Source organism: Lygodium microphyllum, chromosome 5 (assembly GCF_053477565.2).
Source record: "Lygodium microphyllum isolate KBCC chromosome 5, Lygodium_microphyllum_v1.1.10, whole genome shotgun sequence".
NCBI classification, from domain to species: Eukaryota; Viridiplantae; Streptophyta; class Polypodiopsida; order Schizaeales; family Lygodiaceae; genus Lygodium; species Lygodium microphyllum.
Window position 1 is genome coordinate 126,127,971 of NC_141139.1, and position 72,089 is coordinate 126,200,059.

At 40.3% G+C, this 72,089-nt stretch overlaps 1 protein-coding gene across 1 annotated transcript; it reads right to left on the reverse strand.

Moving 5' to 3' along the window:
- Positions 1-9,906: 9,906 nt before the first annotated feature.
- LOC148036374 (pentatricopeptide repeat-containing protein At3g09040, mitochondrial-like) lies at positions 9,907-19,303 on the reverse strand. The gene is made up of 5 exons (XM_087678928.1): positions 19,210-19,303; positions 19,013-19,140; positions 10,639-10,712; positions 10,157-10,495; positions 9,907-10,072 (listed from the first exon to the last, which is right to left on the reverse strand). Exons 1-5 carry the CDS (start codon positions 19,301-19,303, stop codon positions 9,907-9,909), a joined length of 801 nt encoding a protein of 266 aa, XP_087535054.1.
- Positions 19,304-72,089: the final 52,786 nt, after the last annotated feature.

The following is a 72,089-nucleotide window of genomic DNA, read 5'->3' on the forward strand; positions in this document are numbered from 1 at the left end:
ATGGATTGAAGAATCTAAAACACAATTAGCACAAAATCCCAATCCTTTTTCCTTCATGGCTATCTTCCTTTTCTCTTTTTCACCCTTTTGCAAGGGGCATGTCCTTTTCAATTTTCAATCCCCACTAACTAGTAAGAGTTTTGCTATAGATACCATCTAGAAATCAAACAAATCATGTTTACATCATTTTTGTATTGTTTTCTCACTCAATTACACATCTTGGCTCAATTATTTTCACACACCATGATTAGTCATCCCATGTTTTGGAACACAAAGTGTGAACAAATCCTTTATTTTCAAATGGAAAACAAACTTGAGGACATGCTTCTTACTTTCAAAAGCATGTTAATCAAGATAGCCTTGAATAAAACTAGTTGTAACTTTTGATCTACACCTCATATCACTGAGTTTTCTAAATAGAAAACGTAGCCTTAGTTCTTGACTACAATTTCTTACACATTGAAATTTTAATCATTCCCCATATAGGAAACTTAGTGCAATGTATGAAATTATCCAATATTCCCCATGTATATATGTAGGTATTCCCCATGTACAAGTGAGGAATTATATCTCCCATATTTGATGGTAGGGATCTGAAGGTCAATGTGGACAATTTCCTATGTTCTTTAAGAATTCCCTACAAGGGAATATGAGTATGCAATTCCTACAATTATTGGTCACTATGGAGAACTCCTACATTTTCAAAATTCCCTATATAAGAGAATGTAAGAATGCCTATTTCCTACCATCTTCAATCCTTTGAGCTTGGACTCTATACTAGGTGGGTGTAGTTGTTCACTCCTTACCCTTCTCCCTTGCAGGTTTTTTTATATGTAGAAAAAGCATGTACTCTTTGTCAACACATAGAAGATCAACAATGTGAAGAAGTAGGCTATTGAGGTAGTGGGCTCGTAATGGGAAAGAAGATTCATAAGACAAAAATCCCATTGTCTATGGAGTCTATTTGTGCTAGATATTATGAGTTCTCTATTGTAAGCATCTTCTCGTATATCATTGGAAAAGTGCCTAAAAATGAGTCCAGTCACCACTGGTTTACCTCAACCTATAAAACTCATTTGTCTCTTCACTATGATAAGTTTGGGGAGAGGGCTTCTACCGAATCCTACTCAATTCTCAAAGACAAAATAATTAGGTGTTTTGTGAAGAGTTGGTTTTAGGTAAAATGTAGTTTACATCCTTCTTATTGACAACATTTTCCCCAGACAAAATCCTAGTGATTGAATGCCCTCTTTGGATCAACTTCCTAAACTTGCACACTATCTTGAGTTTAGAGATCAAGAGTCTTGTTTCATATTTGGGAAATGTGCTTTATGTTCCTTCCTTCCCAACAAATTCAAAGGCCAAATACTATGCATGCATATTGTGGAATCATTCGGTTGAACCCCCTAAAAGTGCTAGAGGTATAAGAGAGTCATGGGTTTGAAGTGGTATTGAAGTGAGGTTCTCACAATTTCCAAATGTGTGTTATTATTATCATGAATCATGTCACTTTGTGAGATCCTTTCCGAGAAAGGAAATCAAAGAAGGTAAATAGGATAGATGTTTACTAAAACAATCAAAAGGAATTAGTGTTATGATGGATGAGAAATCTAAGTCAATGAGTCCTCAGAAAGGTTGTCAAAGAAAGCAAACTAGACTCTACTAAAGAGCATGAGAGGTTGAAAAATCGCAAGGTCACCTATAAAGTCATCAAGAATAACAAGAAATAGTCAACACATGGATTTGAAGTTTATAAAATTGAGAATCGGAAGGGTTTGCTAGGGGAAAAATGGATTGCTACTGGATGAGAAAGAAACTAGGGTATCTAAAGTAGCCTGCAATGGATAAGACCTCTCTTAAGAGATTGCCAAAGGACTTTGAAGTTTATAATAATTTTTATGTCCCATTGGATGAATTAGATCCTAATGTTTAAGCTTCATATACTCATGGATAGAGCCACAATGAGATTCAAGATAGTAAGTTGCAATATCACAAGGATCTATTCCATAGATAATATGCAAACATCCATGTAGCCTATAAAATGTAGAAAACCACATGTTGTTGCCATTGAGGGGATCAAAGGTTGTTCCTATTTCATTAGTGCATGTGGTAAAGGAAGGGAGATGCACTTATTCTCATAAAATCTAGCCTCCAACCAAAGGTAATGTAATGGGATGAGGCAAGTTGTGTCTTAGCCATCATGTTGTCTTTTGATGGATAAGAATTGGTTGTTGTTTTGATGTATGCTCCAAAATCTTCAAGGAGTAGAGAGAAATGCCCATGTTGGATCAATGAGAAGATTCAAAAATCTCTTACCATTTTGTGTAGGGATTTGATCATGACCTACATCCCTATTGATATATTGCATATATTAGGTGGAAATTTGTAGAGGAGTGATCTACTTGGTAGCACTTAGTATACAACAGATAAGAGGAGAATTAAAAATTTCTCTTTAGCTCTGAACAACTGATACAAAGATGGCTCTGTCCACCCGTGCACTTCCCCTATGAGGCTTAGATGGCGATCTAGACAAAAGATATGTTAAGATCTTAAGGCTAGCTGGAAGAAATCTGACTAGGTGAAAGATATATGATAGATGGTTGTGAAGGGATTAAATAGCTTTTATAGCCCGCGAAGGCACTTAGGTCGGCCTAAACGACCTACCATATGAACCTACACTAGTCGGTCATGGAATATTCCCTTTACCACCCTGATAACTCTCTTACCCCGCAACTCGATGCAATGAACCTCGAGTTTCTACCAGCTTAACTACTCCATCTAACCCAAAGATTATACCCACAATGGTCACATTTTTGCCATCCGGTCTGTAAAGGTAAGCGCAAGCTCAACAGCCAAGACCCATGGACTATTGAGAGAGAGAGAGAGTACGAGAGAGATACACAAGACATGCTCCCAAAGAATGATTCATATTGATGTAGAGTTAGTATATATAGGTGAGACCCAAGTCAAGTGAGAGATGATATATATAGTTGTAACATCCCCACTCAAACAAAGGTCTCTGGCTGCGAGTGAAAAAAACCCTAGGGGAGAACAAGGGAAAAACCCGAGCCCCTACACATACCTACGATACAAAAATGATTTACTATAAAGTTTTCTTGAATACAATGATACATGCCTCAATCAGTGAGACAAGAACTTGGAACAATACCAAGTGCATGTCTTAATGAGCTAAAGCGAGCTTCACTAAGAGCTTTTTTGAAGTTGTCTGCAACCATTTGATCACTGGGACAATGCTCCACCATAATGGAACCTTTCTTGACTTCATGTCGAACATAATGATAATGAATAGCAATATGCTTTGATTTACTATGTTGTATATAGTCTTTGGTAAGACTAATAGCACTTTGGTTATCGCATTGAAGAGGTGTACTAGATGATGAAGGATGTCCCAAATCTGCAAGTAGTTGTCGAAGCCAAACTAGCTCGCGAGCTGCTAATGATGTAGCAACATATTCGGCTTCAGTTGTAGAAACCGCAACACATCGTTGTTTCTTGCTGGACCAAGAAACCAAACATCCATTTACAAAGAAACAATTCCCACTTGTAGATCGCATGGATAAGTGTGAACTTGCCCAATCAGCGTCTGTATATCCAATAAGGTCAAGAGAAGTTGAAGAAGATAAAGAAGAATCCTCTCGACGATGATAAATAAGACCAAATTCCTTAGTACCGTTGAGGTACTTAAGAATATGTTTTGTAGCACTCCAATGAATAGTGGAAGGGGAAGAAAGATACTGTCCCAAAAAATTAGCTACAAATAAAATATCTGGTCTTGTGTTTAAACCAATAAATTGAAGACAACCAACAAGATTAGCAAAAGGTTGATGAATGGCTGATTCTTCATTGCGTGTTGTAGATGTATCCTTGGTAGAGCTTGAAAGAATGGGAGTGTTGGCAGAGTGCGCATTTGTCAACCCAAACTTCTTAACAATATCATTAATAAACTTTGTCTGGTGAAGAAGAAGAATGCCTTGTTGTTGGTGTCGTTGAACTTGAATACCCAAACAAGAATGTATCTCACCAAGATCCACCATTTCAAATGCAGTCGATAAAAGCTTCTTCATAGCATCCAAAAAAGTAATATTATTTGACACAAGTATAGTATCATCAACATATAGAGCAAGAATAATATAATATTTATCCTCCCTTTTTATGTAAAGATTTGGGTCAGCAAAACATGCAACAAAACCTTTAGATGTGAGGAACTGATCAATCTTAATATACTAAGCACGAGAGGCTTGCTTCAATCCATGTAATGCACGATGAAGCTGGCATACAAGATGCTCCTTTCCTGCAATCATAAAACCTTCAGGTTGCTCCATATAGATTTCTTCTTCAAGATCTCCATTGAGAAAAGCCGTTTTAATATCCATTTGGTGAATTTCTAGATCAAATAGTGTTGCAAAAGCCAAAATCATACGAACAGTTGTGGAGCGCACAACGGGAGAAAATGTTTCTTGATAATCTACTCCTGCAACCTATGAGTAACCTTTTGCAACAAGTCGTGCTTTGAACTTATCAAACGAGCCATTAGCTTTGGTCTTGGTTTTATAAACCCATTTACATTTGATAGGAACACGATTTGGGGGGAGTTCAGTAAGAATCCATGTACCTTTGGAGATTAAAGAATCGTACTCAGCTTGCATAGCTTCTTTCCATTGATCCCTTTGAGACGAATTGATAGCTTCCATATACAATATTGGATCCTCTTGGATAGACATAGCATCATCAAAGACATCATATTCAATAGAATAGAATCCATGCTCTATCTTAATAGGAAGATCGACATAGATCTCCAAATTTTCATCAATCTTCTTTGGAGGTGAAGGAGGTTTATGATCATCAGAATTAGTAGAATCACAAAGCAAGTAAGGAAATGCACTAAGCAAAGACTGTGTATCATCTGAGACATCTGACGACCATGTGCCACCCATAGTCTTCTCATCAAATATAGCATCACGACTAATGATAACCTTTTGAGAAGAAGGATCATAAAATTTGTAACCTTTGGAATGATCTGAATAACCAAGAAAAATAACCTTCAAACTTGGAGGATCCAACTTATGTCGAGTGTCCTTGGGCACATGAATATAAGCAATGCAGCCAAATGTGCGAAAGTGAGAGACTGAAGGTGTCTTCCCTATCCAAATTGTTATAGGAATTTTACCAGCAGGTGCAGTAGTTGGAAGATGATTTTGAATAAAAACAGCTGTTAGAAGTGCTTCAGTCCAAAACTTTCGAGACAAACCAGAGTGTATAAGCATGCAACGTATAGCATTAAGAATCGTGCGATTTTTGCGCTTAGCAACACCATTTTGCTGAGGAGAATAAGGAACTGTAAACTCATGATGAATACCTTGATCCTTACAGAAGTCATCAAATAGATTGGATACATATTCACCGCCATTGTCACTGCGAAGCGTCTTTATAGAGAATCCAGTTTGAAGCTCCACACTTATCTTGTATTGTTTAAATATAGGTAAAGCCTCAGACTTATGTCAAAGAAGATAGACATGTGTGTACTGTGAGAAATCATCAATGAAAGTTATAAAATATCGATATTGAGACTTTGAGGCAGGAAAAAGACCGCAAATATCGGTATGAACCAAATCCAAGAGAGCACAGGAATGTGATGAAGTAGAAGTGTGGAAAGGCGAAGGATGGTGTTTTCCAAGTGCACAATACGCACAAATTCCCATATGTGGATGAGATTTAAGATCCATACCTTGCACAAGACCATGACGATGAAGATTAAGAATTTTGGCAAAATCGGAGTGTGCAAATCGTTGATGCCATAATTTACAATCTACATCTCCAGGGGCAGTAACAACATTTGCAACTGTATCGTTCAATGATAGCTCAAATAGATTACCATGTCGAGGAGCCACTGCTATAGTATGCCCGCCTTTCTCTATACGACATTGATTATGATCAAAGCCAACAAATAAACCAAGAACAACTAGACAAGAAACAGAAAGAAGATTTCTTTGCAAATATGGAACATGAAGAACTCTCTTAATATTCTAGTGGATGAAACAATCCCCAGATATAAATCACCCACTCCTTTGACTTGACAAGTCGTATCATCCGCAAGGTAAACAAACTTCTTGACAGGAAGAGAATGATAATTGTGAAGCCACTGCAATTGGTATGTCATGTTTCTAGTGGCACCTGAATCAACGATGAATAGAGAACCATCATGAACATGAAGTACCTTTTCTGGAGAGATATCATAATGGACGAAATTGAGCTCTTGATGAGTATGATCATCATCAGTTATAATTTGTTGAACAATATAAGCTCGAGAACGTTCTTCATCATATCTGTGTTTATAACAATGGCGAGATGGATGATCTGTATGTCCACAATAATCACAAGGAGGAAAACTTTTGGACGAGCGAGGTTGCTTTGTAGTAACTCCATGCTCCTCATCATACTGACGTGCCCAGCAATCAGAAGCCACATGACCTTTCTTATCACAATAGGAACAATGTTTGTTAGGATAAGCAACACGAGAAGATCTACTACCTGGATTAGGGCGTCCACCCTACTGAAAACGTGAAGCAGGACACTTGCGAGCAACAAAAGCAACACAAAAATCCCTTTGTTCGTGAGTGACCAAAACAGCATCAGATTTTTCCAAATGATGCTCATGACGTTGAGAATATTCAATAAGAGATATACATGCTTTGTCAAAGTGGATATCATCCTTGTTAGAAAAAATAGTGATGATATTGTCATATAAAGGATCTTTGATGGTATGAAGAAGTTAAGTAACAATCTGATTTTTAGCAACAAGAGCGCTGGCAGCACCAAGCTGATTGATAATGTCTTTAAAAGCCTCGATATGAGAGTGCATAGAAGTACCAACCTTATATTGAAGATTCTTCAAACAAGTTTGGAGATATAAAATTTCGGTGACCGATTTCTTCTCAAACGTTGAGATAAGATACTCCCAAATAGCATGAGAGGTTTCCAGATGAAAGACATCCAACATAAGTGAGTCAGGAAGTGCAGACAATATATAACGACAAGCCGCTTTGTCACGATGAATCCAATCAGTATGATCAATTTTCCATTGTTCAAATAATGGACCATCAGTAATCACAGAATTGTTATTCATCACATCAATAGGTTGAACTAGGCAAGACAGGTCGCCCAAAACAATATCAAATAATTCGTCACCTTCAAGAATTAGCATCATCTTTGCCTTCCACCCAGGAAAGCCTTGTCCTTGGAAGAAGGGAACCGAACGTTGGCCAGACGGATATCCGTTAACAATTATGCAATTGGCCATGCTTGTATGTCGAGAGAAAACAAATAAGATGGGATCGCAAAATCTGCAAACCATGATCAAGACGAGCGTAGTTGAGACGCATGACAATCAAAATAGGGATATGCACGTAAGAACGACGAAAAGTATTGAGTGACTAAAAAGAAAGCCTGAAATAGAGAGATGTAATGTGCAAGACGAGATGACGCATATAAGAAAAGTGCTATTTCGGTCGAGCAAAGAATGTGAACGATAATAAAACATCGCTAAAAATAGCAAGATGTTTGCTTGTCATAATCAACATCATTAACGAAGATGAGCGATTAATAAACTATAATTGGGGATTAACAAACAATAATTAGAATTACAGTTTTAAATAAAGAATCGCAGATTCGAGCAGAATTGTTGTCTTGAATCCTGAACTGTCATAACTTTTGATCCAGAACTCCGATTGACAAGTGGTTTTGACATGATTCGAGAGCACGATGAGAGCTACGCACCTGGACTAATACTTCTAATACTTCTAATTTGAAAAAGTTCATGTATCAAATCATCACTTGTGCAAACAAATTCAATCAAGTATAAACAATGAAACAACTTATCTTCCTTGTTGTTGCTACGCATCCATAGCTCTAATACTATGTTGAGAGAGAGAGAGAGTACGAGAGAGATACATAAGACATGCTCCCAAAGAATGATTCATATTGATGTAGAGTTAGTATATATAGGTGAGACCCAAGTCAAGTGAGAGATGATATATATAGTTGTAACATGGACCACTTATTGTTCAAGTGTTTCAAGCAAGCACTAATGGCTACCTCTCACGTAGCCAATGTGCCATCCCTCTCTACGAGTGTAGTGAGCTTACCTTGATGCTCGATAGAGTTGCTTCCTCTCTCAAGCACTCTGATAGCTCCACGACTCTTGGTGCAAACTCAAGCATCCTCAAACCTCCATCTCCAAGCTCCATCCTCCATAGCCATGCGCGAGACAAGAGAAGAGAAGAGAAGAAGAATAGGAGAAATGGAGGAGGGCCTCACCTCTAAGGTCCCTTACCCTCACACACTACCTCACTCACTCACTCATACTCCCTCACTCACTCACTCACAAGCAAGAAGAGAAGAGAAGAGAGGAAGAAGAAAGGAGAGAGAGTCCACTTTGCCACGACCAAAGAATGAGCTCTCACTCATCTTTTGAAAGTCTTTGTATACAAAGCCCAAAATCCCATTCAGGTTGTCATTCCATTTTTACTTGGCCAGCTAGGCCCCTTTTTTCCATTGTTGTCCTATCTTCCTAACTTCCTTCCTACCACCCATCCACATTTAAAATTTTCATATATTAGAGCCTGACGCTCTTAAAATAAATCATGGTGCGTCTTGTCCTCTTTTACAAAAGTGTTAACTTGCGCTTTTTCTTGAGGGCCTCTCCTTGATTTAGGATTTTTTCTTACTTCTTATATTTCCCGATTTTTCTTGGCATGCCTTTTTTTCCAATTCCTCTTTTTCCTTGGCTTTTGTCTTCTACTTTAGATTTTCTACAATTTTCACCTTGTTCATTTGAGGGTCAACATTATCCCCCTCTTAGTTGAGTGCCAGTCCCATGGCACTTGTTGGGTGGGGAGTCAAACTCTGCTGTTGGAGCAGCCAAGTGGCTTTTTGAGTTTGTGTACAAGCCACGTTGGGAGGTGTGTTGGAGGGATTTATGAAACTTGAAGGCCCTTGAAATGGAGATAATCCTTGGTGTTGGAGGGATTTATGGAACTGAAAGGCCCTTATGTTGAATATGATCCCTGGTGTTAGAGGGATTTATGGAACTGAAAGGCCCTTGCACTGGATATAATCCATGGTGTTGGAGGGAGGTTGAGGGGCGGGTCCATCTTTGAAATTTAAAATGATGCTACATCATTTGACTCTCCGTGCTGAGTTCGCCTGTGCTGTTCCCAATGAGCTTCTTCATTCACTTTCTAATTGTGGCTATTGTGTCCACCCCTTGATTGGTCGTGCTTTGCCTAATGGCACGTGGCATAGGATGGGGAGGGCATTGCATGGATGATGGGGTCTTTGAAGCTGGTGGTGGGGCCTTTGGTTAAACCTGAAAAGAAAAGGAAGGTACATTACATGTGGGTGTGTGCCATTTTTGAGTGGTGCATTGTGTGCATGCTAGTGGGATGGTAGGTCTAACCACATGCAAGTGTTACCTCCCTAGGCGTTGTCGTAGAGTTCGTGCAAGAGCTACTGAACACGGGGTTCAAAATGCTGCAAGGAAAGAGGCTAATAAGAAGATCTCAAATTTTGATGCCAAAGTTCACTATAATGCTTGTCAAGTGAATTACAACAAAGAAACTGCCAACAAACAAATTTTGTTCAAGTCATTGGCCAAACATCAAAGTATAACAGAGCCATTGGCCAAACATCAACTTGGTTCACTGATTGCCTTAATTTTGTAACCTTTCCCTCAAAGAATGTTACTACCTGTTTGAAGTGGACACACAAACCTCGGGATCATTCATACATGCATATGTGTCCCTAGGACCACCTAAACAAGCTGCTCATGATGGACTGGTTGGAGTGTTGCATCCTGTTGTCTCAAATATTTTATCACAAATTTTTCCATCAGCACCAAGCTCTGGTTGTAGAAATAAAATCCTCAATTTTTCCACTAGTGCATGAACCAATGTACACCCAATTAATCTTCACACTGGTACATTCTCTTGCAAGAGCACAGTTGTCTAGAGAATGTGGCTTTGCAACAGCAAGCTCCAGTTTAGAGACTTCAAATCTATATTCAGTAGCAAACCTGGCAGACTCATTTGTATATATTGGCTCAAAAGGTTTGGTAGCTTTTCAAAATCCTCCTAGAGACCCATGTTGAACATAACCTGCAATCAATGCAGTCCAAGTCACCATATCTTGTTTAGAAAGCTCGCCCAGCAGTTGTTCAGCTTTGACAAACTCGTTGCATTTGACATACATGCTGACTAAAGCATTCCCTATATAAGTATTCTTTCCTAGTAATCCACATTTCAGTACATCGGCATGTATCTTAGTGCCTTTATGCAAATCCTTGTGCTTGCCACAAGCCTTCAGCAAGGCCACGATTGCCTTTTCATCTCCCACATTGAGCTTTTCATCCTGTATTTCCGTTAATGTCACCAAGCATTTCCTCACAAGCTCTTCATGAATCCAACGTGGATCATAAAAGCTGTCATGTCAATCCACTTGGATTCCTTAAGCATTTTGTGTTTACAGTCTGGAGATCTCTCTTATCTTAACCATCAAAATAAGATAACCCTTGCTACTCTACTCCATCAATTCTTTGAGAAAGTTCTGGTGCTTTGTAGGTACCAGGCATTTATAGCAACACCTGATAGTATTGGGAGCTGCATTATCTGGCATTTCCAGACAAAAATTGTGGTATCCTGTTCCACATAAGCTACAATTTTGAGACTGGTTTCCATCAAGGTGATTTTTGCAGTTGGCACAAGCCTCTAGTGCTTTATAATCAACTTCACTATCAGTTTCATCCATAGGCCCTTGCATTCAAGCTTTTCCCTCCAATATAGCAGTTACCCTTGGCTTATGAAACTTGGAAGTTCTTTTCAAAAGCTCAGAAATAGTCCATTGTTTGTAGCTTCCCATTATGTGTGAGCACTAGACACCATCATCGTCCCGTCAGAGTGCGCTTTTGGACGGTCATCTGGCACTTTGCGCTTCTCTCATATACACCTTCGTCCTCCCCAGTCGCCCACCACCAATTCATGTGGAGAGATAGATTTGCATCCGACGATCAGAACCATGGAATCTTATCCCTGCACCCTAGCTGATTCGATAGATTTTATTGATTGACTACCTGGGAGAGAGAGAAAAAGCCACTAAGGGTTTACCTCGTTTTTCTTTAGCTTTAGTCCTCTGTGACAAGAATAGGCACGGCCAAAAAGAGCTCCTATCACGCATGATTAAATCGTAATGAGTGATTAAATCATTAAATCTTCCCTCTTATTTGTATAAATCCCTCAAGTCTTTGCGGTCAATACGGCATCCATCGTACTAAACTATAGCAATACTTGGTGCCCATGTGGCAAATTCATAAGCCCAATTGGGAAGAATTTCCTTCGGTGCGATGATGAGATGTGGGCCAGTTAATCCTTTGTTTTCCATCAAATATGCCAATAGAGCTATTGTTTGAATGGTTTTTCCAAACCCCATTTCATCAGCCAATATGCCATTCAAGTTGTTATTGTACAAAGACAACATCCACTGCAAACCTTCTAGCTGATATGGTCGCAACTCTCCGCCTGTTAGCATAACAAGCTGCTTGGTAACCTTTTCCTCAATGGAGTGAACTAAAGAGATGTATTGTCTTTGACCCTCAAGTAGGTCTCTTTTCTTCAAGGACCCCTCTCCATCATAATCTCCATTGCATGTAGTGCCAATGTATCTTCTTCAAAAATGCTTTGTCCCGCATGTTACGTTGGCCTTGTTCACGCGCAATCTTTATCTTCATAGCTTAAATGTCCGCTTCTACAAAATTTCCTTTGATTCCATGGTTTCCTGCACTTTTCTTGGAATTCATCATTGAAATTGACAGCATGATAATATTCTTTGGCATCATTTTTTCATATTTTTCTAACACACACACAACATGCACACAAACAGAAACACACGCAAACACAAACACACAAGTGGAGTATGTACATTGGATGCGGGTACTGAAAAGGACGGAAAGATAATGCAGCAATCAAACACAATGAAACACATGTGAAAGGATAACATAGATGCACAACAAAAATGGAGGTGTTTACGGCTCAAATGTGGAGCAGCACGACATCCACCCCCTCTAAATCTGCGCATCCTCCGGATGAGCCAACTATCCATGATCATCTAAGTCCACAAACAAGTCTAGTTCTTCATCAGTTTCTGGTAGACCTGTTTCTCCATCAGCTACATCATCCATATTCTCTGCTTCTTCTGCTAAAACTGCTTCTGACTGCTCTTCTTTTGGCAATGCTTCAAGTGCATACTCTTCATCTTCTCTTCTCTTGAAAATCTTGATTCGTTTTCCAGTAATAGGCACCCTCAATACCGTCCTATCCAATTCAGCCAACTCACAGGTAGCATTGTCAAAAACCTGTTTCACCTTATACGGTCCAAACCATCTTTGAACCATTTTTCTCATGCTGCTATGCTGATTCTCTAGGCTACTGTCGTAGACTAGAACCCAATCTCCCTCTTTTATGGCTCTAGGCCGCAAGCGATGCCTCAAATCAAACCTGTCCTTGTTTTTAAGTCGAGCTGCCTTCAAACGATCAACTGCTAGCTGCACATCTTCTGCCCTTCTCTCTAGTTGACGAATCCAAAGAGCTAGAAGCTCCTCTCTTGATAAATTCTCATGCCAAGGAAGAGCACTCCACGTGAGAGCACAAATTTCAGTAAGCATGACAGGTTTTTTCCCATACATCAACTCTGCAGGCATATATCCAGTAGTCACGCTTTGTGTAGAACGGTCTGCACACAATGCAAAAGGTAGTAATCTTGGCCAATCTCCAATCCGACCTCTACAAGCTTTTGCCAATGCCTTAACTATCGGTGGATGCCCTCTTTCGCTCTTGCCATTCCCCTCTGGATTATAGGCTGTGAGAAAAATTCTCTAGCTTCATCTGCATCTAGCTCTCCACGATCAGCAGTAATCTTGCCTATACATCCATACCTGCAAAACATTTCTTCCAACAAGAATTTACATACTATAGTGGTGGTCTTCATCCGCAAAGATCTGCCTTCAACATAGTTTGTAAGATCCTCCCTGGCCAAGACAAGATATCTCATCTGCCAAAGTCCCACTGGCAAAGTAACCAAGTCAACCACCCATTTATAATGCATACATAGCGGATAGGTCGAATGCGACTCATCATGATGCCGCACTAAAGAGTAGAGTTGACAAACCCTGCAAGTCTCCACAAAGTGGGAAGCATCCTTATACATCCCTTTCCACCAGTATCTTTCTTTGATTTTCTCATAGGTAGCCCATACACCTCTGTGTCCAGCCCAAGAACTCTAATGAAACTCTCGCATAATCTGTATCTGCGTCGCTGCCTCACAAACCACTCTCAAGGGTAGGCCGCCTCTCTTCTTTGGGTGCTTCCAAAGAAAACCATCTTTCAAGAAGTACCCATAAGCCTTTCTTCTTATTTTCTTGAATACATCATTTGTCCAATCAGCTCTTCGAGTCAATGAACTCAGATATGACCAATTTGCAGCCACTCGCCAACATAGAGCTCTTCAATAAAGGCTTCAACAGTAGATACATGACAATCATGAACAAGGACAGAAGCTGCAATCTCTGTCTCATCATCTTCTGCAAGCAACAACTCCTCATCCCCATATCTCGCTCTAGACAGCATGTCAACTGGATTATCTTTTCCTGCTATGTGTCAAATTCTGGATTCAATGATTTAATATTGGCAATCCACCGAAGCATCGCTATATCTGGAGTCAAACAGCTAGTAATCATGCCAACCAAAGGCAAGCAATCTATTTCCACAACAACTGAAGCACCAATAAAATACTCCCCACAACTCTCTTTTAATCTGCGGATATCTCCTCTGCCACTCATTAAGAACTTTAGCTCCAAAGCAGATTGCATATCTGTTCCCATCAGCATCATCTTGTCCCATTGCCCAACCTATGCCAATAGGGCTAGTATCAACTGTCAACATGATTGCCCATCCACAATGATAATCCGCCTTGCGAAGAGTAGGAGTTGACTACAACAACTTCTTGAGTTTATGCATGGCTTTTGAATGCTTCTCATCCCAATGAAACTTCTGCCCCTTTCGAAGCAGCTGATAAAGAACATCTGCTATGTGAGAAAAATGAGGAATCCAAATCATGTAAAATACACAAGCTCCCATAAATCTCCACACCTCTGAAGTAGTCGAGCAATACTCTGCAATCTTGCTTATGGCATCCACCTTTGCAGGTGAAGGCTTCCTGCCATAATAACCAACCATATGCCCAACTATGATGACTTCATTAACACCAAAGACAGATTTCAACCATGAAAGAGTCAAATTCACCTCCTCTAATCATGTCAATATTTGCTCACAAGCAACCAAGTGTTCAGCCACAAACTGTCTACATCCTCACAAATCAAGACTCTCATTCTTTTCTTCTTCTGCACAACCCTTAATAGGCACATCATCTAAGAAAGGCATGGTATACTTCGGAATATAGTCTCGCAGAACTTTATGCATAGCATTCATCATATGAGCAACTAAATTGGTGGCACCTTGAGGCAAGGTACACATTCTCACAAGACCAATAGGTGTCCGCATAGTGGTAATATCCCTGGTTTCCAAGGCAAGCTGAAACTGGTCATAACCAAAATACAAGTCACCTAGGGAATAGATGGCTCGTCCTGCAAAAGCCTCGGCAAACTCATCCACAACTGGTCCTGTTCCCACATTCTTGATTGTCACTCTATTCATGGGCTGCATATCTTGAATAAATCTGAAGGTTCCATTCTTCTTTGGTACAGTAAACCACCTGTTAGAATAGGGCGCAGAAAAGGGTTCCAAAATCCCCATCTTAATCTTCTCATTCAGCAACTCTATTAGCTTTGGCAAGTGTGCCCTAGGCATAGGTATAGGACGTATATTCCATGGCACATGAGGAACAGTGAAGATGACCATAGGCACAAGCAATTCGGGACTAATGCAGCCAATTTCATGAGGAAAGAAAGCAAATGCCTTACCATGTCGTCCAAGCATCTCTCTAAAACATTCTTTTTCCACTGGAAGCAAGAAATCATCATTTCCAATCTTCAATTCTGCAAGAGTTTGAGCTATAAATTCATGGCCAATATTTGCAGGATCTCTCAACATAGGCTGCTTCATAGCTTTTTCTATCTACTCATCACTATCAGGAGGAAGCGGCCCTGCAACCGACTTAACCTTCTAATCAACTGTTTTATACTTCGTGTCAACCTTGGCATCAGTCAGGCACTCTTTTCTTTGCTGCAATTTTTGCAATTTTTCAGCAACTCTCAACTCTGTTGGCTGAAAGATTTCAGCCCTTTGCTCTATGGACTGCATGGGTGCAGCTTGAAACTCTGTATGCTGAATTTCTTCACCATTAAACTCTGTTGGCTGAAAGGTTTCAGCCCTCTGCTCTGTGGACTGCCATGATGCAGCCTCATACTCTATATGCTGAACTTTTCCAGCATTTAATTCTACTGGCTGAAAAGTTTCAGCCCTCTGCAACTCTGAAAGTTGATCAAGATCAGCCATAGATTTGGTTTGCTAAGTTTTCTCAGCCTCTAACTCTGTTTTCAGCATAAAATCAAAAATTTCCTGATACATATACAAGGTTTGCACAAGTATGATCTTTGAACCCTTACATACATCAACTTCTAGCATATTTTCCATCTCAGACAATGTATCTGCATAAGACATTCCTTCATATAGCCCATCCACATGCTCTTCTGCTTGCAAAATACATGCAGTCTTCAACTCTTTCTCCTTACGACCAATGTACTGCCTGGCAGCTCTAGACAAATCTGAAATTTTCTGATAACTCACTGAACTATCTAAAGAAAAACCAAAAAAATTAGTGGAGAAAGACAGGCCTGGCACGAGGCAAGATCTCCTCTTTTCTCCGCTCCGTACCACTGGTGTCTCGCAAGACAATGATACCTAATGAAAATCCAACTCCTTCGCAGGTAGTGGTGCCTCACGCAAGGAGTCCTTGTTTCTTAGATGATTTACTCCAACAGTCATAAACTGAACAACTTGCATACCATCCTTACTACGTATCCATGCATAGGCTGAGCCATCATCCATCACTTTCGTCTCCATTCTTGCTTTTGTAATGAAAGGCTATCCAAGAATAATCGGATAAGAGCAAGAATCCTGAACAAAGCAATGATAATCCTCTTCAACATTGCCAATAGAAATTCTGATGCTCGAACAAGCAGCATACATATCACCAGAAGTATTATTGGCTGCTCTCATCCGCCAGCCATGCTTTGCATCCATAGGCCCCTTGCCACTCTCATAAACACCTCGAGCAATAAGATTAATCTCGGAACCATGATCAACTAAAGCGACCAAAGGAATCTATTTCTCTCCAATCCTTACCACCGTCTCAGTGGTTGCTCTAGCCCAATGACTACGTGAAAAATGACTGCGAGGAATGAGGATAGGGGTATCATCATCCTCATACTGCATAGGCTGAACTATTTTCTCTAACTACAGGTTGACAGAAGCATTCTCAACAATCGCTGCATCATCTTGCTCTTCCCCAAAAGCTCCATGCCATAACCCCTGTAAAGCAAGTCCTTCCATTGCATGTTGTTTCCTCCGTAAAAGATCCTGCATCTGATCCTGTATTTCTCTTCTAGCATTCCCAAGAGCTTCACCAATAGTAAAAGTGACTTCACTATTTAAAATTCTTTCATGAAAAATCTTACTCATATCCGTCTACATGTCAAGGTCTGACAAGAGCTTGAATCCTGGCTCCTTTCTTGGTTGTCTCTTTTCTTTCATCGATTTGTCTACCATAGGTTGTTCAGGACCTGATTGTGCTGGAGAACTCGTCATAGGTGGAGCTGTAACATGTGACGAAACAAAGTCACCCCCTCTAGTCTTTTTGGAGGTGCTGAGACCCTCCTCATCTCTTCTTCTCTTTTCCTCAACCATGGCATCTAAACCTTGTGTTTTCGCCATATAAGAAAAAATAGAATACCTATCAAAAGGAGAATCCCATCATGTTTCTCCTTGGATGCTGGAGCCCACATGAGTCATAGTGGATGCCTGAACTTTCCCTCTTCTCGCTATCTCCAAAGCAGAGGACCATAAGGCAGAGTCTTCATCTGATTTCTGCTTAAGCTGGACTCCATAAGCTGAAGCATCTCCTCTAATACTCACATAAGCTGATCGCGCAGCCATATCATCAACGAGCTTCTTCATGCCTTCCTTACCAAAGTTCGTGTCAAGAGGGGCACCAGTCTTTGTCAGCCATATCTTCCCATCTTGTCCCCAAAACACTACGTTCTTCTTACGCGCTTCTTGAAAAGCATCACAATCTCTGTAGTGTTGGTGCTCTGTACTATCACACCAAATACATCGTCTCCCTTTTCTTTGGCCAGCTAGGAAAGTAGTCAAGCTAGAGGAGGTGCTACAACAAGTACTGACATAAGTTGCTCTTTTAACTTCCCAACTTCAGCTTTGACTGCCTCTATTGTCAAATCTGCCAAGCCTTTAATAACATCATCTACTGATAAGGGCACTAGAGCAGCAGGAATTGATAGATTTACAACAGGAGGAGTAGGCTTAGGCATAAAACTTGCAGCAGGGGTAGAAGTAGAGGTCTCCAAGGATTTTTCAGAAGTAGATCATGTATTACGATGCAATCGTACCCTCCTGCGCCGCTTCTTAACAAGTGCACAGCATCAATGACATGTCTCCACTCGGTCTTTAAGCATGAATCAGTAGCTTGATCTTCCAAAAGATCATCCAACTTTTCCTGTAAATCAACATCAGCAGCTTGTAAAAATAATTCCACCTTCTGCATTTCCAAAGCTTGCTGCTCAGTCCCATCCAACTGATCATAGCGGCTCTCAAACTCTCGCAAAAGGGCGGTATAACTGAAAGTCCCTTATTAGGCATAGAAACCCATGCTAAGAAATTCCTGCGGTTCATAAGACCTGTATCCTCTAGGAAATATTCATATTTTAATGCCTTCTTAAACTCTGTCCAACCAGCATGTGTTCCTAGAATTTTTGAAATTCGGACCTCAAGCGCGCGAACCACGATCCGCAAGAAGTAGCGGCTCCGAATGTCTTGAGAAACCCCAAAAAACTTCATCTTTTCTTCATACAAATGCAGGTAAAGTGAAACTTGTTGGCCGTTGAATTGCTTCATCTCCTGTTGAACAGCCTTCAAGGCATCCATGGCATCACTATCACGTTTCGCGTGTGCTTGCTGCTGCATATAGGATGTAAACGACTGAAATAGATGCTTCATGACATTCTCGTCCATCATCTCTTCTTGCGAGTCTCCCATCTTGCTGGAAATTGACGCAGCGCTTTCATGTCAGGTTCACCAGAAATGTCGTAGAGTTCGTCGAAGAGCTGCTAAACACGGGGTTCAAAATGCTGCAAGGAAAGAGGCTAACAAGAATATCTCAATTTTTGATGCCAACGTTCACTATATTGCTTGTCAAGTGAATTACAACAAAGAAACTGCCAACAAACAAATTTTGTTCATGTCCTTTTTATCTCAGCATGTAATTTTTGGCCTTACTCCAAGGCTCCTAAGCAAGCTCAAGCTTTCAAGACACTAACAAAGGTAAAAGCATTGGGGCAAAGTCTGTAGGGAAACTAGAATAACGTACAAGAACTGCACTCACTACAAAACTGTGGCATCAAAGTATAACAGAGCCATTGGCCAAACATCAACTTGGTCACTGATTGCCTCAATTTTGTAAGCTTTCCCTCAAAGAATGTTACTACCTCTTTGAAGTGGACACACAAACCTCGGGATCATTCATACATGCATATGTGTCCCTGGGACCACCTAAACAAGCTGCTCATGAAGGACTAGTTGGAGTGTTGCATCCTGCTGTCTCAAATATTTCATCACAAATTTTTCCATCAGCACTAAGCTCTGGTTGCAGAAATAAAATCCTCAATTTTCCCACCAGTGCATGAACCAATGCACACCCAATTAATCTTCACATTGGTACATTCTCTTGCAAGAGCACAGTTGTCTGGAGAATGTGGCTTTGCAACAGCAAGCTCCAGTTTAGAGACTTCAAATCTATATTCAGCAGCAAACCTAGCAGACTCATCTGTATATATTGGCTAAAAAGGTTTGGTAGCTTTTCAAAATCTTCCTAGAGACCCATGTTGAACATAACCTGCAATCAATGCAGTCCAAGTCACCATATCTTGTTTAGGAAGCTCGCCCAGCAGTTGTTCAGCTTTGACAAACTCGCTGCATTTGACATACATACTGACTAAAGCATTCCCTATATAAGTAATCTTTCCTAGTAATCAACATTTCAGTACATCGGCATGTATCTTAGTGCCTTTATGCAAATCCTTTTGCTTGCCACAAGCCTTCAGCAAGGCCACGATGGTCTTTTCATCCCCCACATTGAGCTTTTCATCCTATATTATTGTTAATGTCACTAGGCATTTCCTCATAAGCTCTTCACGAATCCAACGTGGATCATAGAAGCCATCAATCCACTTAGATGCCTTAAGCATTTGTGTTTACAGTCTGGAGATCTCTCTTATCTCAGCCATCAAAATAAGAGAACCCTTGCTACTCTGCTCCATCAATACTTGGAGAAAGTTCTGGTGCTTGCAGATACCAGGCATTTCTAGCAGCACCTGATAGTATCCGGAGCTACATTATCTAGCATTTCTGGACAAAAACTATGGTATCCTGTTCCACATAAGCTGCAATTTTGAGACTGGTTTCCATCAAGGTGATTTCTGCAGTTGGCACAAGCCTCTAGTGCTTTATAATCGACTTCATTGTCAGTTTCATCCAGAGGCCCTTGCATTCAAGCTTTTCGCTCCAATACAACAGTTATCCTTGGCTTATGCAACTTGGAATTTCTTTTCAAAAGCTCAGAAATAGTCTGTTGTTTGTAGTTCCCCATTATGCCTGAGCACTAGACACCATCATCGTCCCGTCAGAGTGCGCTTTTGGACAGTCCTCTGGCACTTTGCGCTTCTCTCATATACGCCTTCTTTCTCACCAGTGGCCCACCACCAATTCATGTGCTGAGATACATCTGCATCCAACGATCAGAACCATGGAATCTTATCCCTGCACCGTGGCTGATTTGATAGATTTTATTGATTGACAATTTGGGAGAGAGAGAAAAAACCACTAAGGCTTTACCTCGTTTTTCTTTAGCTTTAGTCCTATGTGACAAGAATAGGCACGGCCGAAAAGGGCTCCTGTCACGCATGATTAAATCGTAATGAGTGATTAAATCATTAAATCTTCCCTCTTATTTGTATAAATCCCTCAAGTCTTTGCGGTCAATACGGCGTCCATCGTACAGAACTATAGCAATACTTGGTGCCCAAGTGGCAAATTCATAAGCCCAATTGGGAAGAACTGCCTTCGGTGCGATGATGAGATGTGGGCCAGTTAATCCTTTGTTTTCCATCAAATATGCCAATAGAGCTATTGTTTGAATGGTTTTTCCAAACCCCATTTCATCAGCCAATATGCCATTCAAGTTGCTATTGTACAAAGACAACATCCACTGCAAACCTTCTAGCTGATATGGTCGCAACTCTCCGCCTGTTAGCATAACAAGCTGCTTGGTAACCTTTTCCTCAATGGAGTGAACTAAAGAGATGTATTGTCTTTGACCCTCAAGTAGGTCTCTTTTCTTCAAGGACCCCTCTCCATCATAATCTCCATTGCATGTAGTGCCAATGTATCTTCTTCAAAAATGCTTTGTCCCGCATGTTACGTTGGCCTTGTTCACGCGCAATCTTTATCTTCATAGCTTAAATGTCCGCTTCTACAAAATTTCCTTTGATTCCATGGTTTCCTGCACTTTTCTTGGAATTCATCATTGAAATTGACAGCATGATAATATTCTTTGGCATCATTTTTTCATATTTTTCTAACACACACACAACATGCACACAAACAGAAACACACGCAAACACAAACACACAAGTGGAGTATGTACATTGGATGCGGGTACTGAAAAGGACGGAAAGATAATGCAGCAATCAAACACAATGAAACACACGTGAAAAGATAACACAGATGCACAACAAAAATGGAGGTGTTTACGGCTCTGATGCGCAGCAGCACGACAACGTGTCCTACCCTTGATGTGCCCTAGGCATGATGTGGGGGATCAAAATGAGGCTATGAGGTTAGGGGCAGAGCCGACTGACTGAAGTCACCAAACACTCCTAACTTGAGGACCCTTAGGTGTAATGGCTATGATTGATGCGTTTTTTTTTCAAGTTACATAGCTGTGACAGAAGTTAGTCCTCGTCATCAGGTGTGATGTGGAGAAGGGGGCTTAGTAGATTTACCAAGGAATTGGTGGATTTGGAGATACCCCTTGAGGTTTAGGTAGACTTGAAGGGTGGTGGTGGAGAGGAATGGATGATTGCAGTGGGTGAAGTGGCTATCATTCATGACCTCTAGTAGAGATAAGAAAAATAAACGCAATAGAGTGGCTCGCATCATTAGCCAAGCCATTGTGCAACTATCTATGGAATTAAGATCAAAATGGAGCACTGGGAGGCCGTGCTCTTCTGGGGTGGAGTCTTGCCTAAGGAGTATCCTAAGCAATCTAAGATAATTACAAGTGGTAATAAAGGGGGGGTCACGACATGAAGAGAATTCATTAGTGAATTGGGTTAGAGTATCATACAAGTTTTCTGTCGTAAAGACGAGGGCATCTTCATATGTAGTCCAATGAGGATTATAGATTATAGGGAAGTCATAACGGCCGTGGATAGTGGAGTCAAAATCCACTCCCGCCCTTTGAGGATAGGGCATAAAGGTTGGGTCCACAACCAATTAAGAAAGAGTATCAAAGCTCAATACATAGCCAAGCAATGTATATAAATAATTGAAATCATAGTGATAGAGATAGGTGTCTAATCAAAAGTATAAATCAAATCAGTCCACTTAATATTAACTACATCAAATAAGTATTTAAGAGAGCATGTATGCAGCTCAATGAGTCCCACTGTCTGAATGACAAAAGCTTAACTGCATAAATCCAAAGCTCTACTCAAATGCAAAATATTCAAGTATCTCAAGTGACTCCCATTAGAAAAAAAACAAAATGCTAATTGAGCAAGACAATCTCAAGAGATCATAGGCATGACATTCAAGCATCCAAGATACATGAAGCATATGTCAGAAGCATAAACCTCAATAAAATCTTCAAGCTCTTAATTGTATAAGCCACAGAAGCAACCAATGCATGTAAATACAACCAAATAAACACCACCAAGCTCAAAATTGATGCTTAAAGGTCTCAACAGCATATCCAAGTATGTATCTCAATGCTAATCACTAATACATAAAAAATGTGTACTTGAAGAGCATCAAGTAGCAATGAGTGTAGAGTTTTCCTAATGATTGACTTACTGACTAGAAGTATATAATAGTAGAATACTATCAAAATTTGAGCTATGCAAGCTCACTACAAGTCACTAAGAACCTTATGCATGCTCATAATGATATTTACACCAATACATTAGTAATAAGCATTAGTAGAATCAATAAACATATAGGCTGCCCTATAGTGTATGAAGTAGACCTGCGTACAATAACTAGAAATTGTTGACCTTATACAACTCAAATAGAGCTTTAAAAAAACATTAAGTAAAAATGCATTTCAAGTTATTGGCAAACATTTGTCCAACAATCTCAGCATCATAGTGAGTAAATGAGCATAAATAAAGCTCTCAAAGTGGTTCAATGGATGTCCTTGTTTATGAAAATACGCTTTCCTACTTAAATAGTGAATTAAAAATGCATTCAAGATAAAAAACATTGCACCAAATTTAGTACCAATACTAGGGAGAGAGGCAAGTAATGCCCACTGACTATCCAAGTGCTACAAGATCCACAAGGGGGCTACCAATGCCTACAATAGATCAGTGAAGATCATGCCTAAAACAAGCACAAATCATGATAGCTAGTCTAATGCTTATGGGTTATTGTTTTCCACTCTATACTACTTAATGGTACTCTACCAATCTTGGAGAAGGCCCTAGATCAAGCTTAAACAACTGGGAATAAGTTGAGGTCAAATGTCTACCCCTTCAAACTAGAGCCATGGCTACCATGAATGTGAACTATCTATAGGGTGGCTTTAATTCGAGTTAAAGTGAGTCACTAATCAAGCTTCTCAAAACAAAACTAGGAATAAGTTGAGGTCAAATGTCTACCCCTTCAAACTAGAGCCATGGCTACCATGAATGTGAACTATATATAGGGTGGCTTTAATCCGAGCTTAAGTGAGTCACTCATCAAGCTTCTTAAAACAAAGCTCTGATACGAGTTGAAGGGGGAGGCACAAATGATAGCACAAGTAAGTAGAAGTAATGGATGTATGAGCTATTGCAGATGGAGAAAGAGAGCAAGAGAGAGAGACTCAAGATGTGGAAACTCTAATAGTCACAATGTGTGAGAAACCTCCCTTATTCTATTAGTCACACTAAAAGAACAAAGGATGAAGTAATAGTGGTGGGTGCCCACCATCTATAGTGTATAGGTGTGGAATTACTCTCAATATAATGAATATACGTGTGGTGTACGTTCAAGCACCTTTAACTTCAATAGAAACTATAGGCATACATCCTATTTTCAACCTCAATTCAATCTTTCATTTCTTTCACAGTCATATTTACAACATATGCCATATGCTCAATTAGTTTTAAGCCCTATTTCTAAGGCCTCGTCTTCCAAATAGTCAATCAATTACTCCTACAACATGAGGTATAGAGCTTTCAAGAATAACTGAACCTTCTGACTTTCCAATGATTATTGGTCATCTATATCCAATTGTTTACACTACTTTCAAATTCACGTAACAAGGTTGTAGCTACAAGACCTTTGTTAGGTATCTCTACCTAGTCTATAAAAGCCTTTCGTATGACCAATCTTGCATCTTCAAGGAACAAATCCTCATTGAGAACTTTCCTAAAGACAAGCCAACTTGCATCTCTACTATACAATTCAATCACTTAATCCTACAAAGCTTGTACAACAAGACAAGTAAAAATATTGGCTTCATACTAAATAAGGTCATAAAAATGCATACTTGCATACACTCAAATATATGTCCGTACATTATGCCCATTGCTTCAACTCATGTACCACTTCCTACAAAGCACTTACAACTGCAACGTCAAGCTTCTCAAAACCTTGCCTTCTTTGTAATTGTTGGTATTGTTGATGCTATGATGCTAACAACAATACCACCCACTACAATACATCACCTGGACTAGAAACTAATGCATCTCCTACGGCTACACTTCTTCTGCCAACCTTCATATTGGGTTAACATGTAGGTTTGGAGATTTACCATAGCGGTAAAATACAAAAGGGCGTGGGGAGATTGAGAGGTGAAATAAGAAGAAAGAAATAGAGTTGAGAATTTAGAAGATTTAATAGAGAGAGAAAGAGGTGAAACTTGATAATTTAATTTCATATCGCTTAGCAGAGCAAGAAATATATAATACATCTTATTGTAATATATTGAAATAAAAAAAAATTCGCGTTTCATAGCGGTGCACGATCTGATCCGTGACGCCACAAGCCGTTAAGTGATAGAGGGGGGGGCAGCAAGCTCCTTGCTGGAGCTTGCTCAGGGCCCTCTCCATGCATGCTGATAGGTAAGGGGGAGAGGATTCCCTCCCCTCCCCTATTTAAACAGGGGGGCTGCTGCCATAGGAAAGAGGGCAGGCTAAGGGTATAGTGCAGAGGCGTCGCCGCGCTGAACAAAAGGGGGAGGGAATCCTGAAACTACAGTGGTCCGAGAGGAGAGGGGTGCCATCACCCTGTTCCACCAAGCTTAGAGGGAGAGGGTGGTCGTGGAGAGGGAGGAGCCAACCATGCTGCCGCTGGATAATAGACACGTTAGTGGCGACCCTAATCCACTGCTAAAATCCTTCGCGGCCACCTCCTGGCCGTCGCATCACGGCTGGGGAGTTATTTTTCCCCCACGTGTCCTTCCCCTGAAGCTTGGAAACTTACAAAAAAGGGGGCCATCTTAGCCCCCATTCCCCTTGGCCTTCATGAAACCCTTCTTTTACCCCTTTCACCCCCTCTTATAACCCTACTAACCCCTTTCACCCCCCCTTATAACCCTATTAACCCCTTTCACCCCCCCCTTATAACCCTTTTCACCCCCCCTTATAACTCTTTTTTCTTTCACAACCCCCTAAGCTTTTTTTTAAATCCCCCATGTCCCCATTACTTCCTCCTTTTTTTTTCCCCCCCCCGGACCCCAAATCCAATCCATCATCATGGGACCCAGATGTTGTCCCGTGAGGAAAGAGCAGGCCATGAGGAAGAATAAAAGAGGGAAAGTAGAGGGAGTGAAAAGAAGGAGTGGCGTAAAACGAGGAAGAGTAGGAAAAAGATAAAAGATAAGGAAGGAAAGTAGAGGATAAGGAAGGGAAGTAAAATATAAGGAAGGGAAGTAGGGAGGAGTGAAGGAGGAAGGAGTAGTGTGAAAGAAGTAGAGGGTGAGGAAAAGATAAAGAAGAGCAAGAAAGGAGTAGAAGAGATAGAGTGGAGAAGGAATAGAGGGAGGTAGAAGGGTAAAAAGGGAGGAAAAAAAAAAGAGAGAGGAGTGAAGGAGGAGGAGTAGGGAAGGAGAAGAAAAAAGTAGAGGAAGTGCAAGGAAGAAGAATAAGTGCCTTCCATACCTTTGACCCAAAGTCAAAGTTCTCCAAGGGTTGTTGTGGTTGCAAAACCGCACTCACCCATAAACTTTTTTCCAAGTATAGACCCTATAGGACCTTCTTAGGCTTTGTAAATCTTTTCTTCTCCGAAGAGTCTAAGAATCTAAAGGTCCTATCATTCCTTCTCATGACCAACCGTTTTAAAAACGGTGGAATTCCTGAAGAAAGAGTAAAAACTACCTTCACATTCGAACTACGATGCCGCCTAAGAAAGTCCAAGGTGTAGCTACGGGAGGTTCATCTCCCGAAATCCATGTGGACATCTCACCCCAAAACCATGTTTTTCTTCTTGGCTTTAATTCGGTTTTAAGTCAATCATGCAAAGAGAAATTGTTAGGGATAGGATATATTTGTCCCAGTTATTTGTAATGAAGGAGTTTAGCTTATTTGAATGAATGATAATGTATAGAACTTAGTTTCCTTCGAATAGCATCATGCATTATAAATTTGGAGCAAGATTATCTATTTACTATAGTAATATATTTCAGTTAAATCCTAAAGGTATAGAAATTATATCTTGCACCATTAGTCTTGTTCCTTTTCGCAACAAATCATTGTAAATAATTAAATTCATGAAAGGTTTCTTTCATTGCTCAAATTACTAGGAAGTTATCATTGCTAATTGCACATCTTAGCAAGGGAAAAGATTGTTATTTGGCATGAGTTTGTCTGCAAGGAAAAATGAAGATTAAATTGAATTGTATTGACTGAAAAGTAAATTGTCACAAGGATAGCAAAACCGTGACAAGGCGATTAATATTACCTTCCAAAAGATAACCAAACCAATCTAAACATAGAAATACCATACTAAAGAGAAAAATATGCCTTGAAATGATTTAAAGACCAAAGAAATATTCATACCCTAAGCACTTGACTACTTTCCTTATTGTAGGGTCAAAAAAATTTCGTAAAGATAAAGAACTAGGGTTGTACCCGAGATTCTTAAAAAGAAACCCTAGGCCCGACATACGTCAGCTTAAAGGATCTAAAACGGATTATTCCATCGCAGGACTTGCGCAGCAAGTACGAAATCATTTAGTCTTGTGATTGATTCAGAAGGAGAAAGGGTAAATACCCTCAACAAGGATGGCAGATCCCTACGCAAGTTATCTTGCAAAAGGACGTATTTTTGGATATCCTTCTAAATAAGGAAAGTTGTAAACCGGAAACTAGCATATCTAAGGAACGTTAGGGTTGACCAAGTTGGGTTAATAAGGTACGGCCTACACTGGACTGTAAAGGATCTTGCCAATTTACAAGACACCTTGGGAACGAGTGCTGATACACTCAAAAGGAAAGAACACTTCCTTAGCAGTTTGCCAAACAACACGGTTGATAAATGGAAATGTTTGTGCTTGCTAGAGATTTTAGGGCTCTGTTTAAATTATGAATTACAAATTAAATGAGTACCTATACTTCAGGTTAAAGGCCTGAAGGAAGAGGCAGTTTCAGTTACCCCCGATTGCCTACCTAACCCTAACCAAGGGGGTTGTTGACCGCGCCGAGAACGTGGACCAAACCCGCCGTGAGAGGTCTCTCTGTTGAGCTCTACTTGGAGCAGGAGGACGCTTGGGTGCAAGGGGGGCTCTGGGCATAAATTCCTTGCCTTCCGGGTCCTGCACAAGAGGCTAATGCTACTCGGGATTGGATCTCCAGGCCCGCATACTAGTTTACGGGTGGAAGCCTAGAATAGTGATCCCTGCGAATTATTGGATAGCCTTCGAGCGGATTATGGACAAGCCTACTGGCGGAACTCATTGTATTTCAAAGATAAAATGATGAAATGTTAACAAAGAACTTGCTTGATATTGTTTTCTATGTCACGTGATAAGATTACGTGAAGGAACCAATGCTTAATGGATTAATTAAATAAGCTGATTGCTATATGTCAAATCAATGTGTTGGATAATTACATAACAAAAAACAAACTGAGGAAAGTGCAGAGGATGGGCCATGGGTCTCGTCCTACGGTTGGGTGGTCCCGATTAGCCAGGAAATTTTCTCAAAAATCTCGAAGAACAGCAGGATGATCATCAAAAACTACTAACGGAAGCAATGACCTAGAGTTATGTCTTACTCGATTTATGCTGTTTTAGGGGAACAGAATGGGACTATGCCTTATGGCAGAGAGGTTGAGCTTTGCATCCCTCTCTTTTCCCATTCTCCTTGAACCAAGTGCAACGTGAATATGCTTCGGACCTAGCGTTTCTACGTAAAGTAGTTCGCTCGGGTCCGACGCTAGTTGCTGTTAGTTAATGACCAGTCAGGAAAACCCTAATTCTGGTCGATCCTAAGTGGAAACGGCCAGGATACTTCCGCTAAGTGGCAGGCATGGGAAGACCTAGACAAATCCCGTAACATTCCATGGGAGTGCCGGGCGGAGCTTTCTAGACGTCCTTTTCGATGGACTACTAAGATGTGTCCTGGATGATACTAAGGGGACACATTACAGTTGGTATCAAAGCTGACCAACAATGGAATTATTTTTATAAGATCTCAATAAATTGAAGTAAAGAAATTGTTGTTGTGCAAACATTTCCTTACCTTCAATGCGGTCTTGCAGAATTATGAAGCGTGGAATAAGTTTTTGGTATTTCGGGTCATGTTTATGACTGCAATGCATTCTCCCCTTTATAGACAAAGAATTGGAATGATGAACATCCTGGAGCAGATTTATAATCCATCATCTTTATACATAGAACAAAGATCGATAGGGTCTTCAGGAATCTACTATATAGCGGCCCATCGGTTTGCTTATCTACAGACCAACCTAAAGAGGATCAAGTGGTTGGAAGACTTGAAAGTCGTGAAGCTGTTCATTTTTGTGGAAGCTCACGTAAATTCGACTTTACATATTCAAGGTCCGAGGGTTGAAATGAACTCATATGTATATGAGGAATTAACCCGTGTAATCCCAGCCGACAGGGTTAAAGTGTTGGGCCGCCATGAGAAGTATGGATTCCAACGGAAAGGGTATCCTGAACTTCCAATGAATTATCAATTCCTAAAGATCCATGACCCAAAACCCTACTATTACATAGTTCCTGTAGACAAATGCAATACAACGTTTTTCTCCCCAAACTGAATGTAACGATTGGCTTATCATCACATGAAACGTTGTATTAAAAAAGGCTATGCCTATGTAAATACAAATAAAGACTTCTTTTTATCAATATCTGGCTGTGCATAAGAGTTGTTAAAAAGTTAAGTAGCTACATTGTTTACGAGATAGCTGAACTAAAAATGGAAGATAAGCTAACGTCGATTATCATATAATAACGTTAAGAAAACCTTTATCCAGGCACAACCCCAGGTACAGGTTCCAAATTCGCCTCCTACATCAAGTACTGCTGTGACCCAGGAGAAGAAGTTCCTCCTCAAGCAGATAAAGCCACCCGAGTTGACGGGAGAGGCAGATTGGTCCAAGCTGATGCTGAAATTTGGATTGAATCCATGGAGGATTACTTTGAAGCAGCTGGTACTGCACCTACCAATCAGGCCATGCTCGCCAAGTTAAAGCTCACCAACGAAGCTAGACTTTCGTGGAAGCAATGGTGCAGGAATCAAGGGATTTCAGAGGGGTCCGTTACCTAGGAGAAGTTGAAGAAAGCCGTGCAGGGAAGATACTTACCACCTGCATATCGTACACAGAAAATGAATGAGTTCTATGAGCTAAAACAGCTAGGACTCACTCTTGACGCATACTACTCTAAATTCGTCTCACTTTTAAAGTATGCGCCATAGATGGACATGACGCAGCAGGTGTCCAAATTTTGTGTGGCCTTAAATCCACCCGTAAATACCCGTCTCGAATCTATGCGTCCATCAGATCTTCAGGATGCACTCATTTGAGCGGCGCCTATAATTCAGGAGGTGCAAGCTAGATGAAGGGGTAACAAAACTTGGTCTTATAGTGACCCGAACAGAGGAGCATTCACACCTCAAATGAAGAGACAAAGAAAGAAAGCAAGGACAAATAACGTCAACAACTTTGTTTCTACTCAAAGTAATGGCCGAAACCTCCATTGTTTCCACTACAACAAACCTGGTCACTTCAAGAGGCAATGTCCCAATCTCAGTGGAGGACATTGTCAAACGCCTTTCCAAGGAGCAGGCTGTGGTCAAGGAACCGCTAACCATGGAAGAGGAAGAACCGCCTGCATTGCCAATAGGAAAAGATGTGAAGAAAAAGAAGAGGAAGATCCGACTATGGAAGCAGAATTCGAAAGAGCGACAGTCCATGCCGCTTTGCATAAGAAAGGGCCGAATCGCCAGTTCTCGGTGATTCTGACACCGTCGAACTATCAAGGTAAAGGTTTCAAAACCTTGATTGATTGTGGCAGTACACATTCCTTTATCTCACTAGCATGTGCAAAATGTTTAGGAATAACCACAGTAGAAGCACCTACCCTACTTGTGGAATTGGCAAATGGTCGTGAGGTAACTTGTACCAGGCAAACTGCTAAGGTGGAATTCTTTCTGGGAGGAAAGAAAACTTCAGTCAAATTCAGAGTCATGAATTTAGGTATCCAAGAGTATCTACTCGGGATGGATTGGCTTAAGCCCAACGACACCCACATTCACTGTGGAAAGGGTCAAGTTTCCTTTCGAAACTCTGAAAGGGAATTTGTCACAACTCAAGGTGAGGCAGGAGTGCCAAGAATCCAATTGGCCAAAGTATCTCGGATCATAAAAGGAGTCAGAAAAGGATTACCCGTTTACTTGATCAAACTCAACAAGTTAGATCAAAAGCAAGAGTCTCATAAGGGACCTTCTTGGCTAAAGGAATACGCTGATGTATTCCCCGAGGAATTGACTAAACTTCTACCTCAAAGAGAAGTAGATCATGAGATTAGGCTAGTGCCTGGAGCTACACCAATTGCAAAGAGACCTTATAGAATGTCCATACCAGAAGCAATTGAGTTGGAGGAACAACTCAAGCAACTGTTAGATCAGGGTTACATCGGGCCTAGCAATTCATGGTGGGGAGCTCCAGTACTATTTGAGAAAAAGAAAGATGGGACACTTTGACTATGTATTGATTACCGGGGGTTGAATCAATCAACAGTCAAGAACAAGTATCCTATTCCTAGAATAAATGAGCTTCTTGATCGTCTTCAGGGTGCAAAGATCTTCTCCAAGATTGATCTCAGGTCACGTTACTATCAGATAAGGATCAAGGAAGTTGATATTCCAAAGACAGCCTTCAATACAAGATATGGGCACTTTGAGTTCTTGGTTATGTCATTCGAGCTTACCAATGCACCTGCCACCTTCAATAGACTAATGTAGGATATTTTTAGACCATATCTTGATGATTTCGTGCTTGTCTTTTTCGATGACACTTTAGTCTATTCTAAACAGGAAGAAGATCATGAACCTCAACTTCGGATTGTCCTTGAGACAATGAGGTCACATAAGCTTTATGCAAAAATGAAGAAGTGTGCATTCTTTAAGCGGAAGATTGAATATCTGGGATTCATAGTATCATCAGAAGGAATATCAGTAGACCCAGCCAAGGTCAGAGATGTGCTTGAATGGCCAACACCATTATCTATCAAAGAAATACACATCTTTCTTGGATTGACAGGATGGTATAGGGTCTTCATAAAAAACTATGCTTTGATTGCAGCACCTCTTACAGACTTACTAAAGAAGCAGACTTCCATTACATGGTCAACTTCCGAACAAAATAGCTTCGACAAATTGAAGCAAAGTTTGGTATCAGCACCTATTCTAAAACTTCCTAACCTCAATAAGGAGTTCGAGGTAGTAACTGATGCTAGCATTCTTGCCTTGGGGTGTGTACTTATGCAGGAAGGTCATCCAGTAGCATACTCTTCAAGGAAATTGAAGAGTCATGAAAAGAATTATGCCACACATGATCTGGAATTACTAGCTGTCATCCATGCTCTAAAGCTTTGGAGACACTACCTGTTGGGTAACAAGTTTACTCTAGTAACCGATCATAAGAGTCTCAAATGGATTTTTACCCAGAACGAGCTCAACATGAGGCAACGTCGGTGGATTGAAGTGTTGGAGGAATATGATTTTGAAATCAAGTACCGACCCGGGAAGGAGAATGTAGTTGCCGATGCACTCAGTCGCAAGGCATTCCTAAATTCCCTAATCTTTCAGAATCCATCAACGGCCAGATCTCTGGCTACAAAAGTATCTATGCCAAACAACCCTATACTTGAACTAGCTAGAGAGGAAGCATGCCATGATTTGGCCTACCAAACAATGCTAAAGGAAAATATCTACCAAGGAGCAGAATCAAAAGTTACAAGCTAGTATTAGGAATTTTCCATTGATAATGGACTTGCCTACTACAGAACAAGGCTGTGTATACCAGCAAGCCAATCACTTAAGTAGAAGATATTATGGGAAGCTCATGATTCCCCTTTCGCAGGACATCCTGGCTATGCTAAGACTCTTAATGCAGTTAGGAAGAGCTACCATTGGGAGAGGCTCAAAGGTGACGTTCTCAAATATATCACTGAGTGTTTGTCTTGTCAATGTATCAAAGCCGAACATGTCATGATGCTAGGAAAACTGCAACCGCTTGACATTCCCCAAATGAAATGGGAATTCATCAGTATGGATTTTGTTGTGGGCTTACCCCAAGTCCAAGGAGGATACAATTCCATTATGGTTGTGGTTGACATGCTTACCAAGGTTGCACACCTGATTCCAGTGAAGACAAACTATAAAGCCTCCGACATTGCAAGATTGTTTATCAAGGAGATATTCAAGCTACATGGGTTACCTAGAAGAATCATTAGTGATCAAGATTCTCTCTTCACATCACACTTCTGGAGAGCTATCTTTGAAGCTATTGGAACTCAACTCTGTTTTAGCACCGCCTATCATCCCTAAACGGATGTCCAAATAGAGCGAGTAAATCAAGTCATCGAGGATATGCTTAGGGCATACTGCTGTCGAGAGCTGAAGAGGTGGATTCAATACTTGCCATTAGTTGAATTTGCCTACAATGCTTCTTACCAGCAGAGCATTCAGATGACTCCTTATCAGGCATTATATGGTCATGATTGTCGAAATCCTCTAAACTTTTCTGATCCAACCCTAAAGGTTGAAGTGTCAAGGCAGATGTTGGAAGAGATGGATGATCAAATAAAGTCAATAAGACAAGACATACAAGCGGCCAAGGATAGAAAAAAGGCATACACAGATTTGAAGTGTAAAGAAAGAGTCTTCAAAGAAGGAGACATGGTCTTCATTCGCGTACGCCCTAAAAAGAGTTCTCTATCCTTAGGAGATTGCAAGAAGCTAAGTCCAAGGTATTTTGGACCGTACAAAATCCTCAAATGCCTAGGACCCAATGCTTATAGATTGCAACTCCCTGAGAACCTAAAGGTTCACAACATATTCCATATCAGCCTATTAAAAAAATATGTACCCAACCCTAACCATGTACTTGATGACCTACAAATTGTAATGCCTAGTCAAGGAGACCTTGAACTAAGGTCGGATAGGATCTTAGGTATTAGGGAAAGACAGTTAAGATCTAGAACCTTGAGAGAATGCCTCGTCCCAGTGGAAAGATTATTCCGAAGAGGATGCCACCTGGGTAGATGAAGGCACTCTCAACCATCAATATCCCCAGTTTATTCCGAGATGAGGACATATCGATTCTTCTAAGGCGGAGAGAATGTAATATATTGCAATAAAAAAAATTTCACCTTTCATGGCGGCGCACGATCTGATCCATGACGCCACAGGCTGTTAAGTGATAGAGGGGGGGGGCCAGCAAGCTCCTCGGTGGAGCTTGCTCAGGGCCCTCTCCATGCACGGTGACAGGTAAGGGGGAGAGGATTCCCTCCCCTCCCCTATTTAAACAGGGGGCTGCTGCCATAGGAAAGAGGGCAAGCTAAGGGTATAGTGCAGAGGCGTTGCCGCGCTAAACAAAAGGGGGAGGGAATCCTGAGACTGCAGTGGTCCAAGAGGAGAGGGGTGCCATCACCCTGTTCCGCCAAGCTTAGAGGGAGAGGGTGATCGTGGAGAGGGAGGAGCCAACCCTGCTATCGCTGGACAATAGACACGCCAGTGGCCACCTTGATCCACTGCTAAAATCCGTCGCGGCCACCTCCTGCCCGTCGCATCACGGCTGTGGAGTTATTTTTTCCCCACGTGTCCTTCCCTTGAAGCTTGAAAGCTTCCAGAAAAGGGGGCCATCTTAGCCCCCATTCCCCTTGAACACCATATTGGGAAATATGGGAATTTCCCATAAGTTTGGGACACGTGGTCAAATCTTTCGATTTGTCATAACTTGAACAATATAACTCCAAATCGAGCGCTCTATAGCTCAATAGATTCCAATTTTCAAGCACTTTCCAGTGATAGGTCACATCATATGGTTTTGAGAAACTTATGGACATGTCATCCGGGTGCCATCTTTTTGGTATTCAACAAATGGGAATTGGGAGATTCCCAAACTCACTAATTTTGTGTTCTTTGCCTTTATGTAACCCTTTTTTTACCCCTTTCACCCCCTCTTATAACCCTATTAATCCCTTTCACCCCCCCTTATAACCCTATTAACCCCTTTCACCCCCCCTTATAACCCTTATAACCCTTTTCACCCCCCCTTATAACTCTCTTTTTTTTCACAACCCCCTAAGGTTTTTTTCTAATCCCCCGTGTCCCCATTACTTCCTTCTTTTTTTTTTCCCCCTGGACCCCAAATCCAATCCATCATCATGGGACCCAGATGTTGTCCCATGAGGAAAAAGTAGGCCGTGAGGAAGAATAAAAGAGGGAAAGTAAAGGGAGTGAAAAGAAGGAGTGGAGTAAAACGAGGAAGAGTAGGAAAAAGATAAAAGATAAGAAAGGGAAGTAGAGGATAAGGAAGGGAAGTAGGGAGGAGTGAAGGAGGAAGGAGTAGTGTGAAAGAAGTAGAGGGTGAGGAAAAGATAAAGAAGAGCAAGAAAGGAGTAGAAGAGATAGAGTGGAGAAGGAATAGAGGGAGGTAGAAGGGTAAAAAGGGAGGAAAAAAAAAAGAGAGAGGAGTGAAGGAGGAGGAGTAGGGAAGGAGAAGAAAAAAGTAGAGGAAGTGCAAGGAAGAAGAATAAGTGCCTTCTATACCTTTTACCCCAAGTCAAAGTTCTCCAAGGGTTGTTGTGGTTGCAAAACTGCACTCACCCATAAACTTTTTTCCAAGTATAGACCCTATAGGACCTTCTTAGGCTTTGTAAATCTTTTCTTCTCCGAAGAGTCTAAGAATCTAAAGGTCCTATCATTCCTTCTCGTGACAAACCGTTTTAAAAACGGTGGAATTCCTGAAGAAAGAGTAAAAACTACCTTCACATTCGAACTACGACGCCGCCTAAGAAAGTCCAAGGAGTAGCTATGGGAGGTTCATCTCCCGGAATCCATGTGGACATCTCACCCCAAAACTAGGTTTTTCTTCTTGGATTTAATTCGGTTTTAAGTCAATCATGCAAAGAGAAATTGTTAGGGGTAGGATATACTTGTCTGAGTTATTTGTAATGAAGGAGTTTAGCTTATTTGAATGAATGATAATGTATAGAACTTAGTTTCCTTCGAATAGCATCATGCATTTTAAATTACGAGAAAGATTATCTATTTACTATAGTAGTATATTTCAATTAAATCCTAAAGGTATAGAAATTATATCTTGCACCATTAGTCTTGTTCCTTTTCGCAACAAATCATTGTAAATAATTAAATTCATGAAAGGTTTCTTTCATTGCTCAAATTACTAGGAAGTTATCATTGCTAATTGCACATCTTAGCAAGGGAAATGATTGTTATTTGGCATGAGTTCTTCTGCAAGGAAAAATGAAGATTAAATTGAATTGTATTGACTGAAAAGTAAATTGTCACAAGGATAGCAAAACCGTGACAAGGCGATTAATATTACCTTCCAAAAGATAACCAAACCAATCTAAACATAGAAATACCATGCTGAAGAGAAAAATATGCCTTGAAATGATTTAAAGACCAAAGAAATATTCATACCCTAAGCACTTGACTACTTTCCTTATTGTAGGGTCAAAAAAATTTCGTAAAGATAAAGAACTAGGGTTGTCCCCGAGATTCTTAAAAAGAAACCCTAGGCCCGACATACGTCAGCTTAAAGGATCTAAAACGGATTATTCCATCACAGGACTTGCGCAGCAAGTACGAAATCATTTAGTCTTGTGATTGATTCACAAGGAGGAAGGGTATATACCCTCAACAAGGATGGCAGATCCCTACGCAAGTTATCTTGCAAAAGGACACATTTTTGGATATCCTTCTAAATAAGGAAAGTTGTAAACCGAAAACTAGCATATCTAAGAAACTTTAGGGTTGACCAAGTTGGGTTAATAAGGTATGCTCTACACCAGAATGTAAAGGATCTTGCCAATTTACAAGACACCTTGGGAACGAGTGCTGATACACTCAAAAGGAAAGAACACTTCCTTAGCAGTTTGCCAAACAACACGGTTGATAAATGGAAATGTTTGTGCTTGCTAGAGATTTTAGGGCTCTATTTGAATTATGAATTACAAATTAAATGAGTACCTATACTTCAGGTTAAAGGCCTGAAAGAAGAGGCAGTTTCAGTTACCCCCGACTGCCTGCCTAACCCTAACCAAGGGGGTTGTTGACTGCGCCGAGAACATGGACCGTACCCGCCGCGAGAGGTCTCTCCATTGAGCTCTACTTGGAGAACGAGGACGCTTGGGTGCCAGGGGGGGCTCTGGCCATAAATTCCTCACCTTCTGGGTCCTGCACAAGAGGCTAACGTGACTCGGGATTGGATCTCGAGGCCTGCATACTAGTTTACGGGTGGAAGCTTGGAATAGTGATCCCTGCGGATTATTGGATAGCCTTCGGGTGGATTATGGACAAGCCTACGGGCGGAACTCATTGTATTTCAAAGATAAAACGATGAAATGTTAACAAAGAACTTGCATGATATTGTTTTCTATGTCACGTGATAAGATTACGTGAAGGAACCAATGCTTAATGGATTAATTAAATAAGGTGATTGCTATATGTCAAATCAATGTGTTGGATAATTACATAACAAAAAACAAACTGAGGAAAGTGCAGAGGATGGGCCATGGGTCTCGTCCTACGGTTGGGTGGTCCCGATTAGCCGGGAAATTTTCTCAAAAATCTCGAAGAACAGCAGGATGATCATCAAAAACGACTAACAGAAGCAATGACCTAGAGTTATGTCTTACTCGATTTATGCTGTTTTAGGGGAACGGAATGGGACTATGCCTTATGGCAGAGAGGTTGAGCTTTGCATCCCTCTCTTTTCCCATTCTCCTTGAACCAAGTGCAACGTGAATATGCTTCGGACCTAGTGTTTCTGCGTAAAGTAGTTCGCTCGGGTCCGACGCTAGTTGCTGTTAGTTAATGACCAGTCAGGAAAACCCTAATTCTGGTCGATCCTAAGTGGAAACGGCCAGGATACTTCCGCTAAGTGGCAGGCATGGGAAGACCTAGATGGCAAATCCTGTAACATTCCATGGGAGTGCCGGGCGGAGCTTTCTAGACGTCCTTTCCGATGGACTACTAAGATGTGTCCTGGACGATACTAAGGGGACACGTTACACTTATAGATTTGATAGATATATCGAAGACAAAAGCACATGAATACACTTATGACAATAGGGAAATTGAGACTATGACTCAGTATATACACATTAATACATGAATAATTTCTATTGAAAACAACACAAAATCTATAGGTAACACCTCAACATTTCCTGTATACATCAATTTGGTAATGGTAGATGAATGGTAGCTGATAGATAGCAACCACCACTGTAGACAAGATTCATTAATAGGAATATATAAATCCTTACTAATATCCTATAAAGACCTTTAGAAGCACTTTGTAATTACTATTTTATTATAATAGCAAATCATGAAATTAATGTTGTCCCAAACCCAAGAAAAATCCAAGCTTTATTACCTATACTATGTATATTACTATTAGAGAGCATAATCCAATCGGAAGACCACCAAAGAGACCCTCTTGGAGCATCAAAACTCCAATTACAGCATGTAGTCCTCTTCTCAACTATTATTCATAGCCCAAAATAGTCCACATTATTGGAGCTCTATATAGCTCACCCTATCTAGACTAGGTCTCACCTATATATATGTAGATTGTGATCAATATGATATAGTCTTTGGAAGTGTATATGGTATGTCTCTTCTCTCTCTCTTGCATCTCTACATGTCTTCTTTCTCTACATTTCAACATGGTATCAGAGCTATCACGATCAACTACAACCAAATCCTTGAAGAAGGTAATCAGGAAGTATACATATGTAGTATCTTTTCTATTCTTAATTCATGTTCTTTTTATGTTTAAATTTGGTATATTATGTATATTATTTGCATCTTATGTAATGAATTTTAAGCATAGAAGAAGGTCACTCAATCATCATTTAGATTGTAGATATGTTGAATTATAGATATACCTTGCTTGGACGCTGTCGGAGGGGTTTTTGTTGAAAGGTCGAATCCACCGGGGATCAGAAGTAGAAGGAAGTAGAGATAGGAGATGGAAGAGAAGATAGAGAATACCCAAGTGGTAAACACGACAAAAAAAAATCACAATGAATTGAAACAATATGTATTGAAAGAACTTGGAATCTTTGCTCTACTCAGAAGCAATCTACAGGCATTAGTTCTCCTCGAGCTCCTTCGTAGACTAAAAACGTGGATCAGAAAAATCAGCTCTTTCTCTGCTGCCCAGAATCCAAATCTGATAGCTCCGTTGGCTCCAAAAGGGGGGTAAAACCCCAAGACACCTAAGGACACTTGATCACGGATCTCCCAGATCACTTCTTCTTCTTCTTCCAATTCAATCTACAGTTTCAAACCTGTTTATAGCGATCGTGACGTGTGTGATTTCGTCAATTTGTCCTTCTTGTGAAAATCCCCTAATTGGCTAAAAAAGCAACTAGCTTTTTGCATGCCATCCTAATTTAGAATCTTTTTCTAACTTTTTCATATTTTTACAACAAATAATATTAAAAATAGATTAAAATTATCCAAAAATCTAGTATTTTTGGATAATCCATGCAACTTGCACTAGTACTAATGGCTCAGATCACATTGACTCTCTAGATCAATAGAGAATTCAGATGATGATGCATTCCATGCATTTTCACACTATGTCCTCATAACATCACGACATCCACCGCCTCTGAACCTGCACATCCTCTGGTATGTGCCAAAATCCTAGTTGTCATTGGATTCTAAGTCCTCCTCATCCTCTACAACCATATCTTTTACTTCTTCATCTTCCATATCTTCCTGGCTAGCCCCTGTATCATGGCCACTATTTTCTTCCAATTCTGGCAACTCATAAGCAGTAGATTCCCGCTTTTTGAATAATTTGATTCTTTTCCCTGCTACCAAAAGTTTTATGGCTATCCCATCTAGCTCATTTAATGCATAAGTAGCATTATCAAACACTTGTCTTACCACATAGGGTCCAAACCATATCCTGAAAACTTTACGCATGGCACTATGTTGGTTATCTAAACTACTATCATAGACCAATACCCAATCCCCATCTTGTATGGTTCTTGGTCTCAGTCTATGTCTTTTGTCACCGTTTCTTGTTCTGTATCCTTGTTGCCCTTAACTTTGTAGTTGCTGCCTCTATGTCTTCTGAATTTCTTTCCAACTGTCTAATGCGTAAGGCCAACAACTCCTCTCGATTCAACTCCTCCTCCCAAGGTAACACACTCCACGTGACAGTCATCTCTTCTATCGGCATGATAGATTTTTGACCATACATCAATTCTACAGGCATATATCCTGTAACAGCACTATGAGTTGTTCTGTCAGCCCACAAAGCATAAGGGAGCAATCGTGGCCACTCTTTTATCTTCTCTCCAGATGCTTTTGCCAATGCCTTCACAATAGAAATCATGAGCTTCATCTGCATCCAACTCACCCTTGTCTGCTGTAATTTTTCCCACATAGCCATATCAACAAAATATCTCTTCTAAGAGAAAAGTACATACGGCATTTGTCGTCTTAGTACATAGAGCTCTCCCTTCTACTTGATTAGTCAAGTCTTCACGAGCAAGCACAAGATACCTCATTTGCCAAAGACTTGCAAGCATTGTGACCAAATCCACCACCCACTTAAAATGAAGAGACAATGGATATGTGGGTTGCAATCCATCCCGATGTCTCACAGTTGAATACACATGACATGTCGTACATGTTTCCACAAAGTGAGCAACATCCTTATACATACCCTGCCACAAATATTGTAACGTGTCCACTTGTATTTTCAGGACACGTCTTAGCAGTCCATCCGAAAGGATGTCTAGAAAGCTCTGCCCGGCACTCCCATGGAATGTTACGGGGTTTGTGACCTAGGGATTTTTGCGTCTGCCACGTATCGGAAGTATTTCGGCCGTTGATCGACCTGAATTAGGGTTTTTCTAATTGGTCATTTCCTAACAGCAACTAGCGTCAGACCCAAGCGAACTACTTTACGCAGAAACGCCAAGTCCGAAGCTGATTCACACTACACTTAGTTCAAGAAGAATGGGAAACGAGAGGGATGCAAAGCTCAACCTCTCTGCAATACGGCATAGTCCCATTCCGTTCCCCTAAAACAACGTAAATCGGGTTCAAATATAACTCTAGGTAAACGCTCTTATTGTTCGTGTTCTTTGACGATCTTCCAGCTGTCCATCGTGATTTGAGAAAAGTTCACGGCCAACCGGGACCACCCATCTGTAGGACGGACCTATGGCCCATCCTCCGCACTTTCCTCGAGTTGTTTTAGTTATTTAAATACCTAACACATTAGTTGGACATGTAACAACCACCTTCTTTAATTAACCCGTTAGGCACTGGTTCTTTCACGTAATCTTATCACTTGACATAGAAAAACAATGTCAGACAAGTTCCTTATTAATAGGTTATCATATTTATCTTTGAAATACAAAGAGTCCAGCCTATAGGCTTATCCACAATCCGCCCGAAGGCTATCCAGCAATCCACAAGGATCACTATTCCAAGTTTCAGCCCATAGACTAGTATGCGGCCTCAAAATCCAATCCCGAGTCACGTTAGTCTCTTGTCTAGGGCTCGGAAGGCGAGGGAATTACGGCCAAAGCCCCCCCTAGCACCCAAGCATCCTCTTGCTCCAAGTAGCGCTCAACAGAGAGATCTCTCGTGGGGGGTTTGGTCTACTTTCTCGGCACGGTCAACAACCCCCTTGGTTAGGGTTAGGCAGGAAATCGGGGGTAACTGAAACTACCTCTCCCTTCAGGCCTTCAACCTGAAGTATAGATATCCATTTATCTTTTAATTCATTGATCAAACAAAGCCAAACAGTGCTCTAAAATCTGTAGCAAGCACAAACATTTCCATAGATCGTTTTTGTTGGCAAACTGCTAAGGAATGAATCCTTCCTTTCGAATGCATCTAGCATTCGATCCGGGATGACTTGCAACTTGGAAAGATTCCCTATATCCTAGGTTAGGGCGTACCCTATGAACCCAACTTGGTCAAACCTTAAGTTCATTGGTTACTTCAATTTATCAACTGTTCTTTAGTTTCCAATCAATCTTCTTTACTCAAGAAAGACTACTAAATTAGGATGTTTATTCATCCTCCTGCAAGATAACTTGCGTACGGACATGCTAAATTCATTGCGAGAACTTGGCCATTCCCTTGTGATCAAATCACAAGATTATATGACTCTGCACTTGTTACTCAAGTGTCTCATCGAACTATGAGACAACGGAGTCACGAAACAATCTGTTTTAGGTTACTAGACTGACGTCGTTAGACCTAGGGTTTCCAAGTTTCATCTTGTAAGATTCTTAGGGACAAACCCTACCTCACTTTCCAATTACATTTTCATTGTCCCTACATTTAGTGAATGTGGGAAAGTATTTAAGGTATAGGCTTTTCTTGGAATTTAACTTATTCCAAACGAGTACTCCGCGGCTTAGGTGTTTTAGGTTTATGCCAATTTGGTTAACTCTAGAAGATAATTTCAAAATTACTTCCACATGATTCGTTGACTATGCATAAATTGATTTTTTTAACCCTAACTTATCGGTTTGAGGTCAGGCATATGTTAGGTTAATTTCAACTAATCTTCCCTTTTCTTTGCGTACAAAGTTCATGCTAAATAAGCAACCTTTTTCTTGCTAATTTATGCAGTTGACAACGATAATTTCATAGAGTTTATGCATCGTAAGAATCATTTCATGCTTTGCACTTTCCATGATGATTCATTGCGATATGGGTTAATAGTGCGAGATGCAGTTTATACTTCTAGGCTTAACCGAAGTATACTATTTTAATGGATAATAATCTAGTCTTATAATTCATTTCAATGCATAAGCTATTTGCTAGAAATGCATTTATACTTTCTTAATTTGCATGTTTCATTTAAAAGTACTGATGACTAAGTTCATTCGTCATGAACAACTAGGACAAAAATATATCCTATTTCTAATAATTAACCTTGCATGATTGAATTACAACAATATCAATTAAAAATTAGGAAGGAAAACCTGGGTTTGGGGTGAGATATCCACATAGATGCTAGGAGACGACCCTCCCGCGGGCTGCGCCTTTGACTTTGATAGGAGGCATCCCAATTGCAGTCTTTCGGACGTGGAAGCAACTTTACAACTCCTCTTTGGAATTCCACCATCGCTCCGTTGGAAGTAGTTTTAGAAGGCTCCCTCCTTGAAGTAGGGATTTCGGAAGGGGGTGCTTCAAAATTTCTCATGACTAAGACCCATCGAAGCTATGGGGAAGGCTTAATGGCCTTTGTAAACTTGCACGAACGGGGAATAGAAAGGTGTGGAAAAGAAACAAGGTGTGGGAGAGCTCCAAGGGTTATTTTTGCATGGCCTAAGGGGGATTTTTAACAAAACATGGGGTAAAAGAAAAGGTTATTTGGAGTAACCTTTTATGGGGGAAAACCCTAATGGGGGGAAACTCCAAGGGAAAATAATAACCGTAAAGGTTATAAGTAAGGGTCTAAGGACCCTTAGGCAAACTAGGAGAAAAAGGGGCTTATGAGGGTTTACACAAGGGGGGGGGGGGGGTGAAAGGTTTTGAAGCCAAGGGAAAGGCTTAAGGGATAAAACACAGGGGGGGTGATTCCAATATCCATGAAAAAGGGGGCTTAAGGGTTTATAAAACATGGAGGGGGGTGGGTTCCAATATCCATGAAAAAAAAAGGGGCTTAAGGTTTATAAAACACAAAGGGGGTGGGTTCCAAGGCCCAAGAGAAAGGGGGCTTATAGGGATTAAAACCGAGGGGGGGGGGGGAGTTTCAAAAGGCACAAGAAGGGGGGCCTTGGGAGGTTTTAGGACACGGGGGGTAAAAGGGGGCTTGCTTAGCCCTTTAGAAGCTCCCCCCCCAAGAAGCTTCTAAAGCTTCCTCCACGTGGGAGGGGGAAGCTTCAACGGTGAGCTTCGGTAGCGAATGAAGGCGACAAATGGCCTGGTTGTGGCGGCGTTTCATCACTCCTCTTGCGGCGAGTAGGGGGCAGCACTCTCTCGTGTCCTTCTTCACTCTCTCGTCGACTGCATCGTAGGGTATTATGGCAGCCCTCACTCCCTCCCTTTGTCTTCTTACTGCTTGGTTTAAATAGGAGGGGAGGGGAATCCTCCCTCTCCTACACGGCAGCACGCATGGCCTCAGCACCTACATGGGTGCTAGCATGCTGCATTCCGTGGCCTTCCTCCTTCCCCTCCGGTGCGATGTCGGTTGGGGGAGAAGGAGGAAATAAAAAATTTTCCCTTTATTCTTTCGAAAATGGTTTAATTCAAGATGTTACATTCTCTCCCCCTTGGAGAAATCCAGATGATCTCATCTTGAGATAAACTAGGAATATTGATGCACTACAAGGGAATGGAGCAATAGCGACGCCGATTAGCGACGGCGGATGTCGGCGTCGCTATAGGCGTCGCTATATGCGTCGCAATTGGCGTCGCTATTTGCGTCGCATTTGCGACGCAAATAGCGACGCATATAGCGACGCCAATTGCGACGCCGCAGGGAAAAAAAGCACGGCCGAAACCAGAGCGCCGTTTTCATTTTGTTTTCTTCGCCTTTTGAGAGCGAGAGCGAGGGAGAGAGCGAGGGAGAGAGCCAAGGCTTTGTGAGAGAAGAGGAGGAAGAGACTTGCCGCCGCCGCCGCCGCCGCCACCGCCACCGTCGTTGTTCATGAAGGAAAGGAGGAGCCCTCGTTGCAAAGAGAAGCCGCCCACGCTCGCCATATCTCATTGGTGAGTCTCCCTCTCTCTTTCTTTTACTTGTTGAAGGTTTAAATCGTTCTCTTTTGTTTGTTTAGGAGAGGAAATGAAAGAGAAGGAGAGGGAGAGGGAGAGAGAGGGAGAGAAAGAGAGGGAGAGGGAGAGAAAGAGAGGGAGAGTGCATTCTCTCTCTCTCTCCCTTTTGCTTGTTTAATGTTTAAATTACTTTCTTCTTTGCTTGTTTAGGAGAGGAAACGAGAGAGTAAGAGAGAGGGAGAGGGAGAGGGAGAGGGAGAGGGAAAGAAAGAGAAAGAGAAATAGAGGGAGAGGGAGAGGGAGGGGGAGGAAATAGGAGAGGGAGAGAAAGAGAAAGAGAGGGAGAAGGAGGGAGAGTGCATTCTCTCTCTCCCTCCCTCTCCCTTTTGCTTGTTTAATGTTTGAATCACTTTATTTTTTACTTGTTTAGGAGAGGAAATGAGAGAGAAAGAGAGTGAGAGGGAGAGGAAGGGAAAGGAAATGAGAGAGGGATAGAAAGAGAAAGAGAGGGAGAGTGCATTGTATCTCTCCCTCTCCCTTTTGCTTGGAGGATGTTTAAATCACTTTATTTTTTGCTTGTTTAGGAAATGAGAGAGAAAGAGAGATAGAGAGGGAGAGGGAGAAAAAGAGAAAGAGAGGGAGAGGGAGAGGAAGAGGGAGAGGGAGGGGGAGGGGAAGGAAATGAGAGAGGAAGAGAAAGAGGGAGGGGGAGGGAGAGGGAGCGAGGGAGAGGGAGAGGGAGAAAGAGGGAGGGAGAGGGAGAGGGAGAGGGAGGGGGAGGGAGGAAATGAGAGAGGGAGAGAAAGAGAACGAGAGGGAGAGGGAGAGGGTGAGAGAAAGAGAGGAAGAGAGGGAGAGGGAGAGAAAGAGAGGGAGAGGGAAGGGAAGGAAATTTAAGATAATATACGTATTGATAATGGTATGCAATGTGCTTTGCATACGGCCACGTACTTCATCAAAATGAACCCAAAATTATTGTTATAGAAAAAGAAACCCTTAAATTGAGTATAGGATAATTTCTCTCAGGTCTTATGACTATGAGTAGAATTGATTGAAATAAATTTTATTACTATAGTTATAAAATTTCATAGATGGCGCGCATTAATTTTAAAATGGATTACTTATACTCAAAGCCGAGATATAACAAAAAATTATCTACCCGGACAAACAAATCGTTGAGCATGATACAAGGCCGAGATATAACATCGGAAAATCTCTCGACTACTATATACAATGCAAGGTTTATGGTCAACTTGCAACTTGACGTACATCTCCATAAAGCTATCCATTTAAGCCTTGTTTGCTGTGATGTAGATAAGATGGCAAACAAAGAAGGTCCTATTGTTCAAGACCGCGAGTCGTATCTTAATCAGCTTTTCCCATGTCCTTGCTCTCAATGCAAGTTGGCAATTAGACGAAAACGCCGATTGTCTATAGAACACGTACGACGATTTGGCGAGTTTCAATCTGAGATCATTGATCAGGCGATTGCAGACTTTCAGCAAACGGTAATTTGAAGTTAGCATTTTTCATGCATTGTACTCTCAAGCTAATTGAAAACCATACACAATAAGATTGGGTCTTGTTGGTAAATTTTGTATCCAGGGGGGTGATGTCTCGACCCAAGGGGGAGTGCACCCTTTGCGGCCAATTAGAAGAGTTCGTGGACGTGCGATGGATGGATTGCAGGAGCCAATCGACCACTCGCAAGGCCCATCTATACCGTCAATGCCAGAGGAGACAGACAACCTTCCCAACTTGCCTACAATCTTGGAGCCTGAGATGGAGGCAATGATCGATGCATTGATTCCCATGGATGTTGAGACATCTAACCTGCTCAGAGAGGAAGCATCCATACCATTATATGATGGGTGCCGAGTATCTCGGTTGAAGACATTGCTTGCACTCTTAAGTGTGCAAGCAAAATACGGTATGTTCAGGGGTCTCCTGGATATGCCTAGGAGCGTGGACGGAGATGGGAGAGGGCCCATACAAGGCACACTCCTAGGGATTATGGATACCTAGTGGATGGCAGGTCAGGAGCCATCATCATGAATGATGAGGGGAGGAGGGTGATGGCTCGCATGAGGGAGTTGTGCCAACAAGTTTTGCGGCACAACATCCTGGATCATTGGAGGAACATACCGGAGGGGAGCAAGGAGTACATAGTAGCATCCTTGCACGAGGAGTTCCCGGTGCCAGCCACAGTGGATAGATTCTCTACGGGCTGGATGATGGATTGCATGCGTGCATACATGTCACATAGACGATCCGACGCACGCAAGGCAATCAAGAGTGGGGCTCCAAAGCCCGAGTGGTTAGATGCAGACGACTGGCACCGACTGAGGGAGGAGGCTACAAATTCGCCAGGACGTTGGAGTCAGCAGCGGGAGGCGGCGAGGGCACGAATCGAGGCCGGATCGGTACATCATCTTGGGAGTGGCGGCCACAGGACATATTTGGAGGACTTTGTAAGATTCTCTTTTGTTTTGCTTATTTGTTTTTTTGAGATATTCTTTGTACTGACAATCATGTTTCTAACAGTTAGCATTTTGTTTTCTTTGCAGCACTCCATTACAAATCGCGATCCGCAAGGCCTTGAGACTCGATATGCGGAGAGGCACGGTCTCAGATCATTGATCGACCGATTGTATAGACGCGGCGGCCCAGTAAGTCACTCATCTTTCTTGTCCGTAGTTACCATGAGATATTTGAATGCATTATTGTATGGTGGATTGATATGTTGTTTCTTTTTCTGCAGAATCCGTTTGATGCTCCTTTACAGCGGGAAGAGCTTTCGGGGGACGACGATTTGTAGCTCGCCCTTGGATCCCTAGAGCTCACATACCTTTAGTTTTTAGTCGCCCGATCTATGTAGACATTTTCTATATATTAGTGATATTGTTTTATGATTGTACTAATCGCATTTTATGCAATATCATGTATTTATTTCATCCATCAGTTTTATGATTTCAGTATACATTCTTTTTGTTTGCAAACGCTTTGTATGAAGCAGTGCAGAAACTATTTTGTATGGCTCTCATACAACACACAGTGCTATATGTGGCAGGGCAGCTTGCTGCCCTGCCACAAATTTTTTTTTTCTCTGTTACCGTCGCTATTTGCGTCGCAAATTTACTGCACGCGTCGCTATTGCCGTCGCTATCAGCGTCGCAAATTCTCTGTAATCGTCGCTATATGCGTCGCAAATGCGACGCATATAGCGACGGTTATAGTGACGATTCTATGGCGTCGTCAATAACGACGCTTTTTGCGACGACGGGGGAAAATTTTGTTGTTTGTATTTTCGTCGCTTTAAACGTCGCTATAAGGTCTATATCTTGTAGTGATGGTTGAGTGTGCCTTCATCTATCGAAGTGGCATCCTCTTTGGGATAATCTTTCCACTGGACGAGGCATTCTCTCAAGGTTCTGGATCTTATTTGTCTCTCCCTAACGTCTAAGATCCTGTCAGGCCTTAGTTCAAGAACTCCTTAACTAGGCATTACAACTTGTTGGTCGTCAAGTACATGGTTAGGATTAGGTACATATTTCTTCAATAGGCTGATATGAAATACATTGTGAACCTTTAGGTTCTCAAGGAGTTACAGTTTATAGGCATTGGGTCCTAGGCATTTGAGGATCTTATACGGCCCACAATAGCTTGGACTTAGCTTCTTGCAATCTCCTAAGGATAGGGAACTCTTCTTTGGGCATAAGCGAATGAAGACCATGTCTCCTTCTTTGAAGATTCTATCTTGATGCTTCAAATCTACGTATGCCTTCTGTCTATCCTTGGCAACTTGGATGTCCTATCTTATTGACTTTATTTGGTCATCCATCTCTTCCAACATCTGCCTTGCTGTTTCAACCCTTAAGGTTGGATCTAAGAAGTTTAGGGAACTTCGACAATCATGACCATAAAATGCTTGGAAAGGGGTCATCTGAATGCTTTGTTGGTAAGAAGCATTGTAGGAAAATTCAACCAAAGGCAAGTATTGAATCCACCTCTTCGGCTCACAACAGCAATATGCCCTAAGCATATCCTCCATGACTTGATTTACTCGCTCTGTTTGGCCGTCCGTTTGGAGATGGTAGATGGTGCTAAAACAGAGTTGAGTCCCAATAGCTTCAAAGATAGCTCTCCAGAAGTGTGATGTGAAGAGAGAATCACGATCACTAATGATTCTTCTGGGTAAACCATGTAGCTTGAATATTTCCTTGATAAACAATCTTGCAATGTCTGAGGCTTTATAGTTTGTCTTTACTAGAATAAGGTGTGCAACCTTAGTAAGCATGTCAACCACAACCATGATGGAGTTGTATCCTCCCTGGACTTGGGGTAGGCCTATAACAAAATCCATATTGATGAATTCCCATTTCATTTGGGGAATGTCAAGCGGTTGCAGTTTCCCTGGCATCTTGAAATGTCCAACTTTGATGCGTTGACAAGACAAACACTCGGTGACATAATTGAGAGCGTCACCTTTGAGCCTCTCCCAATGGTAGCTCTTCCTAACTGCATTAAGAGTCTTCGCATAGCCAGGATGTCCTGCGAAAGGGAAATCATGAGCTTCCCACAATATCTTCTGCTTAAGTGGTTGGCTTGTTGGTATACACAACCTTGTTCTATAGTAGACAAGTCTATTATTGATGGAGAATTCATGATACTTAGCCTGTAGCTTTTGAATCTGATCCTTGATAGAGATCTCCCTTAGCATTGTTTGGTAGGCTGGATCATGGCATGCATCCTCTCTAGCTAGCTCAAGTATAGGGTTGTTTCGCATAGATACTTTTGTAGCTAGAGATGTGGCTATTGATGGATTCTGCAAGATTAGGGAATTAAGGAATGCCTTACGACTGAGTGCATCGGCAACTAGATTCTCTTTCCCTAGTCGATACTTGATTTCAAAGTCATATTTCTCCAACACTTCAATCCACTGATGTTGCCTCATGTTGAGCTCGTTCTGGGTAAAGATCCATTTGAGAATCTTATGGTTAGTTACTAGAGTAAACTTGTTACCCAACAAGTAGTGTCTCCAAAGCTTTAGAGCATGGATGACAGCTAGCAATTCCAGATCATGCGTAGCATAATTCTTTTCATGACTCTTTACTTTTCTTGAAGAGTATGCTACAGGATGACCTTCTTGTATGAGTACACATCCCAAGGCAAGTATGCTAGCATCTATTACTACCTCGAACTCTTTATTGAGGTATGGAAGTTTTAGAATAGGTGCTGATACCAAACTTTGCTTCAATTTGTCGAAGCTATTTTGTTCGGGAGTTGACCATGCAATGGAATTTTGCTTCTTTAGTAAGTCTGTCAGAGGTGCTGCAATCAAAGCATAGTTTTTTATGAAGACCCTATACCATCCTGTCAATCCAAGAAAGCTGCGTATTTCTTTGACAGATGTTGGTATTGGCCATTCAAGCACATCTTTGACCTTAGCTGGGTCCACTGAGATTCCTTTTGCTGATACAGATTATGTAACCTCATTGTCTCAAGGACAATCTGGAGTTGGGGTTCATGATCTTCTTCCTGTTTGGAATAGATTAAAGTGTCATTGAAGAAGACAAGCACGAAATCATCAAGATATGGCCTAAAGATATCCTCCATTAACCTGTTGAAGGTGGCAGGTGCATTCGTAAGTCTGAACGACATAACTAGGAACTCAAAGTGCCCATATCTTGTATTGAAGGCCGTCTTGGGGATATCTTCTTCCTTGATCCTTATGTAATAATAACCTGACCTGAGATCAATCTTGGAGAAGATCTTTGCACCCTGAAGACGATCAAGAAGCTCGTCTATTCTAGCAATAGGGTACTTGTTCTTGACTGTTGATTAATTCAACCCTCGGTAAATCAATACATAGTCGAAGTGTCCCATCTTTCTTTTTCTGGAATAGTACTGGAGCTCCCCATGGTGAACTGCTAGGCCGGATGTAGCCCTAATCTAGTAGTTTCTTGAGTTGTTCCTTCAGCTCAATTGCTTCTGGTATAGACATTCTATAAGGTCTCTTTGCAATTGGCGTAGCTCTTGGTACTAACCTAATCTCATGATCCACTTCTCTTTGAGGCGGGAGTTTCCTTCAACTCTTCAGGGAATACGTCCGCGTATTAGACTCTTGCTTCTGATCTAACTTGTTGAGTTTGATCAAGTAGACATGTAATCCCTTTCTGACTTCTTTTATGATCCGAGATACTTTGCCCAATTGAATTCTTGGCACTCCAGCCTCACCTTGAGTTGTGAATAATTTCCTTTCAGAGTTTTGAAAGGAAACTTAACCCTTCCCATAATGAATGTGGGCGTCGTTAGGCTTAAGCCAAAGGCTTAAGCCAATCCATTTCAAGTCGACACTCATGGATACCTAAATTCATGACTCTAAATTTGACCGAAGTCTTCTTCCCTCCCAGAAAGAATTCCACCTTAGCAGTTTGCCTGGTACAAGAAACCTCACAACCATTTGCCAATTCCACAAGCAAGGTAGGTGCTTCTACTGTGGCTATTCCTAATATTTTTGCACAAGATGGTGAGATAAAGGAATGTGTACTTCCACAATCAATCAAGGTCTGGAAACTTTTATCTTGATAGTCCGATGGTGTCTCAATCACCGAGAACTAGTGATTCGGGCCTTTCTTGTGTAGAGTGGCATGGACTATCGCCCTTTCAAACTCTGCTTCCATGGTCGGATCTTCTTCTTCTTCTTGTTCGCACATTTTCCTATTGGCAACGTAGGCGGTTCTTCCTCTGCCTCGGGTAACGGCTCCTTGACCACGGCCTATTCCTTGGAAAGGCGCTTGGCGATGTCCTCCACCAAGCTTGGGACATTGTCTCTTGAAGTGATCGGGTTCGTTGCAGTGGAAACAACCGAGGTTTCGGCCATTACTTTGAGTAGGAACAAAGTTTTTTATGTTTTCTGTCCTTGCTTTCTTTCTTTGTCCCTGATTATGACCTTGAACTCTCTTTATCTGAGGTCTGAATGCTCCTCTATTCGGGTCATTATAAGACCAAGTTTTGTTAACCCTTGGTTTAGACTGCACCTCCTGAATTATAGGTGCCGCTCGAATGAGTGCATCCTCAAGTTCTGATGGATGCATAGATTTGAGATGGATATTGACTAGTGGATTTAAACCCGCACAAAATTTGGACACCTGCTGTGTCATGTCCATTTGCGGTGCATACTTAAGAAGTGAGACAAATTTAGAATAGTATGCATCAAGCGTGAACCCCAGTTGCTTTAGCTCGTAGAACTCATTCATTTTCTGCGTGCAATAAGCAGGTGGTAAATATCTTCCTTGCACAGCTTTCTTCAGCTTCTCCCAGGTAACCGATCCCTCTGCGATCCCTTGATCCCTGCACCATTGCTTTCACCAAAGCCTCGCTTTGCCGATGAGCTTTAACTTGGAGAGCATAGCTTGATTGGCGGGTGTAGTACCGACTGCTTCGAAGTAATCCTCCATGGATTCGATCCAAATTTCAGCGTCTGCTTGGACGCTGAAACTTGGGTGGCTTAATCTGCTTGAGAAATCTGCTTGAGAAGGAACTTCTTCTCCTGGATTACAGCAGTAGTTGATGTAGGAGGCAAACTAGGAACATGTACCTGGGGTTGTGCCCGGATAAAGGTTTCTTAACGTTATTATACGATAATCGTTATTGATTTATATTACATCTTCAAATCTGCTATCACGTAAGCAATGTAGCTACTTAACTTTTTATCAATTCTCATGCACAATCAGACATTGATAAAAAGAAGTCTTATTTGTATTTATATGGGCATAGCCCTTTCGGAATACAACATTTCTTGTGATGATAAGCCAACTATTACATTTAGTTTGGGGAGAACAACGTTGTATTTCATTTATCTACAAGAACTGTATAGTAGTATGGTTTCGGGTCATGGATTTTAAGGAATCGGTAAATCATTTGAAGTTCAGGATATCTTTTCCATTGGAATCCATTCTTCTCATGGCGGCCCAACACTTTAATCTTGCCGGCGGGGATTACACGGGTTACTTCCTCATATACATATGAGTTCATCTCAACCCTCCGACCTCGAATATGTAAAGTTGAGTTTACGTGAGCTTCCACAAAAATGAACATCTTCACGATTTTCAGATCTTCCAACCACTTGATCCTTTTTAAGTTGGTTTGTAGGTAAGCAAACCGGTGGGCGGCTATATAGTAGATTCTTGAGGCACCAGTCCATCTTCGTTCCATGTACAAGGGTGATGGATTATAGATTTACTCTAGGATGTTCATCATCTCAACCCTTTGTCAATAATGCGGAGAATGCATTGCAGTCATAAACATGACTCGAAATACCAAGAACTTGTTCCACGCTTCGTAATTCTGCAAGACAGCATTGAAGGTAAGGAAATGTTTGGAACATCAACATTTGCTTTACTTCTTCTTATTAAGATTTCATAAAACAACTCCGTTGTTGGTTCGCTCTAATATCAACTGTAACATGTCCACTTGTATTTTCAGGACACGTCTTAGCAGTCCATCGGAAAGGATGTCTAGAAAGCTTCGCTCTGCACTCCCATGGAATGTTACGGGGTTTGCGATCTAGGGCTTTTTGCATCTGCAACGTAGTGGAAGTATTCCTGCCGTTCCCACTTAGGATCGACTTGAATTAGGTTTTTCCTAATTGGTCATCTCCTAACAGCAACTAGCGTCATACCCAAGCAAACTACTTTACGCAGAAACGCCAGGTCCGAAGCTGATTCACACTGTACTTGGTTCAAGGAGAGTGGGAAACGAGAGGGATGTAAAGCTCAACCTCTTTGCCATAAGGCATAGTCCCATTCTGTTCCCCTAAAACAGCATAAATCGGGTTCAAATATAACTCTAGGTCAACGCTCTTGTTGTTCGTGTTCTTTGATGATCTTCCAGCTGTCCATCGTGATTTGAGAAAAGTTCCTGGCCAACCGGGACCACCCATCCGTAGAACGGACCTATGGCCCATCCTTCGCACTTTTCTCGGGTTGTTTTAGTTATTTAATTACCTAACACATTAGTTATAAATGTAACAACCAGCTTTTTTAATTAACCCATTACGCACTGGTTCTTTCACGTAATCTTATCACTTGACATAGAAAAACAATGTTAGACAAGTTTCTTATTAACAGGTTATCATATTTATCTTTGAAATACAAAGAGTCTAGCCCGTAGGCTTATCCACAATTCGCCCGAAGGCTATCCAGCAATCCACAAGGATCATTATTCCAAGTTTCCACCCGTACACTAGTATGTGGGCCTCGAGATCTAATCCCGAGTCACGTTAGCCTCTTGTGCAGGGCCCGAAAGGTGAGGGATTTATGGCCGGAGCCCCCCCTAGCACCCAAGTGTCCTCTTGCTCCAAGTAGCGCTCAACGGAGAGACCTCTCGCGGCGTGTTCAGTCTACTTTCCTGGTGCAGTCAACAACCCCCTTGGTTAGGGTTAGGTAGGCAGTCGGGGGTAACTGAAACTGCCTCTCCCATCAGGCCTTCAACCTGAAGTATAGATATCCATTTATCTTTTAATTCATTAATCAAACAAAGCCAAACAGTGCTCTAAAATCTGTAGCAAGCACAAACATTTCCATTGATCTTTTTGTTGGCAAACTGCTAAGGAATGAATCCTTCCTTTTGAATGCATCTAGCATTCGATCCGGGATTACTTGCAACTTGGCAAGATTCCCTATATCCTGGGTTAGGGCATACCCTATTAACCCAACTTGGTCAAACCTTAAGTTCATTGGTTACTTCAATTTATCAACTGTTCTTTAGTTTCCAATCAATCTTCTTTACTCAAGAAAGACTACTAAATTAGGATGATTATTCATCCTCCTGCAAGATAACTTGCGTAAGGACATGCCAACTTCATTGCGAGAACTTGGGCATTCCCTTGTGATCAAATCACAAGATTATATGACTCCACACTTGTTACTCAAGTGTCACATCGAACTATGAGACAATGGAGTCACGAAACAATCTGTTTCAGGTTACTAGGCTGACGTCGTTAGACCTACGGTTTCCAAGTTTCATCTTGTAAGATTCTTAGGGACAAACCCTAGCTCACTTTCCAATTACATTTTCATTGTCCCTACATTCAGGGAATGTGGGAAAGTATTTAAGGTATAGGCTTTTCTTGGAATTTAACTTATTCCAAACGATACTCCCTGGCTTAGGTGTTTTAGATTTATGCCAATTTGGTTAACTCTAGAAGATAATTTCAAAATTACTTCCACATGATTCATTGACTATGCGTAAATTGATTTTTTTAACCCTAACTTATCGGTTTGAGGTCAGGCATATGTTAGGTTAATTTCAACTAATCTTCCCTTTTCTTTGCGAACAAAGTTCATGCTAAATAAGCAACCTTTTTCTTGCTAATTTATGCAGTTGACAACGATAATTTCATAGAGTTTATGCATCGTAAGAATCATTTCATGCTTTGCACTTTCCATGATGATTCATTGCGATATGGGTTCATAGTGTGAGATGCAGTTTATACTTCTAGGCTTAACCGAAGTATACTATTTTAATGGATAATAATCTAGTCTTATAATTCATTTCAATGCATAAGCTATTTGCTAGAAATGCATTTATACTTTCTTAATTTGCATGTTTCATTTAAAAGTACTGATGACTAAGTTCCTTCGTCATGAACAACTAGGACAAAAATATATCCTATTTCTAATAATTAACCTTGCATGATTGAATTACAACAATATCAAATAAAAATTAGGAAGGAAAACCTGGGTTTGGGGTGAGATATCCACATGGATGTTGGGAGACGACCCTCCCGCGGGCTGCGCCTTGGACTTTCGTAGGAGGCATCCCAATTGCAGTCTTTCGAACGTGGAAGCAACTTTACAACTCCTCTTTGGAATTCCACCGTCGCTCCCTTGCACCGTCCGTTGGAAGTAGTTTTAGAAGGCTCCCTCCTTGAAGTAGGGATTTCGAAAGGGGGTGCTTCAAAATTTCTCACGACTAAGACCCATCGAAGCCATGGGGAAGGCTTAATGGCCTTTGTAAACTTGCACGAACAGGGAATAGAAAGGTGTGGAAAAGAAACAAGGTGCGGGAGAGCTCCAAGGGTTATTTTTGCATGGCCTAAGGGGGATTTTTAACAAAACATGGGGGAAAAGAAAAGGTTATTCGGAGTAACCTTTTATGGGGGAAAACCCTAATGGGGGGAAACTCCAAGGGAAAATAATAACTGTATAGGTTATAAGTAAGGGTCTAAGGACCCTTAGGCAAATTAGGAGAAAAAGGGGCTTATGAGGGTTTATACAAGGGGGGGGGGGGGGGGGGTGAAAGGTTTTGAAGCCAAGGGAAAGGCTTAAGGGATAAAACACGGGGGGCGGGGGGTGATTCCAATATCCACGAAAAAGGGGGCTTAAGGGTTTATAAAACATGGAGGGGGGTGGGTTCCAATATCCACAAAATAAAGGGGCTTAAGGTTTATAAAACACGGACGGGGTGGGTTCCAAGGCCCAAGAGAAAGGGGTAGGGGTTAAAACCGGGGGGGGTTTGGGTTTCAAAAGGCACAAGAAGGGAGGCCTTGAGAGTTTTTAGGACACGGGGGGTGAAAGGGGGCTTACTTAGCCCTTAAGAAGCTTCCCCCCCAAGAAGCTTCTAAAGCTTCCTCCACATGGAAGGGGAAGCTTCAATGGTGGACTTCGGCGGCGAATGAAGGTGGCAAATGGCCTAGTTGTGGCAGCGTTTCGTTACTCCTCTCGCGGGGAGCAGGCGGCAGCACTCTCTCGTGTCCTTCTTCACTCTCTCGTCGATTGCACCGTAGGGTATTGTGGCGGCCCTCACTCCCTCCCTTTGTCTTCTTACTGCTTGGTTTAAATAGGAGGGGAGGGGAATCCTCCCTCTCCTACACGGCAGCATGCATGGCCTCGGCACCTACATGGGCACCAACGTGCTGCATTCCATGGCCTTCCTCCTTCCCCTCCAGCACGACGTCGGCTAGGGGAGGAGGGAAGGCCATGGAATGCAGCAGGTTTTCCCTTTATTCTTTCTAAAATGGTTTAATTTGGGATATTACAAATATCTTTCTTTGATATTTCTAAAAGTATCCCAAACACCTCTATGACCAACCCACGAACTTTCATGAAATTCTTGCATTACTTTTACTTGTGAAGCTCTGTCACCCAAAACTCGCAATGGCATACCCTGTTTCTTTTTAGCATGTTTTCATAAGTATCCATCTTTTAAGAAAAATCCATAGGCTTTCCTCTTGATCTTCTTAAACTCCTCATCTGACCATTCATCTCTGTTTGTTAATGTACTGAGATATTGACCAATTCTCATCCATTCTCCTGCATATTTGTCTTCCAGAAACACTTCTGCACAAGATGCAAAATATCTAAAGTGTCTTCTCTTTATTGTCCAAGCTTCTGTTAATGCTGTAGCAACACTTTGCATTACTAAATTCACTCTTGCAACATCATTTTCCGCCATAAGAAAGTCATCTTCTTCCTCCTCATCCATCATCCCATCTTCATTCTCATAGTGTGCTCGAGATAACATGTCTACCACTGGGTTATCTCTTCCTCCAATATGTTGAAATTCAGGGTTCAAAGATTTGATGTATGCAATCCACCGGAGCATAGCAATATCCAGGGTAGCACAACTAGTAATCATACCCAATATTGGCAAACAATCAGTCTCAATGACTACATGAGCACCCATAAAATACTCCTTATCACATTTAAGGACTGTCAAAATTCCCCATAATTCTCTTTTTACTTGTGGATATCTTCTCTGTCGTTCAGTTAATACTTTTGCACCAAAGCATATTGCATACATTTTCCCTTCCTCATCATCTTGCCCCATTGCCCATCCAATCCCGATTGGGCTTGTATCAATAGTAATAATGATAGGCTTTCCATGCGAATAGTCAACCTTTCTCAACGTAGGAGAAGATTTTAAGAGTTGCTTCAACTTCTTCATTGCTTTCTGATGCCTCCTTTCCCAATGAAATTTTTGACCTTTCCGTAGAAGCTGATAAAAAACATTAGCTACATGTGCAAAGTGAGGAATCCATATCAAATAGAACACACATGCACCCGAGAATCTACGCACCTCTGATACATTCATGCATACATATCCCATTCTATCAATCCCATCTATTTTTACTGGTGATGGCCTTTGCCCATAAGGCCCACACATATGCCCAACAATCAAAACCTCCTCAATTCCAAAGAAAGGCTTTTGTCCAGAAAGAGTTAAATGTACCTCTTCTAGACGTGTCAAAATCCTATCACAATCCACAATATGATCTACAACAAATTGTCTACATCCATGAGCATCCATCTCTTCATTGTTTTCATCCACTACACACCCTTTGATTGGAACATCATCCAAGAAGGGCATAGTCAATTGTGGTATAAAATCCCTGAGTACCCTATTCATAGCATTTGTCATATGTGCCACTGAGTTTGTTGCACCCTGTGGGAGAGTACACATCTATACTAACCCCAAAGGAGTCTTCATGATTGTGATATCCCTACTTTCAATTGCAAGCTGAAATTAATCATACACCAAGTAAAGATCACCCAAAGAATAGATTGCTTTGCCTGCAAAAGCCTCTGCAAATTCATCAACCATAGGACCTACACCCACATTTCTTATGGTCACTTTATTGATCGGTTGCATGTCTTGAATAAATCTCAAAGCACCATTCTTTTTGGGCACAGTAAACCAAGGATTTGAGTACGGGGCTGAAGAAGGCTCCAAGATATTCATGTGAATCTTTTCATTTAGCAAATCCATCAGCTTTGGCAAGTAAGCTTTAGGCACTAGAATAGGCCTGAAGTTCCATGGTACATGTGGCCTAGTAAATATGACCATAGGAGAGACAACAATTAGATCTACACAACCTATTTCACTTCGTTGAAATGCAAATGCCTTCCCATGTCTAGCCAACATTTGCATAAAATAGTTTCTCTTAGCAAGCAAAAGGAACCCTTCTGCACCAACTTTCAATTCCTGTAATGTTTCAGATGTAAACTAATGACCTATATCTCTAGGATTGCTTAAGCTTGGCTTCCTTGACACTTTTTCATACATACCCTCACTCTTTGGTGGAAGTGGCAAAGCAATTGGTTTCACCTTTTTGTCAACTATCTTATAATTTGTCTCCACAAGTGCTTTAGCCCATTGTAATCCTTCCTACTGAGCAAACAATGCTATAACATCATACATATCCAAAGAACATACTGACAACACTCTGTTTTCAGCCTCATTTTCTGCATGTATAGTTGCTGAAATTTCAACCATAGTGTCAATAATATTCATCCCATAAAAGATGCCTGAAATGCCATCATTTTCAGCTAACATCCCCAATGATCTCACTTTCTTAATAGCCTGTTTCATAGATATGCGTTCAGCCCTACACATAGCTTCCATAGGCTTAAACCAACATGAATTGTTGGCTGTAAACTAAGAATTACCAATAGTAAATACATGCTTCATTTCATCAAGAGGCGAGTACATCCTCTGATTAGCACTACTATAGCCCCGCATTACAGCAGTGCTTAATGAAAATCCAGGTCTTTGAATTCCCTTGCATTTGGAACCAAAGGAGACTCTCGAAGCGTATCACGATTTCTAGGATGATTAACACAAACAGTAAGAAATTGGACTGCTTTCCTCCCATCTTTGCTTTTGACTCTTGCATAAGCAGAACCATCATCAAGCACCTTTGTTTCCATACGCACACCTGTAATATAGGGCTGTCCCAAAATCACTACGTTGTGATAAGAAAGGCCATGTGGCTTCTGATTGCTGGGCAGGTCAATATGATGAGGAGCATGGAGTACTACAAAGCAACCTCACTCGTCCAAAAGTTTTCCTCCTTGTGATTAGTGTACATACAGATCATCCATCTCATCATTGTTATAAACGCAGATATGATGAAGAATGTTCTCGAGCTTATATTGTTCAACAAACTACAACTAATGATGATCATACTCATTAGGAGCTCAATTTCGTCCATCATGATATCTCTCAAGAAAAGGTACTTCATGTTCATGATGGTTCTCTATTCATCGTTGATTCAGGTGCCACTTTCCTCAAATCATGTTTTGGAACATGTATATTTTTTCTAACATCATTGTCATGGGCCAATGAAGCATCAACTATTGCAAGATATCTAATTGGCTATACAATAACAAGAGGCTTCTCTTGAAATATCACAGTGTGTACCTCAATGACCTACTTAGACTACTTGTGTAATTTTTCCTCATGGAAAACAACATCATCACTATTGATGAATTTCCAATATTGCAGATCCCATAGGTGATAGTGCATCTAATCTACATCCTTATAACCAAGAAATATATTTTTCACAAACTTAGGATCTAACTTATTGCCCTTATAGTTAGGAACATGATAAAAAAACTTACAACTATAGACACACAAATGGCTATATGATGGAGGTTTTCGAAACCATACCTCCTCTATAGCCTAATAGTCAAGAGTAGTGCATGGGGATTGATCAATAAAATGTATAGTAGTAGTAGTAGTCTTAGCCCAAAAGTAATGCAGTAAGCCTACTTAGCCACACTCTCTCTTGAATCATTCTATGCATATGCTCAGCCATACCATTCTTGGGTGGGGTATATGGGGTAACACAATATTAGTGAGTTTGGGAATCTCCCAATTCCCAATTTTTAAATACTAAAAACGTTGTTGTGCCGCTACACACACACCATGTAAAAAAATCTAGAGTGTGGCTTCCTTTTAGATTTAGAGAGCCAATGCCACTTTAGGCATTAGTATTAGTATCCATGGTTCAAAATATTAGATTTTTTTTTTGACAAGTTTTTAGTCAATTTTTGATCTTCTAGATATTATCTCTTTTAAAAATCTATAAAACTATAGATAACTTCTTGATTAGGATGACATGTAAAAGAAAGCATGTAGCTTTCAGCTAATTTGAGATGATTTTATGTAAAAAGAGAGATTAGTGAAATCGCGAGACTCGCGATCATTGTTTTGAGGCAGTGAACAGCACTCGAAAAGTGGGAGATGAAGAACGAGTGATCTGGCATGGTTCTGGCCAAGTGTCCTGGTATTTAACCCCCCTTTTGAAGCCATTGGAAGCATCAAATTGGCAATCTGAGCAGCACAGTTCTGGCCAGGTGTCTTGGTATTTTACCCCCCTTTCGGAGCTATTGGAAGCATCAGATTGGCAATCTGAGCAGCATAGAGGAAGGTATTATTTTGTACACGTTTTTGTCTATTAGAGTTATATTTTCTCATAATGGTGAAAGAAACTGACAAACTTAACACAATATTAGTGAGTTTGGGAATCTCCCAATTTCCACTTTTTGAATATTAAAAAGGTGGCACCCGGATAACATGCCCATAAGTTTCTCAAAACCATATGATGTGACCTATCATTGGAAAGTGCTTGAAAAATGGAATCTATTGAGTTGTAGGATGCTTGATTTGGAGTTAAGGTGTTCAAGTTGTGACAAATCCAAAGATTTGACCATTATCCTAAGTGGGAATGGCCAGGATACTTCCGCTACGTAGCTGACGTGGGAAGACCTAGATCGCAAATCCCATAACATTCCATGGGAGTGCCGGGCGGAGCTTTCTAGACATCCTTTTCGATGGACTGCTAAGACGTGTCCTGGATGATACTAGTGGACACGTTACAGCTAATAGGAAAAAGAAAAAAAAGATCTCACTCAATTTAAAAGATAACTTGCAAGCCATTAGTTGACAAGAACTTTTATGCAATCTTGGGTGACAAGTAGGATGAAGAGAAGATTAAGATTTATGAATAGAACACCTATGAACAAAATCATGTTGATAAGATAGAATGTGAGAGGTGGAGAGGCCAAAAGGGATGCATACAGACACAAAATAAAGAGTAAAAAACTTGATGTACTAGCTCAAGGTAAAAGAGAATACATTTTTGGTAGATACTATGTATGCTCAAGGTAAAAAAGGGACCATGATTTTGGATGTGAGGAAACCTCTAGACCTAAAGATGCAATAGTTCTAACAAATCACAATTGAAAGTGTTGGCCAAAAGATGATGCTAGCCTTCTATGCTCAAGGTAAAAGAGGATGTTTTAGGTAAGGTGATACATAGTTTTTGGCTATTGTTATGCTTAGTGTAAAAAAGGGGCCATGATTTTGGCTAAGGAAACTTTGAGACTAAAGATGCACTGGTGGTGATGAGATTGTAGTATAGTGGCAATCACAATTGGTAGTGCTAGACAAAAGATGATCTTCAAGGTAGAAGAGGATTTCCAAGTCATGCAATACATATTTGTTGGCAACTAATACGCTCAAGATAAAAGAGGGACAATGATTTTTGACTAAGGGAGCTTTGATCTTGAAGATGCATTGGTGTTGAGAAGATCATAGTTGACAATGCTCACCAAAAGATGATTATAGCCTTGACTTACATCTTTAAGTCCTCAACTGAACAAGCCACTTTCTGGTGGGATGATCTATGTAGGAATTTGAAGGACATAAACAAAATACTAATGGGGTATTGGAACATGAACTTTCATGAAGGCAATCACTCTCATGGGGGACTCTTTGATTACTTAGGAGATAGAAGTGGCACAAGTTTGAAGTTATACATGAATTGATAGATGTTGGTATCACCTTTTGTGGAAATGGGAGCCTCCCATCCACTTTGCATTATTAATCACATTGGGGGTGCTTGAATATATGCAAGTATTGATAGAGTCTACTTGAAAAATGAAGTGTGGTGGATACAACTTGATGTAAGATGGAGGCCATTGATAGAAGTGACTACCTCTAATCATATCCTGGTTTTATGCAGCCTTAGGATTATAGGGGGTAAAAGCAATGTTAGAGAATGTTCCTTATTTAGATTCAATACTTCTCGGAGGCATATCACAAGAAGCTTGTAGAAACTTAGAAAAGATCAAGCAAAGCCATACTACACCCAATTGCCAATTCGATTAATTGCATCTTAGCTTTTATCAAAGTGGCTAAAAGCTATATTAAGGAGCATGCTAGAAATGGAAGGGACATGTCAACCAATGCTCAATGGCTTAGGAAGTGCAATGTGCTTGCTCTTAGTACTTATCTTGATAATGGTTATTTGCATCAAATACTTAGAGGAGTGGAGTATTTCCTTAAAGATTTGTAGAGGTATAAAGTTGAAGCTATGAAGGTTCAACTAAAAGATGAATGGCACTTACTTGTTGATATCCCCAACAAACTTTTCTTTAAGACTCTGCAATAAAGTTGAATGGCACTTAATTGTTGATATCCCCAACAAACTTTTCTTTAAGACTCTGCAATAAAGTTGAATGGCACTTAATTGTTGATATCCCCAACAAACTTTTCTTTAAGACTCTGCAATAAAAGAAGGTGTAGGAGACTATCACCATTATTGAGGGTGATAGAGGAGGAGTACTTAAAGATGACGAATTTCATAGCTCAAGCGTTTAGTAATCATACACTAGGGTCTCTATTCCCTCAACTTACCATTAGAAGTTGAAGACCTTGTTGGTAGTATAGAAAGGATCTATCAAATATGGAGAAGAACTTTCATTGGAAAGGTTTTTTTCAAAGGAAGAGCTTAGATATGTTGCTATTCAAGTCAAAAGGGAGAAATCTTTAGGAATAGATGGTATTCTTATAGAAGTCTTCCAATCAATTTGGGACACAGGTACTACAAAGATCTTTGCAGACTACTCAATCATATTAGATTGAAAGGGGAGTTTCCAAAAGTGATCAACATAGGTTTGATTAAACTCATTTCTAAATCAATAAATAAGGTAAATCTTATTGTATGAAAGCCCCTAACTATGTTTAATGTGGCATACAAGATAATGAGAAGATCCCTAGCAAACAAAATTAAGTTTGCCTTAGGTAGACCAATCCATTAGTAGCAGCATGGGTCTCTACACGACAAAAAGATCCATGATGCCATATTTAATCTAATCTTTCCAATTGATTATGCTTTGTCTTTGAATTAGTTTTTATGTTTATTGACATGGGTTTTGAGAAGGTCTATGACTACATAAGCTAGGATCTACTCTTGGAGGTCATGAGATGGATTTTTGAGAAGGCCTATGATTGCATAAGCTAGGATTTAATGCTACAGGTCATGAGAGATATGGGCTTTGGCCAAGGCTTTCTTGGTACGACTCAAGCTCTTTTATCCAATGCATTAGTTGTGGTCTATATTAATGGCATTTTCTTGTTCAGCTTTTAAGTTTAAAGGTTAGTACATGAAGTTTTCCCACTTGCACCTTTGTTGTTCGCAATGATCACTAACCCTCCCTCAAATTCTAGACTTGAAAGCACAACAAAGATTAATATACAATCTATCGATCACAAGGAATAATTAGTTTGTGTTACATGATATATATTGATGAGTTTATTGATGAACACAAAAAAAACTTACCAACACATTTATTGACAATAGTAGAAAGAAAAAGAAACTAACTACCCATGTCTACTATATGATCATATATAGATTAGTGCATTGGTGCATAGAATTAATATAAAACCCAATGGATGCATGCAATAACATATAATCATAAATAATTAAGTCTAAAACATGTATACTAAGCCCTAATTGAATATATTTAAAAGAGAAAATATTACAAAGTCTGTACATCAATACATAGAGGTAAGTATATAGCAAAATGAGTACAACATGAATTATGCATGCATATATTAGAGATAAATACATAAGAGAATTGAGCACAATACTCCATTACCTCCATATTTAAAACTTAATCAAGAGGGAAGTCATGAATGAGATGAGAAAAATGTTAAAATGGCCAAGATATCTTATGCATTGGATGTTGGTAGCTTTACATGGTTGTCACACATCTAAACATTATCTATGAACTGGGAGTGGTTAGCAGGATTAAAGCAAACCCTAGTAACAAGAATTAGAAAGTTTTGAAGAGTATCATGAGATACTTTTATGGCACTAGAGCTATGTGCATCTTCTTTGGAAGGAATGACACATTTATCCTTGGGTATGTCCATATTGATTTTGCATGGAATGTAGACTCTAGGAAGTTTACAATAGGTTTTGTCTTCATATTCAATGGAGGTGTAGTCTCATGAGTCTCTTGATTTTGTAGCCATGTACAAACTTTTATACCCATGAGGTTGAGTATGCTATAGCCATAGAGGCATAAAAGAAAGCCATATGACTTATTCATCTAGCAGAAAATTAAGGTGCTATAGCCGAGTTCCCTACTTTGCATTGTGATAATCAAGTTGCTCTCCATTTGACATGATGTTGGCATCCCTAGTTGCATGTATTGTACCCTTGGAAAGGCTTATTTTCCTTCACATAGTATCTCCTTGTTAGAATTAGCTATAATATTTTGGCAATCTCGCACATGGAAAATTTTAATTTTTGTTTGAATATTCTATAAAAATGACATTGGTTGATAGTTGTATTGTGAAATTGTTGAGATGTAGAGAAAGAAGATATGTAGAGATGTGATAGGGAGAGAAGAGACACACCATAAACACTCCCAAAGATTACATCATATTGATCATAATCTACATATATATAGGTGAGACCTAGTCTAGATAGGTGAGCTATATATATCTTCAACACCTCCACTCTAACAAAGGTCTCTAGTTGCTGATGAAAAAACACATGGGGAGCACAAGGGAAAAACCCGAGCTCCTATATACAAATGTACAAACATGATCAAGAACAATTATTGTGTGCATGTAAAGTGAATCCATGCATATGAAGTGAAATTGAATATGTATGTACAAAGATGACTAAGAGGTTTGAGGTGTATGTGCATATGTGAAGTGTATGGTGCCTACAAGGAGTATGTACAATGGCACTACAATGTCATAGTAGATTAATTCCCAAAGATTGAAGTTGATACAACTCCATATTCTGAGCGCAGAAGAGTGAAGCATGCTTCATTGAGTCCTTTAATGAATATATTTGCAGTCATCTGATCACTTGGACAATGTTCAATCATGATCGTGCCTTTCTTTACTTCATATCAAACATAATGATAATGCACAACAATATGTTTAGACTTGTTATGTTGAACATAGTCTTTAGCAAGACGAGTAGCACTTTGTTTATCACATCAAAGTGGTGCGTTGGAGAGAGGAGGATGACCAGTATTTGATAGAACTTGTCAATGCCATACTAACTCTCGAGCCGCTATAGATGCAGCTACATATTCAGCCTCTGTAGTGGAAACAATAACACAACATTGTTTCTTGCTAGTCCAAGAAATAGGACAACCATTGATAAAGAAACAATATGCACTTTTAGAACACATAGATAAGTGCGATCTTGCCCAATATTCATCTGTATAACCCAAAAGTTGAAGTGAAAGTAGAGAATCAAAGTTTTGTTGGCATCAATAAACCAACCCAAAATCCTTAGTGCCTTTCAAATACTGCAAGACTCCTTTAGCTGTAGTCCAATGTTTAAGGCATGGAGAACTAAGATGTTGTCCAAGAAAATTTATAGCAAAAAGAATCTCAAGGCAAGAATTTAAGCCAACAAATTGAAGACATTCAACAAGATTAGCATAAGGTTGATGTGATGCTAACTATCCATCATTCTACACAAAGTGAGAGTTTTTGGTAGAGCTCACAAGACAAAGAGTACTAGTAAGATGTGTAGAACCCACCCAAACTTGGAAATAATATCTTCAATGAACTTTGTTTGACACAATAATAAAACGCTCTTTTCTCAATAGCGTTGAATTTGAATACCAAGACATGAGTGTATGTCTCCAAGGTTGACCATGTCAAACGTAGAAGATAAAACCTTCTTTACTTATTGAAGGAAGTTAAGATTGTTAGAAACAAGTACGGTATCATCCATATATAGAGCAAGAATAACAAACTATCATTTCGGTGCTTGATATATAAGTTAGGATATGAAGAACAAGAGATAAAACCTTGTTTTGTAAGGAAGAGATCAATCTTTGTATACCAAGCTCATGAAGATTGTTTGAGACCATAGAGTGTTCGATGAAGTCTACAAGTAAGATTTTCCTTATGTTTGACTACAAATGCCTGTGGTGGCTCCATTTATATCTCTTCCTCTAAATCATCATTGAGAAAATAAGTTCTCACATCCATTTGGTGAAGCTCCAAATCAAACTCAACAGCAAAAACTAACAAGACCCAAATACTGGTAATACGAACAATAGATGAGAAAGTTTATTGATATTCAACTCCTATAATTTGTGAGAAACCTTTGGCAACTAGCCTTGATTTGAATTTTTCAAATGTTCCATCTGCTTTTGTTTTAGTCTTATAAACCCACTTGCATTTAATAGCAGTATGTCCAAGTGGTAACTCTATTAAAACCCATGTACCTTTTTTGTGGGGATGACATGGCATCACTATAAGAGATAGGGTCTTCACAAATATTGAAAGCATTCTCAAGAATATCAGCATCATAAACGTGACAAGTACCATGCTCATTATCAATTGAAAGATCAACATAAAGATCAATGTCAAGGTCATCATTAGCAATAATAGGTACAGGTTGTGAGTCCTTATTTGAAGAGTCAATATTATCTCATGAAGGAGGTTAATAATCATATAGAAAAGGAAAAGAAGTGAATAATAACTTTGTATCATCAACATCTTCTAGTGACCACATTCACCCAACATCCTCCTAAGACCATGTGCTGCCCATAAGTTGCTCATTGAAAATAGCATCATGACTTATGATTACCTTCTTGGAAGATGGATCATAAAACGTGTATCCCTTAGAAAAAGTTGAATATCCAATGACAATAACTTTCAAACCCAACAAATCAAGTTTCTTGCGAGTCTCTTTGGATATATAAGCAATACATCTAAAAGTTTGAAAATATGAAATAGAAGGAGTTTCACCCATCCAAGTAGTAATTGTAGGAAGATGATTTTGCACAAATACTATTATTAAGAGTGCTTCAGCCTAGAAACATCAAGATAAGCCTAAATGAATGAGCATATATTGCATGTCATTGAGAATAGTCCTATTTTTATGTTCGGTAATACCATTCTATTGAGGAGAGTAGGGAATCATATATTCATGTGATGAATACCCTGATTATTACAATAATCATCAAAATCATTTGAAATGTATTCTCCACCATTTTCACTGCAAAGTTTCTTGATGCGACGACCAATATGAAGTTATGAAACTTTTTTATATTTCTTAAAATATAATAAAGCTTCGTATTTGTGTCAAGGCACGAGAAGGATATAGGGACATAGTGATGGACAATTACGATGCATATTAGTGATGTCGCTATTTGCATCGCAGATAGCGACGATACTTAGAGAAAAGAAAAGCGATCAAATTGGAGCAACGTGGCATTTTGCGGCAAAGAGTGAAAGAGAGAGCAAAAGATATCGTGCCTTTGGGAGGGAGAGGGAGAGGAAGAGAGAAAGAGAGATAATAATAGCTTCTCATTGCCGTCATCGTTGTCGTCGCCATTTGTGAAGAAGAGGAGGAATTGCATGAAGGAAGAAGAGGGGACGTTGTGAGGAGGAGACGAAGAATCCATTCTCAGGCATTTATGATGAGTACATTTCCCCCTCTTGGTTTGTTCTTGTTCTTTCCTCTTTTCTTTTGTTTGTTTTTGTTGAGAATGAGGTGCATTGAGGGTGAAAGAGAGAAAATGAGAGGAAATGAGAGAGGGAAAAGAAGAAAGGAAAAGGAAGAGAGCACGAGAGAGAGAAATAGAGAGAGGGTTTGTCATGAAGAGGAGACAAACAATCCATCCTGCTCTTGGCTTGTTCTTGTTTTTTTTTTTTTTTTTGAGAATGAGGTGCATGGAGGGAGAAAGAGAGGAAATGATAGGGAGAGAAGAAGAAAGGAAGAGAGAGAGAGAGAGAGAGAGAGAGAGAGAGAGAGAGAGAGGTTTATATAGTCCAGGAATATATATTTATAGATTTATCTATTAGTTAGTTAGTTTAGTTAGATACTTTTCTTTAAATTATTTAGATTACTGATTAATGATTAAGAGAGAGAGAGAGAGGTTTGTATTGTTTAATTTTTTATCTATTTAAGTAATTGATTAGTAAGTTAGTAGATTTGTTTACAATTAGTAAGTTTATATTTATAGATTTCTAGCCATGATTTCTAGTTGATTTAAAGAGAGAGAGAGAGAGAGAGAGAGAGAGAATAAACATTAAAGATAATAGAGAAATGAGGAAAGAGAGAGAGGGAGGGAGGGAGAGAGGAGAATGAGTGAGAAAATACAAGGGGATGGAGAGAAACAAAGAGAAGGGCAACAAAGAAAGAGAGAAAGAAAGAGAAGGAGGAGAGAACATAAAACAAAGAGTCCAAAGAAAGGTGCAAAGAAAGGGAAAGAAAATCAAGAATTTAGTTGATGCTAATTTTGTTGAGTTACGAGAGAAGAAATCCTTTCTCAGACAAATTAAGAAAGAAAAAAGAATGATAACAAAAACTAATTGTTTGTCGTAACGTAGACAAAATGGAAACTAATGATGGTTGTGATGTTCAAAATCACAAAAGTCTCGACATCCATGGGTATCAATGCATTGATCATTGCCTCCATATCAGGCTCCAAGATTATAGAAAAGTCTGAAAGACTACCTATCTCCTCTAGTATTGACGGTATAGACTGGATTGTGCCTTCCAAGTGGTGGATTGGCTCAAGCACTCCATCCATCGCACGCCCTCAAACTCTTCTAACTGGCCACAATAGGTGCATTCCTGCTTGGGATGAGATGTCACCTCCCTATATAAATATTATGACCATGTCAAATTTTTTTATATATGATATTCAATCAGGTTATGACAATAATATAAGGGATGATTGATACACATTTTTTTAAACCATTTGCTCAAAGTCTCTGTGATTGCTTGATCAATGATCTCCAATTGAAACTCACCGAAGTGTTGTGCATATTCTATATACAAGCCACACTTTGTCTGATTGCTAGCTTGCATTGAGAGAAAGGACACGAGACATGCTGATTAAGATTACTAAAGGTAAAAGGGACGCCATGATGTTTACCCTAGATGCTATTATTTCTAAGCTAAAGGTATCCATGTTTGCTCATGACACTAGAGGAGTCAAAGATGTGTAAATATGGCGTAAGTGCATTTGGCATGTAAACATTCAATAACTGAAAACCATGCAATAAAAGGATATTGTACTAACTCCAAATTTAGTGCTCTATAGCTCAATAGATTCCATTTTTCAAGTGCTTTCGGGTGATAGGTCACACCATATGGTTTTGAGAAACTTATGGGCATGTTATTCAAGTGCCACGTTGTCGCAGACGCATAGGGTTGAAGGTCACCACAGGGGTTTGGCAAGAGAAGAATGTATGGGGGTTCAAGAGCTTAGACTTTGGAGATAGTAGAGATAAGAGAAGGGTTGAAGGTTTAAAGCCAAGTTCTTGAAGATAACAGACGGTAGGGTGTAGGTAGATTCGAGGAGAGGAGTAGATGGAAGAGAAGGGGTTTGAAGAGATTGAAGAATACTCACAAAAAGAATTAGAAAATATAGAATAATACTAACAGAGATGAAGTCTGTCAGTTTCTTTCAGCATTATGAGAAAATATAACTCTAATAGACAAAAACGTGTACAAAATAATACATTCCTCTATGATGCTCATATCGCCAATCTAATGCTTCCAATGGCTTTGAAAGGGGGGTTAAATACCAAGACACCTAACCAGAACCGTGCCAGATCACTCCTTCTTCATCTCCCACTTTCGAAGTGTTGTTCACTGCCTGAAAATAGCAATCGCAAGTCGCTGGATTTTGCTAATCTCTCTTTTTACATAAAATCCTCTCAAATTAGCTGAAAGCTACATGCTTTCTTTTATATGGCATCCTAATCTAGAAGTTATTTATAGTTTTATGGATTTTTACAAGAGATAATATCTAGAATATCAAAAATTAATTAAAAACTTGTTCAAAAAAATCTAGTATTTTGAACCATGGATACTAATACTAATGCCTAAAGTGGCATTGGCTCTCCAAATCTAAAAGGAAGCCACACAATAGATTTTTTTACACAGTGTGCACGTAGTGGCACGACATCCACCCCCTTCTAACCTGCACATCCTCTAGCATGTGCCAAAGTCTTACGGATTTGTAGTGTTAGAAGAAGTATCTTTTGTCATGTCAATGTCTTCATCTTCTGCCTCTTCTTCTTCCTCTATGTCTTCATGCTCTTGAATTATATTCAAGTCTTCTAGCTCATATGTTGAACTTTCTCATTGTTTGAAGAGCTTGATTCTTTTTCCTACTATGGGTATCTTCATACCTGTTCCATCCAATTTAGCCAATGAATATGTGGCATTGTCATGAACGACCTTTACCACGGATGGGCCAAACCAACGCTTTACCATCTTCCTAGAAACATTGTATTGATTGTCTAGGCTACTGTCGTAGACAAGCACCCACTCATTCTCTTGAATTGCTCTTGGCTGAAGTAGATATCGCTTATCAAATCTTCTTTTATTCTTTAGTCTTGATGTCTTTAGCTTCTCAATAGCTGCTTAAACATCTTCAAGCCTTCTTTCTAGCTGCCATATGCACAAAGCCAGCAACTCTTCTCTACTGATGCTTTCCTCCCAAGGTAGAAGACTCCATGTGAGAATAGATTCTTCAATTGGCATAATTGGTTGTTGTCCATGCATAAGTTCAGCTGGCATATAGCCAATCACTGAACTGTGAGTAGTCCGATCAGCCCATAATGCAAAAGGTAGCATTTTAGGCCATTCTTTGATCTTTCCTCTACAAGACTTTGCTAGAGCTTTGAGAATAGGTTGATGACCTCTCTCACTCTTTCCATTGCCTTCAGGGTTGTAGGATGATGTTAAAGCCAACTTAATATCGAATTAAGCAAAGAAGTTGTGTGCCTCATCAGCATCCAACTCTCCTCTATCTGGAGTTACTTTACCCACACACAGATCCTCTCTTGCAAGCACTAAATATTGCATATTCCATATTCTTGTAGGCATGGTTATAATATCAATAACCCATCTATAATGTATAGACAAAGGATAAGTTAGTTGTAACCCATCTTGATGCTTGAACATAGAATACATTTGACACACATAACAGGTTTAAACAAAATGTGCTATGTTGCGATACATGTTTTGCCACCAATATTTTTCTTTGACTTTACTAAAGGTTCCCCATATGCCTCTATGACTAGCCCACAGGCTTTCATGAAATTCCTTCATTACCTGTTGTTGCAATCTCTTGTTACCTAGAACTCTTATAGGAGCTCATTTCTTATTCTTTGCGTGCTTCCATAGATGTCTTCTTTAAGACAAAAGCCATAAGCTTTCCTCTTGATATGTTTGAACTCCTCATCAGTCCAAGTCTTCTTCTTCATTGTGCTCAAATATTGGCCGATCTTTAGCCAATCTTGTTCATAATCTTCTTCAAGGAAATGAACTAGAACTTGAGCAATGCAATGAGCATGCTGGCTTCTAGTTGAGCATCCTGTTTTTTTCAGCTTCAGACCAGTATATGTAGTAACTGAAAAGGTATTTTCAGCAGCAATGGAATTAAATTCAGCAAGTATAGATTCTTAGTTTCATCTTCTTCCACATCAGCTCTTCTTCATTATCATATCTTGCACGTGATAGCATGCCAGCAAATGGATTCACCTTTCCTGCAATATGCTTTAATTTGGGGTTGAGAGACTTAATATATGCAATCCATCTTAACATAGCAATGTCTGGTGTAGAGCAGTTGGCAATCATGCCCAAGAGTGGAAGACAACCAGTTTCTACCACTACGGAAGCACCTATAGAGTATTCATGATCACACTTTAATGCTGTTACAACTCCCCACAATTCCGTTTTTACTTGTGCATACCTTCTTTAACGTTCATTGAGAACTTTTGCTCCAAAATAAATTGCATACTTGTTACCTTCAAGATTCTCTTGGCCAACAGCCCATCCTATCCTAATGGGACTTGTATCCACAGTAAGGATGATGGGTTGACCATTTAAATAGTTAGCCCTTTTGAGAGTGGGGGCTGAAATTAATAG

Excerpts from the sequence above, each read along its gene's own strand:
- LOC148036374 (XM_087678928.1), bottom strand. The coding sequence starts at position 19,303 with ATGTATGTCAAATGCAGCGAGTTTGTCAAAGCTGAACAACTGCTGGGC. Across the intron at positions 10,496-10,638 it reads GGTGTTGCTATAAATGCCTG|CTTTTATGATCCACGTTGGA; the intron begins GTACCTACAAAG and ends TTGACATGACAG. Across the intron at positions 10,073-10,156 it reads GCAGGTTATGTTCAACATGG|ATTTGAAGTCTCTAAACTGG; the intron begins GTCTCTAGGAGG and ends TACTGAATATAG.